General features: G+C 46.5%; 2 protein-coding genes across 2 annotated transcripts; one reads left to right on the forward strand and one right to left on the reverse strand.

Annotated features, from left to right (window-relative positions):
• The first annotated feature begins 10,015 nt into the window (after positions 1-10,015).
• Positions 10,016-41,831, forward strand: LOC147729574 (uncharacterized). The gene is made up of 5 exons (XM_086954010.1): positions 10,016-10,550; positions 28,374-28,531; positions 30,799-30,964; positions 35,321-35,420; positions 38,860-41,831. The coding sequence occupies exons 1-5, from the start codon at positions 10,026-10,028 to the stop codon at positions 41,829-41,831; spliced, it is 3,921 nt and encodes a 1,306-aa protein (XP_086810136.1). The 5' UTR covers positions 10,016-10,025.
• On the reverse strand, positions 20,581-20,995 carry LOC147729575 (ATP synthase F(1) complex subunit delta, mitochondrial-like). The gene has a single exon (XM_086958411.1). The coding sequence runs from the start codon at positions 20,893-20,895 to the stop codon at positions 20,581-20,583; it is 315 nt and encodes a 104-aa protein (XP_086814537.1). The 5' UTR covers positions 20,896-20,995.
• Positions 41,832-72,089: the final 30,258 nt, after the last annotated feature.

Below are 72,089 nucleotides of genomic sequence, written 5' to 3' on the forward strand. Positions count from 1 at the left end.
TGAAGAAGAGACCCGCTGAAAGTTGGCGTTTCAAAGCCGGGTCCCCATAGTTAAGTACGGTGTCTTAATAAGCCCTGTACGGGTACGAGTTGTTTGACTGACTGATGAGTCGGTCACCGAGGCTCACATCCAATTGGTTAAAGAGTGATGCTATGGGGTATGGAGAAAATGCCACACGTGCAGCGGCGTCCAGATCAGTACCGTCGGCGTTAGTAATTTTGCATGAAAGATAAAGCAGCGTGGCTGAAAGGTCCAGATAGTCATCCGACCGTGCTATAAAGAACTCTAAGGGTGCTGTGTCTGACAGGGCCGAAAGTGGTGGTACTTCGACGTATAGAGAACTTTCAATGCTGGTTTGCGTTGGTGGTACTTGGAATAGGTCCAACTCGGACTTTGCGCATTCCTGGGAACCACAGGGGGCGGAGGCCATGGTCCGCTTTTAAAATATGTTGCCTTTAGAGACTCGTTTTTTTCCGCGTCTACTCCTGGTCTTAAGAGATCTCTTTTGAGCCGATCGGCGGCGCTTCACATCGCTTCGAAGGAACGCTGGTGGGCCCCTTAGTGACACACCCCTTTTACTCTTCCTGCCTCTTTCAAGATAGATTAAACCCGAACCTTCTTGACCCTTTTTATTGAACTTTTTCACCACCGCACCAGAAACGCGGCCTACAACGTCTCGAGCAATATTTGCAGCTGCGGTTTTCACATGTGTTTTGCCAGTTGGAATCCTCTTCTTAAAAGCGGCACCGCTTTTCTGAAAAGACTTCTGAATATACTGCCAACACTCGCCCCATACATAATAGGAGCCCCGTGGAACCCCGGGAGCCCCGAGCCTACTTGCGCTTTATAGTAATCCCTATAGAGCGACGCATTGCCGTAATTTTCAGGTAAAATCATCATGCTAGTACACTTCGCCGCGTTGTGGTCGGAAATGAAGCTTCGCTATGACTTTACCCACTTTAAATCTTATATTGGCGTTCAAATCGTCCTTCAGTTTCAAAGTTATTGTGTGAAAATGTTTTTTGCTGACCGCTACATAGTCTCTTTTGGTGTAAAGGATGTTTATCATGCTATTATTTCGGCCTGTGATTTCCACACAGCGGAGGAGTGGCACGTAGCTATCCCCCACTCTCTGATGCTCTATCACGTCGCAGTACACAAACATCATGTAATACCCTCCGTGTACATCCGTGAAGGCTCTGTCTTCTGCTGATGCGTGGTGAACGTTAGGCGTCAGCCCCAGCACTCGACCCAGTTTTTTGCGCACCAAAATACCGTAGTCTTGCACATTCTTGAACTGCACTTTTCTAAGTCGCGGCTCATACGTTAATCTAAAGTCTATAAGTTCTGCGTTGTTAATGATAGATTTATTCATCACGTCTACAATGTCTTGTATCTTGTCATAGTACCCCGGTGGGAAAGAAAGTTCATACGCGCTCTCCTTCTTGCGTACCACTGTAAATCTAACATCCTCGGTTTCAAAAGTATCCCACGTGTGCGGGTACTGAATTTCTGTTAGGGCCACCTCCCAGTCACCTTGTAGATGTATAGGTTTTGCTAGTTTCACTGTAAAATTTGAAATTTTGTTATTAGGGAAAGTGTCCAGAGAAGCAATACTCTGGAGCGTCAGATAAAAAGGTCCAACCTCCATGATGATTCCGAAGTACCTAAATGTTTAAACCTGCTGTTGTAGACTTTGTATATCCTTTAATTCACACTCAGAAACCCAACTATTAAATTTATCAGGCCACCCCCTCCATTTAACTAGGCACTGTCTTCTGGCGCCCTTCCCCCTTCTTCGCCAAAGCTTTCTCAATACGGTACACGCGGTCTTGATCCTTTTTTATTTTTTGTAGCTCATCTTTGTAAAAACATCCTACGACATCCTCCCCCGCGTAGTCTTTTAAGTTGAAAACTGTAACGCCTGAATGCGTGGAAATCTTGTCTATCACAAAGATCTCATCTGTAAAACTCAGCTCATACCCCTTTTGGAATACGCCCTTGCATCTAGATACCCTAACATGATCACCTATTTTGAACGTGCTTTTTGAAACAGGATTGTTGTTGAACGCTGACCCGTACACAGTTCTCCAAATTTTCAACTCATTTTGTTGGGTTACTTCTACTGGCGCCGTCTTAATGGTTCTATGATAGCTATGATTGTAGCTTTTAATAAAATCTTGTAAACGATCTATATAACGAAATGTGTTATACGCTGTAAAATACCGCCAAATTCGAGCTTTGAGAGTTCTGTTGAATCTTTCTACAATCGCCGCCTTAACTTCATTGTTTTGACAGTATGTCTATCACGGTTAATATAAATTTTACACCATCAATAAACGCCGCTCACGGACATCTAGAAGGTCTGCTTGCCATTGATGATTTAATCCGCTGACTAAAACACGCCGTCTTTGAAAGCGTTTTCTGGACCCCTTATGTAGCGTGTAGGCATCTTCACCCGATAACCAGTCAAGTACATGTGTTCTTTTAACAGCGTCGTTGTGGATTTTGCTCTCCTTGTACAAGGCGTCTACACGGCCAAAACTACCAACATTCAAGGGGTTGTAATAAACTCTTTTGAAAAGCTTCTGCATCGTCGCGCTTCTTGAACTAAAATACCACACTCCACCTACTACCTCGCCACTACTCAATTCATTCACATTTGTTTTTATTTATTATTTTCCTTTATCACATAATCAGGACTAGAAGCCGGTTTATGCAGCAGTAGTAGATTATTTAATAAAACATGAATTAAACAGCTTATGATTTTAAAGTGCGAAATATAGGAATGTACAATGCTATAAACGCTAATAACAACAAATACATAGATATTTAACACATTGATCTTAAAAACTCGTGACGTAGAATAAGTATGTTGATTTTGCCAGCTGTGTATGGTATCAGTCTTCTTGCTTCTTCTCCACGCCCCCTCATGAAGGCTCGGCAATACAAATCAGCTATTGTATTCATGAAATTGAAAAAATGTTTCTTATTCAGAGTAGTGCCTAGGGTGCAAAATGTCCGTTCTATATAATTGTTGACACAGTCTTCGAGCATGTCGTTGACATCCAAGAAGTATTTGCTATTTCAATGTCGTAAAAGCCTCTAGGTTTCCGACTCAGCTCTTTTTCAAACTCTTCAATAACTTCACATTGTTTGTTACGGCATAGCGAGGTAGGTCGAAACACAGGTTTGGGGTATGGCATCTTTGCTCTGATCAGAAAATAAAAAGCATCTTCCACGCATTTAGCGCTCGGCCGCACCCCGATCTCGACCATGTGTCGATACAAACTTTCCTGCAACAGAAAAACACAGATACATAATAGTAGCGAAAACGGTCATCAACATGTTTTCATTTACGCGTCATTAATAAATGCTATGTTCCTCGGTTTTAATCTCCTACAAAGATACTTGATCTTAAAATATCTACGATAATTCATCTTCTCAGATGCTGTTTCATTATCGATCTTATCTCTTCACCACCCGCCGCATACATACTTTTAACATGCTCTGAGGGGGTCTGCGTTCTTTTAATATATTTTAAAACATTCACAATCATCTTAATACAATCGTCCGGTAGAAACATTTCTTTCACGACCGTGACCTCACCCAACGCCACCATAATTTTATGGGGGTCCAGCTTACAACATAGTTTACGTATCAACCTATCTTCATATTCACACCCCATCATGAGACAGTCGTGATGCAGCTGACTCGGGTCGTCAATTTTACAACCTTCGCAATCGTCGTACCACCCCGCCTTCAAGCACAATTTTATGATAGCCGCTATAGCGGTCAAAAGTGTGTGATACTGTTCAGCACCCCGCCTGTCACCGTGCCAAAGTTGTACAATCGCGTCTAGGCGCTTACAGCTGCAGTTTTTATGCGTAACGGCAAGTTTTTTCTGTCTTGAACAGCAGAGACATGAAAAACGTAGCGATGGATGTGTAACTTCCATAGTCGTGGTAGCAGTTTTTTTTTTTTTTTTTTTCTTAGTCCTCATACGCCACTTCCCACCTCTTCTTTTCTTGTGCCGCCCTTTGATGGTTTTCAACTCAACTATGAGAGGTTATTACCTACTGCTTGAGCTGCAGGCTTGGAGCTTTAGGCAAATGAGAAGTACCGCAGCCTTGCCTTGCCCAATGCAGCAAAGCATATAGACAATATTAACCTCCAAGAGCTTCAAAAGTGACTTAATCATTGGACCGTTCTTATTCTCACATCGTATCTATCATGTATTATTGTTATTATTATTAGAGCTTCCCTTACCCTTACCCAAAGTGATTAGAAATAATGTCCAAAACTGGTGCTTCCTTTTATATTGGCCGGCCATGTCCAGCTTAGCTATGCCTCTCATAGCTCTGATCGACATTAAATCTGTCGGAGAGTCTGGCGATACCCATAATTTGCAAATTTCTCTCCGAGCAATCAAAATGGCATAAAAAAACAACTTAGATTTGTCATCAAGGCCCTTACCTTGTATGTCCAATCTGCCCGAGATGATCTGTTCAGGGCTTACCTTAATATCTAGCTCCATCATTTTTGATAGCTTTATACTTACAGCTACCCAAAACTCTTGGATCTCCGGGCATGTCACAAACATGTGGATATCGTCTTCATTTGGGCTTTTGCATTTAGGACATAGCACCGTACCCCCATCCTTAAACTTAGCGAGCCTCTCTGGGGTCCAATATGCCCTGTGGAGAGTGAACAAGTGATTCCTCCTTAAATTTGCAGGTTTAACCACTTTATAACATATCTACTTGCCATTGTTCTTCTGTGGCGATCCTCGGCAAGCACTCTCCCCACAGGACCTCTGGTAGTAGAAAAGGGCCATCCTCCATTTCAACTATTGCCCAATACCATGTTGCCACTTCTTTCTTTATCCGTGTGTTTAAAGCCAGCTTCTCTTCAAACTCATTGTAGTGTCCAATTAACTTTTCTTTTCCTACCGCCCAGCTTTGTATCTGAAGATATTTGAATTTTGCAAAATTACGACCCCAAAGTTCCTCGCAGACCGCCCACGGTAACAAGTCTCCTTCACAGAACAATTTGCCCCAAACCTGTGGAGCTTCTGTTTTTAATACCCTTGCCAAAGCGTTCTCAGTCCAACTTGGAGCCCCCGGAGCGTCCCAGATTGGCGCAGCCACACTGAAATATGGGATTTTTGTCACTCGCCTAATACGGTACCACACCGTAGATAAGTCTCTTAAGACCTTCAGTCTTACCTTTTTAAAGTACTTTGGGTCTGCAAACTTATTCAAAAAACCCCGCGAGTGGGACTTTTCTACTTTCAACATGGCAGCAAAGAGATCCCCCATCGCTGTATTATTGAGAATTCCGAGGAGCATTCTACAATTTTTAAGCAAGAAAGCCCAGGAATAAATTTGAAAATCTGGGGCCGCTAGACCACCTTTGGCATATCTTCTCCGAATTTTTTTCCGAGATATCCTTGACCCCTTGGAGCCCCAGATAACGTTGTGCTAGCAGTTTTGTCGCCTGGGGCTCCTCTTCCTCTCTTTTGCTGATAAAAAGAAAAAAGGGTTTTTTTGGACCTCAACCTTCCTCATAACTACACGACTCATCATCACACTCTTAAACGCCCCCATAGGTTTGCTGAAAAATCGCTTCTCTTACTTACTTTTCGTTTTCCAGCTTCACACTTTTCTTCTTGAGCGTCCGTTGACTTCTCTGGCTCGTTTACAGATTCATCTCCGGAATCCATCTCTGTAGAGTCGCTAGAGTCCTCGGGGTCCGGCTGTTGCAGGTAAATACCCTCGTCTTCTTCACTCGGTTCCGGTCTTCCTCGGCCGTCTGTAGCATCGGGGGAATTGTTTGGTGTTTTTCCAACATGAGCGCCCGTCTTTTCGCTGGCGCCGGTCTCGGCGACGCCTGTCTCAGGCTTTTTATTCAGCAGCGTCGACGCCATCTCGGCCTTAGGAGCTGTTGGATCGCAATTTTCCTTGTCACTATCCGCGAGTTTGACGACGGCAAGTCAAAGCCTTATCAGATCTAGACCCTGCCTTTATTTCCTCTTGCCTGACACGTTATGTCCCCCACAGAGATCTTCGCTCAGCATCACTTAATTTACCTGTCGTCCCCAAAACCAGACGGAAAAAGCATGGAGGTCTGAGTTTCTCTGTCATGGCCCCCACCACTTGGAACTCCCTCCCAACTGCACTTCGTCACTGTCCCAGCTATGATTGTTTTCGCAGGCTGTTAAAAACCCTCCTGTTTCATTCAGCATTTGAGTAAAACCTCCGCCCAAGCTTTCCGTCTTTGTCAGGAGCGCCATGAAACCGCTTGGTGAACGTGCGTGGTAAAAATGCTTTTAACATAACATAACATGACATAACATAACATCTGCCGCGTTTGCGGCCTCCTTCAGCATCACCGTTATAGTTTCTCCAAGGGGTCCAAGTTCCACGCTACTGCAAGACATTCTCAAAGTTGTCTTAAAGCTCGAGTTTTCTTCGGCGGAAAAAAGCTGGGGTTTCTTAACACACGGTCCTCAGAATGCTGGCTTATATCCTCTGTGAACATGCTAGACACGCCCCCGGTATGCTTGTTGACTCGTATTTCAAACTTGTACCGCTTCTTAGCAACCCGCCGGCATGCTTGGTCATTTTACGAGCTTTTTAAAAAAATTCAAAGCGTATCATTTAACGTTCATTAATTCACAAAATCTAACTTATCGTTTTATATGATTTTTTTTTTTTTATATCAATTTATTTTTTTATATCAAACTTTTTTATATCAAACTTTTTTTATATCAAACTTTTTTTATATCAAACTTTTTTTATATCAAACTTTTTTTATATCAAACTTTTTTTATATCAAACTTTTTTTTATATCAAACTTTTTATATGAAACTTTTTTTTATATCAAACTTTTTTATATCAAACTTTTTTTATATCGAACTTTTTTTTTATATCAAACTTTTTTTATATATCAAACTTTTTTTATATCAAACTTTTTTTATATCAAACTTTTTTATATCAAACTTTTTTTTATATCAATTTTTATATCAAACTTTTTTTATATCAAACTTTTTTATATCAAACTTTTTTTATATCAAACTTTTTTTTATATCAAACTTTTTTTTATATCAAACTTTTTTTATATCAAACTTTTTTTTATATCAAACTTTTTTTATATCAATTTTTTTTAAAGGGGGCGTGGCCACCTGTCAAAAATGCATGGTGACAAATAGTGTACAACCTATACTTCTCCCGCAGCACCAGGGTCGTCGGAGCCCAGCCCTCCCCACAACAGCCGCACATGCCCGGGAGCCCTCATGTTGCCAAGCGGTGCTTCAGGGGTTCACATTGGGCCTAACACAACACAACTGCCTCAGCAGGGCACTTGAGCAAAACCCCGGAGCTCCGCTTGGAGCACCTAGGGCTCCAGGGTTGGATTTTTAAAAACGCTCCACACCTCCAGACTGGGGCACAGGAGCCACCACAACCAATGCCGCACAGACCCACCGGAGCTCCGCATGGAGCACATGGGCTCCGGTGGGGCATCAATTTTTTAAAAAATAGGCCTCGACCCCCACACCTCCAGGGACACCGATACCACCATCCCATGCCACAGAAGACACCCGGAGCCCCAGCCTGTAACACAGAGGGCCATCACAGGGCATGGGAGCCCCACACCAGTGCCAAGCCCCTGAGGTAAGTACTTAAATAGTTTTTATTATTTGTAAAATTGTTTGGTTTATTTTAGCTGTCTCTGGGGTCTCTAAAGCAGTAGGCATACATTTAATACTGGTTCTAGACACTGTTAAGCCTTACAACTACAACCGTATTCTACAGACCCCTCTCGCGACACTAAGCCGTCTACCCCACACCCATATTAAACATTAATTAAAACAGCCACACACCATGCATTAGACAACCTTTAAAAAAGACACCCTTGTTTATATTAAATACAAGCCCATGTTGATTTGCATTGTTTAAAAACTCCTCATTACAGCCGTGTTTCACAGTCCCCATCATTTATATTAAAGAGCATAACACAGATCCTTAAACATTATTTGAAACAATGTGAGCACCGGCCTACATAGCTAAAAAAAAGAAAACATTTTAAAAAGCAACTCTGTTCACTTAAATGCAACCCCCATACATTAAATAAAATCAGCATACACCAACCTCCCAGCCCCTTATGCATTTACCTTCCTTAAACTGTCGCAGGCAGCGTTAATCTGGACCAAGTTGCTCTGATCCATTATTCCCTTTAAAGTCCTGGGACAGGTCTGTACCACTGCAAATCACCAATACGACCGTCCAGAAGTGTGGCCTCTGTATATGCTTTGTGTTTGCGACCTGTATTTGTAGGGCGTTTATACTTTTGAATGCAGCCTTTGTGGAGGTGGGCTCCTAATGGGTGATAGTGCATTGTTTTTGCTGCTTGATTTCCTGACACCAGCCCTGAGGACATACCTTTGAGGCCCTCTTACGGTCGCTTCACATGGTCCTAAGGGTCATCCTTTTGCGTTCATCTTATCACGGTATCTGTTGCTAATTACATTTCAGGGACTTTAAGTTGCTGGCATTTGTGCTCATTTTGTCCTCGGCCGTAATTATCTTTCATATGCTCTAGGGCGTCTCCTGCGACAGTGTGACTTATCCCCGGGGCCTCTGCTAATCCGTCCCTTCACCTCTTTTTGTGGGGGTCGTGTGCCCTTGCAACTGTGTTAAATTACACTTCATGCCTTAGGAGACTCCTTGTCCACCCTTTTGCAGCTCCATCTGCGCTTAATTACTCTTTACAAACCCTTCCTTTAAAAATGCCCAAGTTCAAGTTCAGAAATTTGTATAGCGCACTACTCACCCATAGGGTCTCAAGGCGCTTGTGGGAGGGGGTGTATTATTTATCGAATAGCCAGGTTTTACGTTCCTTTCTGAAGGAAATGTGGTTCTGTGTGAGGCGGAGGTGAGTGGGGAGAGAGTTCCAGGTCTTGGCCGCCAGGCAGGAGAAGGATCTTCCTCCCATGGTGGATCTGTGGATGCGCGGAACTGCGGCAAGCGCTTGGTTGGAGGATCTTAGTTGGCGGGTGACACAAACCCCATGCTGCACCCCTTGTATTTCCAGGGACTTAAGGCCTGTCACATTTAAGGACACACAGCTTTTTCCGGCCATGCATGTCAACTTTTCCGGACAAACCACTCACTTTTTCCGGTCACTCTGAGGGGGGCGGGGGTCCCTGGGGGGGACCTGTCACTTTTCCGGTCATGAATGGCGATTAATGGTATCAGCTTATACTACTGTAAAGCGCTTTAATGTTTAGCCTGGGGTAGAAAGCTCTATATAATTACAGTTACAATTATCTCTTGCATGGCTCTGCAATGTTTACTTTATTCATGCTCCATGTACAAAAGGTTTAGGCATGTATTATAAAAGTAGCATGATACAAATAAAATACATCTATAATGTTATATTGTATTGGAACGCAGGTCTTTTTAATATGAGTGTGCAAGTACAATTTTACACGTAAAATAATATATATCGCAAAGGAAAGACCAACAGAGGGGCTTGATTGTATGTGATGGAAGGCTTATTTTTTCTATTGGGGAGAGGGTTTGGCCTAACGGCGGTGGACTTGGAACATGGGGACCGGGGTTCGAGTCTCGGCAGCGACGCTGTACATTCTGGGAAATTATTAAATCTCCCCGTACCTGACAGAAAGGAACGCAACCTGCTAGATGAAAACTTCGTTAATAATAATACAACACACACTCGCAATGTGTACGAGCCTAGAAACTTCCAGACTGTGCCGCGTCCGAGATGGGCATGAGGCCAAAAGGGGTTTAACAAATGATTTTTACAACATGTGGACCGAAGCAGCTGGGAATTTGGCGGGAACGGATTAGACTCCTAATATAAAAGGGCAGGTCTCCGGGAACGCTCTCCAGCACAGCTCAGCCTCCGAGAGTGGGAAGGCAACGGCACATCTGCTGATAACCCGTTAACCCCGGTCCACCCCCTCTGCAGTACTTGCACCCGTCCCCCGCCCTGGTGGGATGCGGAGCCCGGCAAACCTGGCACCAGTCCCCCGCCCTGGTGAGAAGCGGAGCCCAGCAACTCTGGCACGCGTCCCCCGCCCTGGTGAGAAGCGGAGCCCAGCAAACCTGGCACGCGTCCCCCGCCCTGGTGAGATGCGGAGCCCGGCAAACCTGGCAACCGTCCCCCGCCCTGGTGCAAAGTGGAGTCCGGCGGTCCTGGCACCCGTCCCCCGCCCTGGTGAGAAGCGGAGTCCGGCAGTCCTGGCACCCGTCCCTCGCCCTGGTGAGATGCGGAGCGTGGCAACCCTGGCACGGGTCCCCCGCCCTGGTGAGATGCGGAGCCCGGCAACCCTGGCACAGGTCCCCCGACCTGGTGAGATGCGGAGCCCGGCAACCCTGGCACAGGTCCCCCGACCTGGTGAGATGCGGAGTCCGTCAGTCCATCCACCCGTCTGCGTCAAACGTTCCAGAGAGCAGCTTTCATTTAATAGCATGGCCGAAAATCGGGAACCGATGGGCACACATGCCAACATTTCAGAAGAGGTAAGGGGGAGATTAAAAAAAAAAAACTGAATCGGGAGAATGCATCCGTCCTACTGACTTCTGTTACAGCAGAGGCAATTTCAGGCAGGAGACAGCCACAATTAGCCACTTTTCTGCTCTAGAGATCTGGAGTTTCCCGCCTGAATGAGGTCTGTTGACAAATATGGACAGGTAAGACTTGGGTAAACATATTACAGCTTTTGTTTTTTACCATGAACCCAGTGTTTTAAGTGGGGCGGGTCCTGCTGGTACGCAGCATCAGCAGATCTAAAAAGCAGCTGCTGAGACGAGTTCCTATCGGACTCTCCGGTTTTGCCCTCACCCTCAGGGTGAAAAAAATAAATGTTAACTCTGCCGCAGTGCCACCCATCACTGTATATGAGGTAATGTCAGAGAGACGGGTTCCCTCACAGCCTCATCATTTCAAAACTGAAGCATGTACAATGTTCTATACAACGAAGCCAAGGTTGTTTCTTATTTATCTTACACAACTTAGAACCAATGACCAAGCCAATAGTCCAGGCTTGTTGTAGGTGTAATGTTACTTATTGTATTCTATATCTGGGGGCAATGACAGAAGCAGCAAAATACCTGGGGGGTGGGGGGGCACTATGCGCGTATATTTTTAAGCCACGCCCCTTTTTGCATCTGCCCCAGTTGTTTCATTCCATGTAAAGCCCTGCTGGCGCCTCCAGATGCGCGTCTAATTCAGATATTTCTGCTGAAGTACAATGCTCTTCTCACTCGGGCTGCTCTGTAGCGTCACGTGCAAGAGCATGAGGGGTGTTAGGGGGGGATCGAAAATAGCAGGGGCTGCTGTCATTAGTAACTCAAAAGAATGTTATGTTTGTGTCCCTTTTACGGTCGTCCGAATACAGCAAACCCCGATGGGCCTCTCTTTCAAGGTGTAGTTCTGGTTAAGTCTTTTCTGCTGGTGTGAAATGCTGTTTTCAGCCCCTTGGAGCTCTGACACTACTTCCTGCCGGAGCCTCTGATTGGGCAGTTTTGTTGTAGAAAATTCTGCTCTTGTCTTAGATGTGAACACTCAGGGAGTTTAGAATTAACTCTTTCTCCCAGCCTCGTAAACGGAAACATGTATGTGTCTGTGTGTGCATATGTGTCTGTGTGTGTGCGTGCCTGGGCGTGTGTGCGCATCTGTGTATGTGTGCGTGCCTATGTGTGGTTGCCTGTGTATGTGAATGCATCTGTGTGTGTGTGCGTGCCTATGTGTGGTTGCCTGTGTATGTGAATGCATCTGTGTGTGTGTGCGCGCATGTGTGTATGAGTGCCTGCCTATGTGTGTCTGTATGTGTGTGCCTGTGTATGTGCGCATCTGTGTGTGTGTGCATCTCTGTGTGTGGGTACGCCTGTGTATGTGTGCGCATCTGTATGGGTGTGCATGCCTGGGTGTGTGTGTGTGCATCTGTGTGTGCGTTCTGGGCGTATGTGCGCATCTGTGTGTGTGTGTGCATCTGTGTCTGGGTGTGTGTGCATCTGTCTGTGTGCACGCCTGTGTGTGCGTGCTTATGTCTGCGCGCGCCTAAGTGTGTACCTGTGTATGTGTGCGCCTGTGTATGTGTGTGCCTGGCGTGTGTGCGCATCTTTGTGTGCATCTGCGTGTGTGTGCGTACCTGGTCGTATGTGCGCATCTGTGTGTGTGTGTGCATCTGTGTTTGTGTGCGCGCCTATGTGTGCACGCCTATGTGTGTGCGCCTGTGTATGTGTGTGTGCATGTGTATGTGCGCATCTGTGTGTGTGCATGCCTGGGCGTGTATGCGCATCTGTGTGTGTGTGTGCGTACCTGGGCATATGTGCGCATCTGTGTGTGTGTGCCCATGCCTGGGTGTGTGCATATCTGTGTATGTGTGTATGCCTATGTGTGTATGTATGTGTGCGCCTGTGTATGCATCTGTGTATGTGTGCGTGCCTGGGCGTGTGTGCGCATCTGTGTGTGTGTGCGTGCCTGGGCGTGTGTGCATCTCTGTGTGCCTGATTGTGTGTGCGCATCTGTGTGTGTGCATATGTGTGTGTGTGCACGCGTGCCTGGGTGTGTGTGCGCATATGTGTATGTGTGCCTGTGTTTGCTTGCCTGTGTGTATGTGTAGGTGTGCGTGTGTGTGCGCGTGCCTGGGCGTTTGTGCGCATCTCTGTGTGTGCATCTGTGCGTGTTTGCCTGTGTATGTGAAAGCATTTGTGTGTGTACGTGCCTGTGTGTGTGTGCCTGTGGGTGTGTGTGCGTGCATGTCCAGGGCAATGCAATCCTTCCCTTCTGTCAAGATTAACATAATAAGCATCTGCAATGCAAAAGGTCTCGCATTAGGAAAGTTTGAGCTACTGGTATTGTAAATGACAAGTTTTTTTATTTATGTGTTGGTTTTGAAAATAGCGAAATGAATAGCTTTGTCATTTACAATGCCAATATTTTAACTTTCGCAAATGTGACACCTATAGCATTTGTAATGCAATATGTGTTGAATTTTCGTGACTTAGATGTATTGATATAACAAATAAAAATGGCTTTGAATTTTTTAAATGATTAATACTTAAAAAAGTTATTATTTTATAATGGCAATAGCTTTTGTAAATAACTTTTGTGAAGATTATGTTCATTGTATTTTATTGTGATGAAAATCCAAGAACAGAAGTGAAATATTAACATCTTTTTGTGACATTTGTAATAAAGCTTGAAACATTGAGAGAACATATTTGAACCAGTTGTTGTTGAATGGTTGCGCAGATTGATGCTGTGGTGGTGCGGAGTGATGCTGTGGTGATGCGATAGATAGAGTGAGTGCGACAGACAGATAGAGTGAGTGCAATAGATAGATAGAGGGAGGGCGATAGATAGATAGAGGGAGGGCGATCAATAGATAGAGTGATTGCGATATATAGAGTCAGTGCGATAGATAGACAGAGCAGGGTGATAGATAGATAGATAGACAGATAGATAGATAAAGTGTTGCATTGAGTAGAATGTAAGTATGAGGTGTGTAATTATATGGCACTGAGTGGTATTATGTGGAGTGTATTTACGTTGCATTGAGAAGTGTAATTTTGCGGCGTGTTATTATGTGGCACTGAGTGGTATTTGGAGCGTATGTTGCATTGAGTTCTGTGTAATTATGTGGCGTGTAATTATGTGGCACTGAGTGGTATTTGGAGCGTATGCTGCATTGAGTGCAGTGTAATTATGTTGCATATAACTATGTGGCACTGAGCGGTATTTGGAGTGTATGTTGCATTGAGTGCAGTGTAATTATGTTATGTGTAATTATGTGGCACTGAGTGGTATTTGAGTGTATGTTGCATTGAGTGCAGTGTAATTATATTGAGTGTAATTATGTGGCACTGAGTGGTATTTGGAGTGTATGTTGCATTGAGTGCAGTGTAATTATGTGGCGTGTAATTATGTGGCACTGAGTGGTATTTGGAGTGTATGTTGCATTGAGTGCAGTGTAATTATTTGGCGTGTAATTATGTGGTACTGAGTGGTATTTGGAGTGTATGTTCCATTGCAGAGTGTGTGAGGGTGCAGAGGGTGAGGGTGCAGAGTGTGAGGGTGCAGTGTGTGTGAGGGTGCAGTGTGTGTGAGGGTGCAGTGTGTGTGAGGGTGCATTGTGTGTGAGGGTGCAGTGTGTGAGGGTGCAGTGTGTGAGGGTGCAGTGTGTGAGGGTGCAGGGTGTGAGGATGCAGTGTGTGTGAGGGTGCAGATTAGGGTATGCTGTAGGAGTATGAATGTTCACGGGTGAGATTGCAATGCTTATGTACAGTAGTGGTGGTGTTTGGTACAGCATGATGTTGGAAGCCCGATGCAGTCCAGGTATGCTATAGCAGAGGGGTGCAAACATGGATTGAGACAATGTGTGGTAAGCCTTGGGTTGGATGGTATGTGCATCCAGAAAAGTCAGGCACGGTTCCCTTGGAGATTTGTCAAGGGCTCCAATGTGCCGCCCTTCACTGGGTGCTTGGAACTGGGTTGTTCCTGCATCAGGAACCTGACCAGCCTGTTGATAGTGGAAGGATGGAGTGCACATGAACGGGCACACTGCAGAGACATCTGTGCAACACACAAGCTGAAGATTTGGAACAGGCGGTCACATCTGAAAGGCTGGTAGAGCATAGGAACAACAAGCCACAAGCCTGGCATGTTAGTCACTCTTCCCTAGCCCAGGTATTCTTTGGGTAGAATTAGTCAGCTGGGAAGCTTTGACTCTCCCCATGCTAGCCGGCCTCTGGCTGTCAGTGTAGTAACTGGACTCTGTGGCGGTGATGAAAATCGAAGACCCAGTAGCAGACCAGGTGACTACACCCGCTGCCTTACCGGTATTCGCTGAGCGCTTGTGTGTGTATTTGTGTGGGGTAATGTGAGGGAGGCATCCATTCCGAATTTTAGTTTAGTAGTCTGATTGCAATAACTGGGGGCACGTCTAAAATACTGGGGGCACGTCTAAAAAGAAGTTAGCTCAACCTTCCTCTCTAACATTATAGACATCTTTAGGTCGGCGCCAACAGAAGCCACCTAAAAACACAAAGCCGGTATTTGAAACAGACAGCAAGCAGGTGGGGAGCGGTGAGCAAGATGCTGTCTACTGAACAAGTGATTACAAGAGCGGTAATAAGAGGCGAACCATCAGCAACCCCCGGGCACCCAGGCACGCAGGGGTATTTCTAGGAATGAAGCACTGCGCGGAAATGTAAATCTGAACCTTTGTCTCCACTTGGAAGCAATTTAGTGAGAGAGCGACTGCAGAATTCACTCCTCCAATGACCTCATGCTGTCCATTCACTTTGCCCCTTTCTGCATCCCCCTTCACTCACCAAGCCAACTAAAAACCACGCGTGTCTTCCTCACCAGACCAGAGCGATTCTACAATCTTAAACTTAAATCAAGTGAAGCCAACTAAACCTGGTTTGAAAACTTTTAAATGTTGTGCCTCCTCATAGACAAGAACAATAAACAAGCACAAAATCACTGTTGCAGGCGGGGGAGAAACCAGGAAGTCAGGCATCCTTGCCCGTGACATGGGCGGGGCCTGTGACACGGCCGGAAAAGGCCGGTGTTGCTCGTTGATGCGAGGCTCCCATGAGGGAGGGAGAGCCCCGCAGTAGCGGTGGAAATCCAGAGAAGTCCAGGGTCCCAGGAGGGGGCCCGGGTGAAGTGGAGAGGCGGGGTGTGTTTCGCTGTCGCATTGCCCAGTAGCCCGGTGAGTGGGGCGTGCCAGTGCACTGACACGTCTTGGGCATGGAAAGTGAAAGTGCCTTGCCTCTCAAGGGGGACAGGAGATGCGCACGGTGCGCGCGTCAACATTCCCAGTCCGTCCTGCAGCCTGCCCGTGCCCCAGTCCGGCCTGCAGCCTGCGCGTGCCCATCTCCTATCTCCCTTGAAAGCCTGTGAAAGCATAGTTGGTGACTATAGGACTCGCTGGCGACTGCGCTTCACGCTGCATCGCCAGGTGCGAGAACTAAAAATGAATGTTATGTTTGTACCATATGTGCCGTTGTCAGAATGAAATGACTGCTGATGTGGCCAGGCCTCGCCTCCACATGGGGCTGTGATCAGGTCTTTCCCGCCAGCCTGAAGTGTGCTTTCAGTCAGGCGGGGCTCAGTGTCGTGGTCCCTGTGAGGGGTGAGCTTGTGGCCTGACATTTTGTTATTTCGAAGCATGTTCCCCTGCTCAGAAATGTGAGCACACGTGTTTCGAGTTAACTCTTGTCTGACTCCCCACCCCCCACCCCCTAGACGGAAACGCACGCCCAGGCGTCCTTCGGGCCGGGCCTGAGCCCGGCGGTGTTGAATGTGTGCGGTGTTATCGAGGAGTCTCCCCATCTCATGTAAAATCAGTAAAGCGGGCTGCAGTAGTGTTGGGGTGCAGAGTGGAAGAACTTTGAGTTAGAAGTTTTAGGTCATTCACAGAAATATTCACAGAAATATTCACAGAAATATTCCTTTCTATCCCCCTCTAATCCCCCTCTCTTGGGAAAGGGATTTTGGGGAGAAAGCAAGAGAGATCTGTGTCTGTCTCAGAGTGTCTCTTGCAGGCTGTGATCTGTTTTCAATGGCCTCTCTGTGGGGAGGGGGGAGAGATCTGTGTCTGTCTCAGAGTGTCTCTTGCAGGCTGTGATCTGTTTTCAATGGCCTCTCTGTGGGTAGGGGGGAGAGATCTGTGTCTGTCTCAGAGTGTCTCTTATCGGCTGTGATCTTTTTTCAATAGGGTGACCAACCGTCCGTAAATTTCACGGACAGTCTGTAATTTCGGCCGTCTGTCCGTTGTCCGTGAAGGATTTTTTAACGGACGCCATTTGTCCGTAATTTTCACCGGGCACCGGTCGCACCACCCTAAAGCCGGTACAGCTTCCACCCACGTTCCTTTTTGACTCCGATGCTGTACCAAAGCTCAGACCCCCAGCAGCATTGGAGAGGCACAGCGGGAGGGCAACCCTCACACCTCCAGCCCTGGATGAGCTGTTAAGAGGTGCTCGAAGGTGACTGAGAGGGAGGGGCTGCAGCTTCAGATGTCTCTGCAATTTCACACATTCACTTTCTGCCCAGGGCCCCAAACATCCTAGAACCGGCCCTGATTACACCGAGGCAGCAGGTGGTTCTCTTCACAGAGCTTAATTACTGTCTCTAAATTGTAAGCAAACCTCGGTTCTTCAACATGCAGTCTATAATGTAATAAAATAAAGAGAAAAGGCACAATCGCACCCACACTGACTAACAAAGTAAGTAGGACAATCAGTTCAATCCGTTCTCTTGGAGTATCTCCTTTAAGTACTGTACATCACAGTGGGGGGAGGGGGCAAAACTAACATTTTGGAAAGAGCCTGTCTTCTCGTTGTCAAGTCCAGGAGGGGGTGAGGAGCCCTACCCCACCCTGGAAGAGACCAAGATGATACTAGAATACTGCATGCCCACCCCTGTGGATCCTGTTCCCCCTTCTGTGATGGCTCCTGTCCCCCATGTGGTGGATCCTGTCTCTGCCCTGGGTGGCTTCTGTCTCAGTCCTGGAATGGCTCCTGCAGTGAGGGTGAAGTTCTTGATGGGCCTCTTCTCAAAAAGGCTCAGCTCAAAATTAATATGAAAAGGTGGGCGAGTGAGTAAATGAAGGAATGGCTGGATGAATTAGTGAAATGGTGAATGGATGAATGAAAAATTAAATAGATGGATAATGAGAGAGGATGGATGGATTGAGGAGTGAGTGGAAGGATGGATGAGAGAAAAGGTAAATAGCTGGATGTTTTGGTGGACGGGTAGGTGGATGGGTAAATGGGTGGATGGATGAGTTAAATGATGGATGAGTGAAAAGGTGGATGATGAGTGAGTGAGTGGGCGAGTGGGTGGATGGATGAGTGAAATGATTGATGGATTGATTAATTGATAAGTGCATGGGTGAATGAATGGACGTATGAGTGAAAGGGTGGAGGTAAGGATGGATGAGTGAGTGAAAGGGAGGGTAGATTGACAAAAGGATGAATAGATGAGTGAAGGAGTGAAAGGATAGATGAATGAGAGAAAGGATGGATGAGTGATAGGGTCAATGGATGGATTCATGAGTGGATGAGTAGATGGATGGGTGGGTGGATGGCTGGAAGGAAGGATGACTAAGTGAAAGGGTCGATGGAGAGAGAAAAGGAGGATGGATAGAAGGATGAGTGACTGGGTGGATGGATGAGTAAGTGAAAGAATGGCTGGATGGGTAAAAGGGTAAATGGCTGGATGGATGAGTGAATGGATGGATGAGGAGAAGAATAGGGGATGGATAAGTGTACAGATGAATAGGGTGAAAGGGTGGATGGATGGATGCATGAAAGGATGGATGAAGGGATGGATGAGTAAAATGATAGATACATGATGGCAAATGGTTGAATATGTTTGGATATGGCGGGGCTTACTTATATACGATTGTGCGACCTCCTCTGATGTGTCTGTAAAACTTACCTATTGTCCTGAATTTTGACCCTTTTTACTGAATTTTTACACTCACCGTCCTGAATTTGCACCAATGCCACTTGGTCAACCAAGTTTTCAATGGCCTCTCTGGGGAGGAGGGGGAGAGAGATGTGTCCGTCTCCGAGTGTCTCTTGCAGGCTGTAATCTTTGCTCTGCTCACATGCTAAACATGCCCAGGCATCTCCCTCTTACATGAAGGCACTTTTTGCGAACACATTTCTCTTTACATAACCTAAATGCCCTGCTAGCCTAACACAGCCTTTAATACTGTCTCACGATCTGACACACACCCTGTGCCACACCCCCACACAGCTCAGCTCCGGTTAGGGTTGCCACACATACATCATGTCCCGAAACTTTTTGCACACAAGCTGTCACTTTTAAGGACAAAAACTTCCTGTCACTTTTAAGGACAAGCGTTTCATGGACCTCCCATTGCCACCCTTGGGGGTGGGGGATTTGAGGACGGCCGGCACATTCACAGCTCAGCATGCCTAAACACCATCTGTCACAGCACTGCCGTCACAGTTTTAAAACATGCCCAGGAAGACACTTTTGCACACACCCCTAGGAACACAATCCTTTTCCATAAATGACTCTGCTCACCTAACAAAGCCTTTAACCCCTGCTCACACTCTGACACAAACCATGAGCCACACCGCACAGCTCATCTCCTGGTAGGGCTGCCACACACTCATCATGTCCCCAAACTTTTTGGGCACCAGCTGTCACTTTTGGTGACACACAGACCTGTCACTTTTGGGGACACGCATGATAAGTAAAGGTATCCTGACTTTCTACTAGCATTAACAATTACATTAAACACTGACCTTGGGTTCTGTTGTAGCATGCTACTGGCAGTAAAGCGCTTTAATACTTAGCCTGGGGTAGAAAGCGCTATATAAATACAGTTACAATTACCACTTGCATGGCTCTGCAATGTCTATTTTATGCGTGTTTTGTGATGCAATGTCTACTTTATTCATGCTTCATGTACAAAACATTTAAGCTTGTATTATAAAAGTAGCTTAATACAAATAAAATGCATTTATAATGTTATATTGTAATGGAATGCAGGTCTTTTTAATTTGATTACGCATGTACAATTTTAAATGTGAGCTAATATACCGTAAACGAAACCAGAACAAAGGGGCTTGATTGTATATGGTGGAAAGCGTTAAATTCTTCTACTGGGGAGAGGAGTTGGCCTAACTGCTAGGGCGGTGGACTTCCAATACGGGGAACTGGGTTCGAGACTGAACATCCTGTGATTCTGGCAGGGATTTAAGTGGGCCGGGTCGCACCGGGTCTGAGCACCAGCTGTTTTTTTAAGGAGGCCCCGAACGGGTCTCTATCAGGCTCTGTTTTGTGCCCTGGCACAGGCGGTCCATTTTTTTTCCCGAGCGTTATAGGGGAAGGGAAGTCCTTTAAAGAGAGTCATTTTCTCTCTATATTTCTCTTCTCTTTTCGGAACTCAGGAGCAGCAACATTGTCGTGGTGTCACCAGGGCTTTATGTGGAAATGGAGGGTCCTCCTTTTACCCTATAGTATGGGAGGCCTGGGAGCACCGGATTTTTAGCTCTGTTACAGGGTGGCGCAGTTCGCACATTTACATACCTGGATACATGGGGAAGCGTGTACCATTTCTGCGTCTAGAGACGCTGTTTGCTGCTCCACAAGCACCATCGGCGACAATTTTTGAGAAGGCGGACCGCAAGACTGGCCTTCTCGACTCAATGAACGCTACTAGACATGCGTGGCACTGCTTACTACGGCAGCAAGCAGGAGCATTACTATATATGCTGATTATGCACAGTGGCGTCACTAGGGTTGGTGCCACCCAGTGCGGGTAACTCATGGTGTCACCCCCTCATGACTTACCCCATGAATCCATGATGGACCTCCTCTAGGAGATGTATGGCCATCTCTTCTTAGAGAACGTCCCTGCCCTTGTCATCAACTGAACAGAGATTTCAATGGGGAATAATGCACTGTTCTGCTCGACTGCACTTTTATTGGGGCATGACCAGCAATTCTCAGCAGCTCTACGGAGCTTTCAATTGACACTTCTCTGCAGCTCTACTGCACCTTATTTGGGACAGTGTCCAGCATGTCTAAAGGATACGCTTCCTCTGCCAGCAGCTGCAAGGAGTCCGGGTTGACCGTAACCGAGCCGCTGCTCACAAAGTACTTGGAAGCAACCCCTTCATCACTGAACACGGTAACGACACCAGGGGCCAGGACCTGGAGGGTTGGGACATGAGCAGGGAGGATACCAAAGGATCCGGTCATGGTGGGGACATCCACTTGCTTCACACTTGCACCATTAAAGAAGACCTCCGCCGGGGAACAGAAGGTGAAGCTCATGGGCTGTGGGCCCCCGGGGGGCCGCATCTGCCGCCAGCGCTCGCCGGGCCTGGCAGAGGGGGGCGCGGAGCCGGAGCAGGCGGCGGACGACTGACAGCTGCATGGCGGACACGGGAAGACTGGCACCGGAAGCCAGAAAGACAGAAGCTGTCTGGGTCAAGGCACAGAACCCGCCGTCTCCGCAAGGCAGTGAACCTCGCTCGCTTGTAACACGATATTTAATGCCAACTGTGCACAAACACTTCCTGCTCTGGGGAGTAATAGCTGCAAATCCTTCCCCTAATACTAATTGTTAAAATGTCGACATAGATAACTTCCAATCCCAGCTTCCCCAGACCGGCGTTGTGTGATCCGAGGATTCTTAAAAGCACCAGTTCAAAATCAATCGCAGTTCACAAACTCGGAGCCACTTCTACGCACGAAAGCAAAACGAGGTTAGAAACACGCGGAGTCTGTAAATGGAGGTGTTTTTCTTCCACTTCTACAAGAATGGTGACGTCTAAGTGCATGATGCCATTAAAGAACAAGGGGACATAGGTTAAAATCCTGGCTCCGCTGTAGACAAAAATGTGTGATCCAAGGAAAACGTCGATCTTATTGTGGCGCAGTTAGTGAAAACTGGGAGCGTTTAGAAACAGGTTTAAGGACGAGCGCTATAAAAACGGGGACATTCTGTTCAGCTTAGAAATGCATTCCCTCAATATCGCATGGTGTTCTAGTCAGTCCAACTCGTTGGGTTAATGCGCCCACCGCTGAAATCTGTATGCAAATAAAGTTTTTGAATCCCGGAGCCACGTCACGTTAGTGACATTTCGAACGTCGTCAACGTCGTAGCCTAATTGGACAATAATCATCACATGGGGGTGTCACCCCATGTGATGGTGTCACCTGGTGCGGTCCGCACCCCTCCGCACCCCCTAGTGACGCCACTGATTATGCATATAGAGTGGGCTCGATGGCTGGCTCCACGCAGGGATAGGGAGTCATTAAAGCTCTGCATGAGCTGAATATTAAGATCGCTGGAGATTTTTTCCAAGTCCAAAGTCCTGGGAACAGGTAGAGGAGGGGGCAGAGGTGACCACGCAGCTACAGCGATTCCAGTTTTATCGGGTGCAGCGTGCAATGCTGGAGCAGTTCGGAGAGGATATGCAGTAGCCTTCAGAAATCCCCGAATTAGCATACGTCATTAAATCAAACTCCCCTCCTAAGATAGTCACTAACATCTATAGAATAGCTATGACGCACAGGGCACATGAGTGCACAACAGCACGCCTGGCCTGGCAAAGGGACTTCCAGATAATAATAGATGACAAGATGTGGCAGTATTGTTGCTCGAACACAAAGCGAATCTCACTACATGGGAAGCACAGGCTTTTACATTTTACATTTCTTACCCTCGCAGACTGTGCTGACTCTGCCCCTCCTGATTCGGAAACTGACCAACGCAGTCACCACCAGTCCCTTCTCTCTGTCTTATGATGTCTGCCCTACCAGCATTTACTTCGGACCCTCACACCTCCTCACCCTCACCCACCCTCACACACCCTCTCTCACCCTCACACCCTCACCCCCCTCACAACCCTCTCACCCGCAGGAACTGGCTTGGCAAGGTTAGCCTCAAGCAACAGTGTCAGCTTTCGTCAGGTCATGCAGAAGTCAGCACAAACCCATGCTAAGGTTATGTCCTTAAATACTTGTTCTGCCATGGTGAGAGCCTACTGTAAGGGCAATGCACAAAATGGCTGCTATTTACAAGATGAAACCCAAGGCTTCAAAACAGAACCTTCAAATACACAGTGAATCCATTGGTGTAACATGATGAAAACACTCCTACATACTGCATTCGTCATTTGCGGTTCGCTGATACCAAATTCATAACAGAAAAATGATATTTTAAAACACAGGTTCAGAATTTTCAGAACCACAGGTTCTACCCATTTATGGCATTATTATACCTCTACTTGTACTTTGTACGCTTTTGTATCATACACACATGTCGCTTTATTCCACCTGTTATGAATCGCTTGCTACCACTTGTAATTTGTATGCTCTTGATACATGCACACTTGTCACTATTGCCTTATGCACCGTAACGTTTGCTTTTGTAACATGCTGCCTTGTATTTATTTTTTTCTCCTCGTTTATCACGACGGTTCCTATTGTGAAGCACTCTGCCACCTTCAGGTAAAGTCTGCGCTATATAAAAAGGCCTCAAATTACATTGAGGAATCCCCACACACTTCCCCTCCGGGGCTACGGAGGTAGGAACCGTCCTTCCATCATCGGGACTCCCCTGATGTGACTCGAGGGGTGGGCCCTACCGCAGCAGTCCCGGAGGGGAAAACAACATGCAGCTGCCATCGGGACCCTCGTGGGAGCCTCAAAACCACCGCCGTCCGCCCCAGCCCCCAGAGCCGCACCTTCCACGCACGTGCTCTGTGGGGCTTCATTTTCTTTATGGGTTTAAAAAAAAAAATGGGGACCTTGGCGCCCGAGGCCGTAGTCACTACCCACACCGCCCTCACATCCCCGGAGCTCCACATGAAGCACACGGGCTCCGGGGGCTTGAATTTGTTTTTAAAACCGAGGGCCTCGCACCCCAACACACACCCCCTAGGGCACAGGAGCCGCCACCCCGCCACTTAATCCCCTACGGAGCTCCGTATGGAGCACAGTGGGCTCCAGGGCTTGAATTTTTTTTTAAACGAGGACCTCGAGCCCCGGCAACCCCCACAGCCGTCGCACATGCCCCGGAGCCCGCGTGGAGACATAGCGGGGTCTCTGGGGTTTATTTATTTAATTATTTTTAAATGCCGCAACAGTAGGGCACAGGAGCCCCCCAGAACCTCGCCACATGCCCCGGAGCCCGCATTGAGCACAGTGGGGCTCCGGCTCCTTCAGCTTTAAAAATACGGGCCTAGTGCCCCACCACTACCGCAACGGGGACACAGGAACCACCAACACCGTCTCAAAACCCCCAGAGCTCCGCCTTGAACACCTTGGGCTCTGGGGTTTAATTTTTAAAAACTCTGCCACTATGGGGCACAGGAGCCCGCCAACCAGCCTCAACACCCCGGAGCCCCCGGCATGGAGCACCACGGGGCTCCGAGGGTTTCATTTTTAAAAACTGTGCGACAATGGGGCACAGGAGCCCGTCAACCAGCCTCGACACCCCGGAGCCCCGGCATGGAGCACCATGGGCTCAGGGAGCATTTTTTTTTTTAAATGTGGCCTCGCGCCCCACCACGGACCCCCGAGGGCCACGCTGCCCCATGGCCACAGGAGGCCCCACCACCACGCCGCAAGCCCCCGGAGCAACGCATGGAGCCCACCAGGCTCCGGAAGCATTAACATTTTATTTTTTGGGAAAACGAGGCCTCATGCCCCACAAGGACCCGAAGGGCCCCAGCACTGGCCAGGGTGCTCAGGAGCCACCGGCAATACCACACGCCAGGACCTCGGCTACTCTGTGAAACCCTACAACTCACCAGCGCCTATGCAGAGCCCCCGGACCCTGATGGTGAGTACCAACATGTGTTATTTAATTTGTTTGTAAAACCATGCTTGTATGTGTATGGCATTAATATCACATATGGGGCAGGTTTCTATACCCTGTTAAAGACGTTAGCTATTCTAGCGATTCACTCTTAAACGCCCACCTAAAGCACACCACCCCTGTGTTTAAAAATAAAAGACAGTATTGTCCACCTTACCCTTACTTGAAACAGCGTAAGCCATACATAGCGTTAAACACTCTTTTAAAAAATACAACACTGATCACGTTAAATACACTCCCTCTTTTTACCGTCAACATTACCCTTAAACAACATAGCCCCCAAACCCATACTTAATTGCAACACTTTGAACACCTTCCTATACAGCTCTAAAACCCTTTAAAAATACAACTTTGTTCACTTAAATACATTCCCCAATACATAAAATATCCCTTAAGCACCCACCACCAACCCGTCCCTTATTTATTTGCCTCCCATAATTTGTCGCATGCAGCGTCGATCTGTGACAAGTTGCTCTGAGCCATTGGAGCCTTTAATCTTCAGGAGTGGTGTGTATGTGCAGCAGGACAATTGTTCCAAAGTGCTTTGAATGGCTGATTCGGTGGGACACCCTGAAGTATACTTTTTATACATGTACGGACCTGTTAATTGGAGGAGCGCCCCCCTTTACTGATAGGGAGTGCTTAGAAACTTGCAGTACCGGTCATTAAGGGTAATAGAACATTGTAGTGCTGATCATTATTGGCGACCGTTTTCTGACCATTGGATTGATTTGCTAGCTGGCGTTTTAAACTTTGACATCCATTAATTAAACCTACGGCCTGCTGTGGGATGAGCTCAGACAGAAGTTTTAGGGGTCTGGCATACTGATTGGAAGGGCACCATCCATTCCGGCTGAGATTGTTTAGAATGTTTTCCGCCCACCGCCTTCTTTTTGTTATGAGGTATCTTGTCCTGTTGACTGATTAAAACTGCTCCTTGGGTAATTAAACCTCCGGCCTGAGGCCTGATTTTGGGATGGGCTCCGACTGAAGCTTTTAGGGAAATGTTCTATGAACATGTGAGGATCATTATTGCGTCCATTTCTGACCAGTGCATTGTTTTTTGCTCAAGACACACTTCAGCAATTGACATTTGTTAATTAAGCCAACAGGCATGGCCATCTAATCACCTATGTTAAGGACTCGTGCTCCTGGGCAAGATGGCCTGCTGTTTTATAAACAAGCCTATACAAATTAAGGCTTGGGCTAAGCTTGGGACTTGCTGATTAGTTTTTCCTGTTCTCAATGGCGCTCTGCCGGGGTAGATGGCCTTTTGTTCAGATGCTTTCATGCTGTGACTTGTGACTTTTGTTCCTGCATTTTTGCATTGGGGGTTGTGAGTCTAATGGTTAGTTTTTCTGGCCCCAGCTACGGCAGGGCCGCATTTCAAATTGTAACATGCTTCTAAAGAAAGACCCTTTTAAAAAAACCTCTGCACCGTAAACCATTGTGTTAGACAGCTTTGATGCCCCTAGTCTGGGGATATGGGTATGCTTGCGTAGACACCAACTGTCACAGCCCTGCAGCTCGTGTTTTTAAACCGACCCTTACATTTCTCTCATACATGAATGCACCATAAATGACCTGATAAGCAAGCACAGGCTTCACCATGCGCTCGGCGCTCACACGCGGACACAAAACACAGGGCCACACCCTTGTATTTCCAAGGACTTGAGGCCTGTCACATTTAAGGACACGCAGATGGCATCTTTTTTTTCCGGCCATGCATGTCACTTTTACGGACAAACCACTCACTTTTCCGGTCACAGTGTCGGGGCGGGGGTCCCTGGAGGGGGTGGGGACCTGTCACTTTTCCGGGCATGAATGGGGATTAAGGGTATCAGCTTTTACTACTTGTGCACACCCACCTAAAAATAATTTTTTTTCAATGGCAAGGCTGGCGAGCCAAGCTGGTGGGCCAATTCGTAACTTTGTCAATGTTTTTTCTTGCAATTTTGCATCGTTTTAGGTCTCTTCTACAGACAGATATTAGCTGTCTGGTTTCTAGGATCATTTGTGGACAATATCAATACATAGGGCAGACTTAAGGCTAGCCCACTGCTTAACATTGGTTGGTTTTCTTGTCAGTCTAATTTGCTTGTGTCTGATGATTTCCTTCCTCTTGTTGTGTTCATCTTTCCCCTGGAGCACAGCTTCTTTGACAAGGTTTTTGATTGGGTGGCGTGAGTCCTTCCAAGGCTCTACACCAAGGACCCACTTTTTATGTCGAGCATTCGAGACCTCTTCTATATACTTTAGTATATACTTATATACTTTAGTATATACTTATATGCAGGGCTTTAAGTGGGATGAAAAAACGGGGGGTGTCTCAAAGGGGCGTGGCCAGAGTAATTAGGGGCGTGGCTTTAAAACACACTAAAAATCTGTGTGTAGCATATTGTGCCGCCGACTTGTATTTTGGTGTTTCTGTCATTGCATCCAGATATGTGATACAACAAGTGACATCATACCTACAACAAGTAAGGACTATTGGCTTTGTCAATGGTTATTAGTTGCATAAGATAAGCTTCATCTAATGCTTGTTACATATAATATTGAAAAAGATTCCAATTAAAGCCCTGGTGACCCTACCACAATGTTGCTGCTCTTGCGTTTTAGAAAGAGAAGGGAAATCCAGAAAGAAAATGACTCTTTAAGGATTTCCCTTCCCCCATAACGCTCACCTGGCCTGACGTCATGCCATAACTTCTCCACTAGTGAGAAGTGAGCAGTGTGGGCAGTGCACATCGACATGCCTACTGTCTCGAAACGGGTCTCTATAGGGCTGTTTTGCGCCCTGGCACTTTTTTCCGGACTGAAGTGACAGCAAACTGCTGTCACTGCAGTTCGGAAAAAAACGGCCAGCCTGTGCAAGGGCTCAAAACAGAGCCCGATAGAGACCCTTTTCGAGCCCTCCTTAAAAAAACTGCTGGTGCTCAGACCCCTTGAGACCCGGCCCACTTAAAGCCCTGCTTATATGTATGTTCTTTGTGGGCTCTGGAGTTCATCCCTAGAACTAGTCGGCTTCCGCTTAGGGACTTTTTTTTCTATTCAGCTGCATCTATTTAACTGTCTTGATAGAAAACAACCAGCAGAAGTCAGGAAAATACCAGAATTGCTTTCTGCTGAGGGACTTATTTTTTTATTTTTTTCTGGCAACTGTCTTTATTTAACTTTCTTGATAGAAAACGACCAGCAGAGGTCAGTAAAATACCAGAATCACTTTAGCATTCTCTAGATTACAGTCCATAGAAATTGTCATCCACGAGCACCCATAGACAATAATATTTGTTTCAAATCTTGTATTTTCAGTGATATGACCATCAAAGTCTCTGATTTTATATTGAAAACAGAGCTTTGGACTATACTATTTCCTGCTGAAAAACAATATTTCTCTCCATGTGTTCCCATACCTGGCGTGTCACGCAGTTTGGTGCTTACTTTCCTTCCATGTTAAAGAACAATCGATGTTTCTGCCCCCAGGCTAATATGCTGCAAAGCTAAATACATATAAGGTACCAAAGGCGAGACCGATTGCATTGCAAATGCTTGCTGTTTCTGTCTCTGTGTCTGCCTCAGAGTGTCTCTCGCTGCTCCTTTAGTGAACATTGTGGCTGCTATGTCTTTTTGAAGGCCCAACGCTGTCTCTTATTGTCTCCGCCTCAGAGTTTCTCTTGCCTTTCCCTAAGTGGGCATTACAGCATCTCTTTATTTCTGAGGTCTTAGTCTGTGTCTTTTTATGTATGGTTCTGTGTCTGCCACACCGTGTCACCCCCCTCAGTGATGACACCCGGGGCGGTGTGGACCCACCATACCCCCCTTCCTACACCACTCTTTTATCGAAATATATGCTTAACCCTGTTTATCGATGTCGCTTCAAAACTTTGCCGCACATGGATTGCAGTGCCCCTTGTAATTTGTGGCCCTATGTCTTTCTTGCTGCCCTCAGGATTGTAGGCGTGGCTGCAGCATGCCTGGAGGCAGAAAAAGTGGCAACGGTCACACAGGGGAGAGACCGCATGGAAACTGCCCACCATTAGGCTTCCAAGGAGGACAGACGCCATTTTACCTGGTGATTCCAAAATACCGCCATAACAAGCGTCACGGGTAAGTGTTCAATAGTCAAGTCAAGTCAAGTCAGAAATTTATATAGCGCGCTACATACCCAGAGGGTCTCAAGGCGCTTGAGGAAGGGATGGGAATTACTTGTCAAATATCCAGTTTTTAAGTTGCTTTCTGAAAGCTAGGTGGTTCTGAGTGAGACGAAGGTGAGTGGGGAGTGAGTTCCAGGTTTTAGCTGCGAGGTAGGAGAAGGATCTACCTCCCATGGTGGTTTTATTGATGCGAGGAATGGTAGCAAGGGCTTGGTTGGAAGATCGTAGCTGGCGAGGGGGGGTGTAGAAGGAGAGTCGTGTGTTGAGGCATTCGGGTCCAAGTTCGTAGAGTGCTTTGTGAGCGTGGGTTAGGAGGCGGAATGTTATCCTCTTATTGACGGGGAGCCAGTGGAGGTTTTTCAGGTGACCGGAGATATGGTCTTTACGCGGGATGTCTAGTATGAGTCTGTCTGATGCATTCTGGATGCGTTGGAGTTTTTTAAGGAGTTTTGCGGGGATACCGGCGTATAGGGTGTTTCCGTAGTCCAGGCGACTTGTAACCAGTGCATGGGTGACTGTTTTTCTGGTTTCGTGGGGATCCAGCGAAATGTTTTTTTGAGCATGCGGAGGATGTTGAAGCATCAAGATGAGACTGCGTTGACTTGTCTGTTCATAGAGAGTGAGGAGTCCAGGATGATGCCTAGGTTCCGTGCGTGGTCCGTCGGGATGGGTGCTTTTCCAAGGGCCGTTGGCCACCAAGAGTCATCCCAGGCGGAGGGGGAGGTGCCTAAGATAAGGACTTCTGTTTTATCTGAGTTCAGTTTCAGACGGCTGTGCTTCATCCACTCGGCTACTTCTTTCATTCCTTCATGTAGGTTGGTTTTGGCGGTGTTGGGGTCTTTGGTGAGTGATAGGATCAGTTGGGTGTCATCTGCGTAGGAGATGATGTTGAGGTTGTATTGGCGAGCGATGGTCGCGAGGGGGCTCATGTATACGTTGAAAAGGGTGGGGCTGAGTGAGGAACCTTGGGGTACGCCGCAGATGACTTCAGTAGCCTCGGATTTGAATGGTGGGAGGCGGACTCTCTGGGTTCTTCCGGTGAGGAATGAGGTGATCCATTCCAGTGCTTTTCCTTAGATCCCGATGTTTTTGAGGCGCTGAAGAAGGGTGCTATGGCAGACTGTGTCGAAGGCTGCGGAGAGGTCTAGGAGGATGAGGGCGACTGTGTCTCCATTGTCCAGTAGTAGTTCAGCTCGTTTCTTTGAATGCTCCTTTCTGCAATCTTAAAATGGACCATGACATTTGAGTTCCCTCTCTGTGATCTTCTAGTTTTTCAGATAATTGTAACTATTGCTGTTTTTGCAGATTACTTTATTACACTTTATGCAGACTGTAAGCACAATAAACAGTTGCGTAGCAAGGTGGTTGGAGAGCGGTAGTCTACCCCGGGCGACATGAGTTTTGGTGGTGGCTGTCCCGTCCTCTCTTACCTGCGGCATCTCAGGGTAATCACCCTCCCTCCCCCCACCCGTCTTGCATTCGGAATCCGCAGGCGGGAAACTCAGGGGCTGCCACGGGCGGCAAACCGCCTATCTATGCAACGCACAATAAGGGGGATATTCACAAAGAAGTGGTGGTGAGAGCCGTTAGCCTCCTTGGCTTAACGCCTCTCACCGCCACTTCAGAAACGCCAGGCTGCACCCTATTCACAAGAATGTTGGTGCAGCCTGGTGTTTCCCCCATCAACGGTGTTAAGTCTCATGACTTAACGCCAAAACAGACACCCTTGCACCAGAGCGCAATGGTGTCTGCGAGCAGGGAGGTTTGTTAATGCACAGGAAGATGTCCCTTCCTGTACATTAACAAATGTGCACATGTGTGCTATATGCAGCACACATGGAAAAAGCAAGAACAAGGAGAAATAAAACTTTCCTCCTCATTTAGCCACCTTAAGACCTGATTTTTCTAGGTCTTAAGTTTGGCGCTGCCACCTATTATCGCCATAATTGGCGGTAGCGTCAAACTCAACACCCACTGCACGCCCCCTTTCACACTATGTTTAGCGTTAAAGGTGCCCTATTCTCAAGGCAGCGTTAGGCCACTATAAGTGGGATAACGCTGCCTTCAGAATAGGGCTATAGCCCTATCGCCAAGGGAACGCCCAAAAAAGTGCTGTTACCTTGGCGATATGGGGCTTGTGAATATGCCCCATTATGTTCACATCTCGCCTTATTCCTCTGGTCTGATGTGGGAATGTCCTATTTCTTTATCTCTTCCCAGATTTAGGAGCCAGTACAAGCCCCATCGTCTCAAAAGGCACCAGAATCTCATTTACTTGGGACGAGCGGACCCTACCCAACCCAAATACATAGCGCAGCTCTTCAAGGATCGAGGAATCCGTGTGCAACCGCTAAAGCGAGCTTTTGGTGCTGAGCTGGCTGTAGAGGTATGATTCCACCATTTTAAATTTGCAGAACATGAAAAAAAAGTTGCCTAAACAAAATGTTTACTGTTATTTTCCTGAAAATCTCCCTTGACACATCTATTTCAAATGTTGGCAAATGGAATTTAAATGGTTCACTGCATATTATAATCATGTTGTGATGGAAATGTGGATACAGTCCCCCTTGGCCCGCATTACAGAAAATTTGTATTGGTGTAAAAAACACAGGATAAATCCATTTCCACCGTTTGCAAGAGGAAATCGAATAAACCCTTTTTCAGTTGTACAAACCTGGTGCAAACTGATTTCAATTCTTTTGTTGTTTTTTATGTTCTATGAAGGAAAGAAAGCACATTTTCCCAACTTTTCCAAGCTGAACGTTGGCACTAAGAGACAAATACATTTGTTCCACATAATTAGCAAATGCACAGAAAATCAATTCGCTGTACTCTCTTTTTTTCAAAGAAACGTGTATTCATTGACTATGCCCTGTGTACAAGACATAGACTCACGTAGATTCATTTAAATGCAAATATGCGTGGCCTATTTGTTTATAGGTTTTTGCCCAGTGACATAACCTGTATGTAATATGGGCTGGGCAGAATTTGCTCGCGCAATTACTTATTACAGAAGCAGCAGAAGGAATCTGTCATTATGTCACTGCAGAGGTTCTGTGAAACAATCACTGTTTGTTGAAGGATTCCATCATTGATCATTTTCATTTGCAGTGCCATGTGCTTTTTATTGGGACACATTCACTGCTTCATTTGATAAATGTGATGTTTGTAATGGTGCAGGGCCCTAGGCCCTCATGCACGCTAAATTACCCCACACAGACACAGTACTTGGATGGTAGAACTGACCCAGGGCACGTGTGCCCAGCAGGCCCGGACTGGCCATAGCGGGCACCGGGCGGTGCGCCGCAAGGGTGGGGGCCAGTTTTGAGCCCCTGGGTGCCGATTTTGTTACAGGGGCGTTTTTGCTGCAAAATCGGCCCTGTAACAAAATCGGCCGATAACCGGCCCTAGCAAAGCGCTCGGCGGCACCTCCAACACCCCCCCCCCTCCAGTGGGGACGGGGGGATGCAGCCGATCACTTTGCCAGGGCCGGTTTTGGTTCCCAGTCCGACCTGCCTGTCTTGTTTTCGTCTGTCAGATTCCTTCTGACAGTGATGAGTTTTTGGATCCCGAGGCACCCAGCCCCTTTTATTGGCAGGGTCACATGTCCAGTGACGCCTGTGCTGGATGGGTGTGGGCTGTAAGCCAGTCCTCGGGGGATGACTGGTGCATTCCAATAACTAGACCAGTGATCCACAAATCACTACAATGTTGACATACCTATCTCTGACGTCGAACTGAAGAACATATAGGTACTAGACCAAACTTTAGAGAAAGCAAAGGGCAAGACCTACAATCATGTAATATAAAGACACTCATATACCTAGCGTTTGGCCACGCCATAATTATCATAAAATGCCCCCAGTATCTAGGTATTGAAAGATTCTGAAATATTGAGCCTTAGAGGGTACATTTCCAAGTCAAGACAAATACTAACTCGCAGCATCAGGCTCCAAAATACCCACCACAACAAACCTCAATAGATAGACCTTCCTTTCCCCAACCTTAACAAACACAGCCCAGCAGCTCAAATCTGCTTTGCCATTCCTGACCAGTCATGATTTCCATCTGCTGCAAACTACATGTTTCAATTTAATGTGTTTTCTTTATAATTTTAATTGAAATAACAAACTGGGGTACGCCATCGGTTCCATGCGTTTATTTTCTGGTAAGTACCTATTTTGGGATTATTTTCGGTAGATTAATTTCATAGTAATTAATTTCGAAGCCTAATTGTTTCAAAATATTATGGAGAGTAGACTGGGTGACAAATCTCATCTTGAGGATATTATTTTAATTTAGTTTTCGTCCATAGAGGGCAGTGTTGTGCCACCTAGAATTATATTTCTTTTTCAAAATGTTCGAATATCGAACCTATTTTACTGGGTAGTCTCCTGTAAGCCACCCCTTTTTTAGGCCGATCCTAAGGGCAACGAGGCATGCTGTATTAGGGTATGCACTGGAAGCCCCTCCCACTTTCCGCCCACATTTGTCATTGGCTTGTGCCATTGTCCTTCGTAAATATTGGCTTCTGATTCATAAATAAGCTTGTTAGTCTCTCCTTTTTACCGCCTTGTCTCAGTGGCGTAACGAACTTTGAAGGGGCCCCGCTGCAGGGTACGTGAAGGGGCCCTCTCCGGACTCAATCTAGAGCTCCCCAGCAGAAGTGCTGTGCTGACGGGGCCCCCTAGAGGGTGAGGGCCCCCGTTCCGCAGGGGCATGTGTTATGCTCCTGTGCATACAAGGATTTAAAAAAATATATTTTACGAAGCTCCACACAATGGGTCGGATATGTGAAAATCAGCAGCCGAACGCCGTCGGCCCACAGGGTTCAGACAGCGTTCGGCTGCTGATTTACACATATACGACCCATCGTATTGAGCCTTTTAAAATATTTTTGGGTAAATCTGATTCCTCTTAAACATTTGGACATAAGTGGCATCTACTCTGTATGCATTGGACATTCTTTCTACAGTAGTTGATAAGTGTACTGCATCAGCTGGTCAAAGTAAATTCCTTGCAACTGATGAGCAAATATTTCAGCTCGATTTTTAAGACATTACCCTTACCACAGTGCTTCAGAGGCTTTACCGTATTGTTGCAGGGATTCTGCTCATGCACAGAACTATGCGCAGGAAACTAGGACCTCGGTGTATTGTGGTGTACCAAAAAAACCTGCCTCAGTGCTCAGAACCCCAATCCGACTAGCATCAGTGTCTCATTAGTTCTCCGTGCTACAGCAATGCTACAAATGATTAGACAACCCAGAACACTCTTTCGTTTTTATTCTCATACAAGTCCACAACATGAGTAATCAGAGACACAGTAAAGTTTAAAGTGTTTATTTTAACTACGTGCTCTTAAGATGCAGTAGTTTGGCTAACATTAGCAGGCAAATGATTAGAAATAAAACAATCCGCATTGTTACAATTCCATAAAACACAAAGGGAGAAATCATGTTATAATGATAGTGGAACCAGGTCTATTGTGACTTGTGTACCACCCTCCCCTGGCTTGGAGCTAGGTATTATAATAATAGAAGATCTCTAGTTTAAAACAGGGAACACCATACCTCCAATATCAGATGAAGTGAATCACATCCCAGGATCAGCACAGTTCTTTGTAGATGGAAAGGTTTCTCCAAGTGCCAGAATCATGCATGCAATACAATATTAAAGGCACACAGTTTCAGTTATTTGCAGCTGTGTGCGTGTTGTGCCTAGAGCGTGGGCCGATCAACCTGAATCAACAGCATACATCGTTATTTGACCTTGAAGACTCTGGACACACTGTAGAGACTGAGGCCGCGGTGTAAGAGATGTGAAAAACAGACTGTTCTCATGTGAAGAAAAGCAAGCAGTTTAACTTACAATAACAGAGGCATGTAGTGTCGTGTGCAAAAGCGGCAAAGTGACAAAATGGCATTTAAGCTTCTACTTCACTTATGCTAACATAGCAATGTGTGCAAGCAATATCGTGTCTTCACTACAGTATTTCGCTCCACAGATTCCTGTGTATTGTGCAATCATGAAATTGTAACTTGTGGCTATTCCTGATGAAGGCACTCTTGTGTCGAAACGCACACTCTGAGACAGACATAAAAAGGCGACAGTCTAGAACCTACAAAAAAACACAGGCTGCAACGTTCACAAAGGGAAAATCCTTCTGATAACTATACAGGTTTCAGCCACTGAGAGTTGTCGAAATCAATTAGCTTCTCAATCACTGCATAGAATTTGGCTCTTAGCCACTTATGATTATATCATGTGTATGGAGACAAAGTAAGTTCTGAAGATGACATTTGTATTGTGAATGAAAATGAACAGATTATTTATTGTTTCTTGTCATTGTGTATATTGTCCTTGCATGTTTTGTCCCAATTGCACAGAATGATGATAGAGTGAATGTTTGATACAAGAGGAGTATGCATGTGGATTTTTTATTCTCAAGATTTATGGTATCGCTTTAATAATATTAATTTTTGTACTGGCTTTTGTTATGTTGTCCTCGTCTACTTATGTTTCGTTATGCATTTTTGCCATATATGTGATCAATTCTGAGTTGCCCTTGGTTTTTCCAATTATGTTAGTGGTTGTGATGCATCTCCATGTGAGTTTGTTTGTGTGAGTGTGTGTAAATATGTATTTTATGCTACTTAGCTGTAGCACTGCTTCAAATACATTTCCTGATTTACCCTATTACTGGAAAACGTATTACTGATCTTTTCATGTTGCCTTCACAGAGGGCTGCCAAAGATGACGAAAAACGTCTGTTGAACACGCCACTTCAAGGCCCTCACCCCATTTCACCTGGTCAGATCTGTAGCTGCGGCACTCATTATGGTGAGACTCATTCTATTGTTAATTTTATTTTACTTTATTTTATTTAAAGTTTTATATAGCGCGAACATGACCCGTCGGGTATCAGAGCGCTTTATAAAGAAAGATATGTTACGTACAGGATGGGACATGTAAAATACAGGGATGGGGTTAGGGAAATGTCAATAGTGGGACAACGCAATGGATATATACAAGAGTCAATACAGTTCCAAACTCAGTGAGTGACTTGAATACAATAGGACACAAGAAAGGGATATATATACATTAAATAGTACAGTTCCAAGTACAGGGTGGCGTAGGAAAAATACAAGGAAGGGGGTTAGGGTAATGACCATAGTGGGACAAAGCCATGGATATATATATACTCGAGTCATCACAGTACCAAAATTAGCGAGCGACTTGATTACAATAGGACAAATAAGAGATGTGTACAATAAATGGTGCAGGGAGCATTAAAAGGAGTGAGGGTTGTAACAGTGAAAGGTCATTCAAAAAAGGGGATTAAGCGCAGAAATCAATAAAGAAAAGGCGGTATGTGCATCAAGGTAGCGTTATTTGAGGAATTTGCTCATTAAGAAGGTTTTAGCTTCTTTTTTCGAAGAGCGCCGAAGAAGGTAATCTTCTGGTGGAGGAAGGATGCGTGTTCCAGATTCTTGGTGTAGCCCCGGAGGATGCTCCATTGTATGTTTTGTACCTTGCAGAGGCAGGGTGGCGGGAGCACGCGGTCTCTGGAGGATCGTGAGTTTCTGGATCTCCCAGATAACACAATTTTCTGGGCGAGATATGCAGGGGAGTTGGCGTACAAGGTTTTGTGAGTGATGAAGGCCAGCTAGAGTTGAATTCTACCTTAAAGGGGAAGCCTGTTCAAGGCCTTCAGGTGTGGTGAGATATGGTCAAATTTTAGTGAGCCAGATATGAGTCTAGCTGCTGCGTTGAGGCAAGCTTTTAAGGGGGCTGTCGAAGTCTTAGGTAGGCCAGTTAGTGTGGAGCAGCCATATTCGATTCTGGAGATAACTAACGCCTTCACCGCGGTTTGTAGGTCTGCAGTTCCAAGGAAGGGTTTTAGTTTTCTCACGTAGCTCAGATGGAATCTGGCAGTTTTGGCCATCGCGTTGATGTGTTCAGTCATATTCAGGTTGCGGTCCAAAGTAATCCCGAGAGATTTGGCAGAATCCACTATGGTAGGGGTGCAGTTGAGTGCTGTGATGGAGTTAGTCCATTCCAGGATGTCATTAGATTTTTTTTGGGGGGGAAGACGAGAAGAAACTCCGTTTTTTGGGCATTCAGTTTGAGCTGGTTGTTGGCGAGCCAATGGACTGTCAGTTTCAGGGCATCGTTTAGATAGGTGATCTCCTCAAGAGAGGAGATTTTAAAGTAGATCTGAGTTTCATTGGCATACTTGTGGAAGGAGATGTTGGCCGAGTTGAGCATTTCAGCTAAGGGTTCACGGTAGAGATTGAAGAGGGTAGGGGACTTAGTGGAGCCATGCGGGACATAGATGGAGATAGGGGAGGGAGCAGATAGATTGTTGTTGACAAGGAATCTCTGGGTGCTGTTCTGGAGGAAGGATCCAAGCCATTTGATGAGGGTACCTCCTAGATCCATCCTGTGTTCGAAGCGTTTAAGAAGTTTCTCGTGGTTGAATGTGTCGAATGCTGAGGAGAGATCCAGAAGGATCAAAAGACAGGTTTTGCCTTGTTCGAGGGCTAGGAGAGCATCGTCAACAATGTGAAGAATAGTGTCAGTGCTGTGCCCAGGCCTGAACCCAGATTGGAATTTGTCAAGTAGATTGAAATTGGTGATGTGTTGGTTTAGTTGTAGCTGCACACATTTCTCCAGTACTTTCGCGAGAAGAGGGATATTCGATATAGGTCTGAAGCTATCTGGAATTTCCGGATTCAGAGTGTTTTTTTTTTTTAGGTTGGGGATGACTTGTCCGGTTTTCAGGGAGTCCGGTATGGTCCCTTGGAGAAGGAAAGCATTGATAATGGTAGTCCAGATGGGAGCAATGAGTGAGGCGGTCTCTGCCAAGCAGTTGGTGGAGATGGGGTTGTTAAAGTGGGTGTTCGGTTTTAAGGAGGATAGAATTTTAGAGATGGAATGGTCATCATAAAGTTCGAATTTGGACCAGTGAGCCATGTTTTTGGGTATTTGCTTGGTGGGGACAAGAAGAGAGAAGGTTCCCAGAAGGAGAATGAGGGAAGTTTGAGGAGGCATTGATTTCGTTACTAAGCGAGTTGATTTTGGTTCTGAACACGGAGGAAAACTCATCGCAGGTTATTGTGGATTTAGTAGTTTCTTTTGATGATTTCGCTAGTTTGTTGGATTGAAGTTTGACTATTTCGAAAAGTTTGCGTGGTCTGTTCTTGGCATTTTCCAGCTCTGATTTGAAAAACTCTTTTTTGGACAAAAGTATATTTTTGTTGTACGTATTTCTGGCCTGACGGAGGAGTTTAAGATGAGAGGCTTAGGGGTGTTGTCTCCAGTTACTTTCTTTCAGACGGAGAGCTCTCCTTTTGTCATTGAGGGGCAGCCACGGCTGGTAGTAGGTGTAACTGCAGGGCAATGACGTGGGGAGGGGGAGGGGCAGGGTGGGGGGTAGTAATGTATGTATGACGGACTTTAACAGGTAAGTAAACATAAATAAGTAAAACAAATTTCTTTGTGTGCACTGCATCACCAAATGCGATGCAGTGCGCGCAACAAAATTCCTTTTATTTATTTATATGTTTACTTACCTGTTAAAGTCCGTCATCCATACATTACTACCCCCTACTCTGCCCCTCCCCCTCCCCAAGTCACCGCCCTGCAGTTACACCTACTACCGGCCGTGGCTGTTGAGGGGTCCGCCGAACCAAGGGTTTTGTCTTTGATTTGGGACGTTTTGAGCTTAAGCGGGCCAGATCGTCCAAAAGGTTAGTCATAGTCAAGTTGTAGTGATCTGTGAGGTCGTTGACCTTAGATAGATTGGGGGGGGGGAGAAGCTCATTCTCGCGGAGGGCTGTCAGCTTCTCGCTGTCCAGGCTCTTAGAGTCTCTGAGCCAGCGCTTTGGTTTCACCGGTTTCCCAAGGCTTTTCAGGCGGTGGTCAGGTATAGTGAAGGTGATGATGTGGTGGTCTGACCAGTCACATGGCTCTATTAAATTTAGCCTGACACCGAAGCCTTAACGATAGTCTAGTCCAAAGTAGCACCTTTGTGTGGGTAGGCAGGGTGCAAGCCTTGGTGAGTGATTGATCGGCGAGGAAAACTTTGACAGCGTTGACCTGGTAAAGGAATCAAAAATCCAATCTCTAATATAAACATAATTCAAACACCCTTGTCTGTGTGTCTCTGTGGCTGTGAGTCTGGGTGAGTCTAGTTTAATCATTGATGTCTGTTAAGATGGCGTTCTAGATTTTTTTTCAAGATATGAAATAAAATTGTGTTTTTTCTCTAACTCAGATAAATCCCATGAGATGACAATCTCAGCCTGTCAAGCGATGCATCCGAGGTCACAGCAGCCTGTTGTGAACAGGAATTCAAGACCGACAGAGGCTGCGCTGAAATCCAAGTCTCAAAAGCGTCCGGTAGAGAGGCTTCAAGAGGAACCTGCACAACAGCGGCAGCATGTGAATGTTTTGGGTAGTTCTGGAGGGCGGAATACAGTTCATAACTTAACTAATGTTCAAGTAGCATCGCCTTTGGATAATGCTTTGAAAAAGAGACACACTGTTTCTACAGTGCGGGGTGATCACAAGCGAGCCAGGAAAGAAAATTCTTCTGATAACAATTGCAGCACGTGCTTTATCAATTCTGGTTCAAAACATAACTTTCAGGCATCCAATTCAAAAACAAGGCCTCCCAGGGGGGTTCTGCCCCATCGAAGTACACAACAGACACTCGGTGTTACATCGAACCCATCTAGCGGCATTTCTGTATTAGTTGACTCACAGCCTCCTCCTGCCCCAAAGTCACTTTCTCATCAGTCAAAGAGAACACGCACCCTAGCATCAAATGCCATCCCTTCCCACCCTGAGCAAGATAGTTCTCTGCTTGACACTGATAAAGAAGGTTCAGGAGAGTCCGCAAATATAGCTGTTTCTCAAAACAGATTAAAGAAAGGGGTGAATGTACAACCCGACCGCTGCAGGACCCCACCCTCACAGAGTGCATGTCAGTCCTATGCCACAATACAGGCACCTTCAACCACTATTTCCCCGCTACGGGCCTTGCCAGACTCGATTCTCCATAGTTCGAAGTCTGAAACTGACTCTTCTGTACTGTCCTCAGTACAGCGCCAAACTCCTAAGCATGGAGGGGGGGCTGTTGCACCCTCAAGCGCTTCTTCTGTCTTGTCAGCAATCAAAAATAATAAGCGCTTAATGATAGCCCTTAAGTCTCGCCTGAAAATATCATCTCCTGGCAAAACAGTTTTTTTCGCTTTAGGCAATCGTAATACAAAGGAACGTGTTCAGACCATAGAAGGTGTCAAAGGTGACTTACTTCTGATAAAAAAAAATACAAAGGAATTAATTAATACTACTTTAGCAGATGCTCAACTCCAGCTGGAGTCAGAAGTTTCCCCAAACACCATATCTCAAGTCCTACATAGGCCGAATTCCATTTACGTTGATGCCAAGTCTTCAATTGACTCCCTGAGTGCTGCTGCAGTGGCTATCGCTTCACCACCTAGTGATTATGCTGTCACTTCAGCAGTCTGCAACATTGCCTTTCTAATGAGAAGCCTTACAGAACTGGGATTGAACCCGAAACCTGTCCATCATTCTGTTGCTATTCTTTTACGTGACTGTGATGCCACCGACCAAATCCGCGGAATGGAGGCTATCATAACGACTGTACGTCGCTTTCTACAAAATACAGAAACATTAATCATTGATATTTTACACGACGCACAAATTCGCCTTGATTCCACTATACAAGGGAAACTGAAAATGTCACCCAAAGAGCAAATCTTGCACCTCAGCTCAAAAATCACATCTGCTAAGCATAAAGAAAAATGGCTAGCTGCTAAATTAGTTAGAAATTGCTTAGCCAAAAACCTAAAAAGAGCTAAAAAACACTTAAGAATGAGAAAAGGTCTGAATGTACCATCTGACTGCTGCAGGACCCCACCCTCGCAGAGTGCGTGCCAGTCCCGTGCCACAGTAGAGGGACCTTCTACCAACATTTCCCAGCTACGGGCCTTGCCAGACTCGATTCTCCATAGTTCAAACTCTGAAACCGACTCTTCTGGACTGTCCTCGGTACAGCTCCAAACTCCTAGGCATGGAGGGGGGGCTCTTGCACCCTCAAGCGCTTCTTCTGTCTTGTCAGCAATCAAAAATAATAAGCGTTTAATGATAGCCCTTAAGTCTCGTCTGAAAATGGCATCTATTAGTGAAACAGTTTTTGACGCTTTAGGCAATCGCAATACAAATGAATGTGTTCAGATCAGAGAAGGTGTTGAAGCTGACTTAGTTCCGATACAAAAAAATACAGAGGAATTAATTAATACTACTTTATCAGATGCTCAACTCCAGCTTGAATCGGAAGTAGCCCCAAACACCATATCTCAAGTCCTACATAGGCCGAATTCCATTTACTTTGAGGCCAAGTCGTCAATTGACTCCCTGAGTGGTGTTGCTGCTGCAGCGGCTATCGCTTCACCACCTAGTGATTCTGCTGTCACTCTAGCAGTCTGCAACATTGCCTTTCTAATGAGAAGCCTTAAAGAACTGGGCTTGAACCCGAAACCTGTCCATCATTCTGTTGCTATTCTTTTACGTGACTGTGATGCCATCGACCAAATCCGCGGAATGGAGGCTATCATAACGACTGTACGTCGCTTTCTACAAAATACAGAAACATTAATCATTGATATTTTACACGACGCACAAATTCGCCTTGATTCCACGGTACCAGGGAAACTGAAAATGTCACCCAAAGAGCAAATCTTGCACGGCAGCTCAAAAATCACATCTGCTAAGCATAAAGAAAAATGGCTAGCTGCTAAATTAGTTAGAAATTGCTTAGCCAAAAACATAAAAAGAGCTAAAAAACACTTAAGAATGAGAAAAGGTCTGAATGCACCATCTGACTGCTGCAGGACCCCACCCTCGCAGAGTGCGTGCCAGTCCCGTGCCACAGTAGAGGGACCTTCTACCAACATTTCCCCACTAAGGGCTTTGCCAGACTCAATTCTCCGTAGTTCGAAGTCTGAAATTGCCCTCTGTAGTACCTATTCTGGACTGTCCTCAGTTCAGCTCCAAACTCCTAGGCATGTCGTTGGGGCTGCTGCACTTCCAAGCAATTCTTCTATGATGTCAGCAGTCATAGATTTGAAGCCTTTAGTGATAGCCCTTAAGGCTCGCGGTCTGAAAATGTCATCTATTAGACGTGCTTTTTATTACGCTTTACTGGAAAAACAACTATAATGTGGTGGAAAAGATCAAAAGGGGATTATTTCTAGAGGGAAACTTAAATTAGGCACTCATAAGGACTTTAATTAATGTCCAATTTCTTATTATGCTATAGAAACCGACTCCCAAGTGTAGTCCAAAGCAACTATTTTATTTATATATATGTATATATATATATATATATATATATATATATATATATATATATATATATATATATTCCAACCACTTACGACTTACTTTTAAGAATCTGACACCAACACAAGAGTTTGCTGTTGCCATTCAGCTTGTAGGTTTATTAATCCTTTCGCTCTGATGCGTTTCACATGAAACAATTTGTTTTTAAACAGAGGATTTCTGGTCACGTGATCTTTTTCAAATAGATCCAGAAAAAATACTTTTATTCTGCGTGTGGGAAGATACTACAATTCAGCGACCACCAAGACATCGGTCGAACATAATTACAAATTTTTCTCGTCACACTAATTACAATTGTCTTTTCATCATTTAAATAGCTTTTGTCAATTTCATTAATATCCCAAATGTTGTCTAAAACCATGGACTACTTATGTTTTGTCATCAATACTTCAATGCATTAAAATGAATGCATAAGTAAAAAACAATTTAAAATCACTGTTATATATTTTTTATTTTTTTTAACCCCTGTATGCTTGTGACGGAACCGCTCCGTCACAAGCCACGGGTGAGCTGTGCTTGTGACGGAACGGTTCCGTCACGGCCCGCTCGGCGCGCCTGCGCGGCGCGTTCCATTGGGCGGGCGCATTCATGACGGAACCGTTCCGTCACAAGCGAAGCTCACCCGCGAGCCGTGACGTAGCGGTTCCGTCACAAGCACGTGACCACCGCGCGGCCGCCCTACCCCCTTAGCGCTGCGGCGGAATAGCCGCGGCAGCGAAGGGGTTAAAGGACTATACAAACAATTATATATACACAAATTATATATATAAAAAAACAACAACAATACATATATCTGTACATAAACATCATTCCTTATTACCCTTTTTTAATATTACAGATGCAGGAAAATCCAAAACAATAATTATTGATGCCAATCCGTAAAAAGAAGATAGCCCTAAAGGGTACACACAGCCGAGGGAAACTTTTTTTACCCTCTATCTGAATTGGGATGTGCAATAGTTTCTTTTCAATTCATTTAAACTTTTGCGGGGCTTCTCCAGATTGTGGAGTTGACGCGTTTCAACCCATATATTTACTGTAGAGTAATCGTTGATATTTTACATGACCCACAAATTCGCCTAGACTTCACGGTACCAGGGAAACTGACAATGTCACCCAAAGAGCAACTCTCCCACGGTAGTTGAAAAACCACATATGCTAAGCATAAAAAAAAATGGCTACGCTAAAATCTTTGCAACCAGGCTCAACGCACACCTATCCAAGCTCATACACTGCTCACAAGTAGGCTATCTTAAAAACCGCATGCCCCACGACAACACTAGGCTGCTATGCCACATAATTAAACACTCCTCCAAAAGCAGCAATGCGGCAGTGATGATAACCCTGGATGCAGAGAAGGCATTTGATAGAGTGTCCTGGTCGTTCCTAGATCAGTGCATGCAAACATTTGGGCTAGGCCCCAACTACAGGAAGATGGTCCTGGCCCTTTACAATGAACCCAAAGCGCGAGTAGTAGTCAACGGAGGGACATCTGAACCACTCCGCCTAGAGCGAGGAACGCGACAAGGGTGCCCACTATCTCCAGTCCTGTTCCTCCTAGCGATAGAACGATAAGAACCAACGCAGACATAGCGGGGATACCAGTAGAGGGGGAAACCTTCAAACTAGCAGCCTATGCGGATAATGTGCTAATCATCACTGAAAATCCTGAAAAATCAATCAAAGCCCTGATGGACACCATAGAACAATATGCACAGGTCTCGGGATACAAGCTAAATAGGGAAAAATCAGAGTGCAAACCCCTAAACGTCCACACCACAAAGACGGTACTAGGTACATCGGGGCTGACATGGCAGAAAAAACCCATCAAATACCTAGGCCTCCTTTTTGAGAGGGATCTCAGGTCCACACTAGACCAGAACGAACAAGCCATACTACGTACGATCAAGGAAAGAGTAGAAGGATGGTCACCCAAATTCACCACATGGTGGGGAAGGGTAGAGACGGTCAAGATGATGCTCACACCAATAGTGAACTACATGCTGAACATGCTGCCGCTGGTTAACACGGAGGACTTCCACAAAAAACTGGATAAATTACTCAACACCTTTCTATGGAAAGGGAAGAAAACCAGAATTAGCTTACAGAAACTAAGATTAACAAAAGACCTAGGGGGCCTCAACATACACATTTCAAAACATTTCAGACAGCATGCATAGCAAAACAGGGACTATACTGGCTCACCCCCAAACAAGAGTATTCCCCGGCCTGGCTCACGCTAGAAAGAGGACTACTGGGTGGTATGGAACCCGTCGCACTTCTGACAGCAACTAGACACCCCGCAATCAAACACAACCCCGTTTTTAGAAACACCAGGAAAGCCCTCCTAAGTATAGATAGACTACTAGGTACAAGTATAAAGAAAACCGAGCTGGAGTCCATATGGCACAACCCCAGAATCAAGTACAAAGACAAAACACTGAACATGCAATCATGGTACAGACACGGCATATCCACAGTAAGCCAACTTCAAAAAAGGTGCACATACACCACATTTGATACGTTCTGAGGAAAACACAAAAATGGACAGCATAGAACTGTACAACTTCCTAAAGATCAAGGTAGCAATAGGGAAGGCAGACTTGAACAGACAGACACCGTCTATCCTACAATACGCCACGAACCTCAACAGACTAGGGCACCAAGTAGCACACCTCTACAAAGCCCTGATCCCCAAATCCACCAAACTCAACAATAAAGTCATGTCCTTCTGGGGAACGCTAGCGGGAAGGGAGCTGAGCGAAGAAGAGAAGACTGACATCTGGAGATCCACGTCAAGAAATAAAGTAACGACAACCCTAGACCAGACCAAATTCTGGCTGATACACAAGGCATACTGGACCCCCGCCCGCCTAGCCTCGCTAGGAATCCGCGAGAGCGACTCCTGCTGGAACTGCAACAAACAAAAGGGGGATCTGGCACATCTTATCTTTCACTGCACCATGGTCAGGAAGTTCTGGAACAAGATCGGCACACTGATAAATGACATCACAGGGGCCGCACTACAACTAGACTTTTACAGCCTAGCAATAGGGTTCATGGCTCCCTCAATCACAGCCAAAGAAGACAGAGACCTGATTGACGTGCTACTGACAGCGGCGGTCAAAACGGTACTGTACAACTGGAAGGACACAGGGAAAGCCACGTTTAGAGCCTAGTTCAACTGGGTCACCTTCCTGAGGGGGGCGGACACTAGAACGGCGAAATACACACCAAAGACGCACAGACAGTCAAACATGTGGGAGTCTCTAGACAACTACCTTTCCTCGCATAAACCCCCATAGACAGCACAGCCAGGCACACAACCCGACAATCACCACATGCATATCGTTCATCCGGTAGTAGAAACACCACAAGACCTGTAATGATCCTGCGCTTCTCACTCTCCCACTCTCTCTCTCTTTTTCTGCTACGGGCGAGGATGGGGATGAAACAGAGACAATCATCGGAATTGAGGGAGGCCGGAGGACACCAAGGAAACCAAACCAAATGGGAGATGTGAACGAATGGACTAACCCCAAGAAGACTGAACCCCCCCCAAACGGGGCGTTTTCTTTCTTCTTCCCATGTATATGTAATGCTCCATGTAAATATAATTTTCAATAAAAAAATTATAGGAATTAAAAAAGAAATTGCTTCGTCCAGAAACCTAAAAAAAGCCGAAAAACGTTTCAGAAACATACACCATCCTATTTAAATCAATGAAGGATACTTACTTCCGAGTTCAACGCTGATAAATCCCCCACCTCTGAGGGGCCTCAGCCCCACATGATAATTTCAATGTTAGTAGCAATCTTACACCAGTATTTTTTGGAAAGTGTGCACTAAAATCAAAGAGTTATTAAAACATTTAGAGGTGTAGAATTTTATGAGGAATTTTAGTTTGTAAATTGACATCTCATAGATTCTTATAAACAAGCTTAGAAGTGGTGATTATCTCTATTCAGCAACTGCTAGACTGAATGGCCCTGGATTTTGGCTTCATTATCACGCACAAATTCACCTCAATGGCAGGGGACTAATTACCCTTTTGGCACACAAAGGCAGTCGCAACGTGACCTAAACACCTCAGATTTCTTCGAAATGGTTGTTGACATGATGAATAAAAATGCTGAAATTTAGGGGTTGCAAAGTTTAAAACAGGTTGTGACTGTGATAAAAAGTTGGGGCGGTGGGGCCTGACTGTCACTCAATTTGGCGCAGTTCAGTAAGATCAACGCAGGTGGCTGACTAATTTTAACCATGCTGCTAGAAAAAAAATTCTGATTGGCTACTTGGTGGGGGTTATTAGATCACAGGCAACAGGGTGATGCAAAATTGACAAAGGCAGTTCAGTTAATGCGCAGTCCCCTAAAATGTTCCCCAGACACGGATGTCACTTTGCAAGACCTAGCCGCTTTTGAAAATTACTTTGGTGTGATGATTAAAGTATTATACCAAAAAGGCGACTGGCAGTATTTCACTAGTGGTGACCCAACAAAATCTAGAATTCTATTTTATGGTGTAAAAGAATTCAAAAGATCCTTGGCTCTAGATATAACTGTGAAAAGTATTTCCCCACTTGTGCTAACTTTTGCTGGGCTTATGTTATAAATGATTGCTGGGATCGTGCTAACTATCTCCAAAAGTTTAAGCAGGGCTGGTATTTTGCTGGTATAAGGGGTGTTTATAGCATCCTGGTGTATTAGCTGATGTGGGGAAGGTGAACAGACCTGCCAAAAAGGTGTGTGATTCATGCAGTCTTTACAGCCCTGAATATCCTGACTGTAAAGTCACGGAATGTGGCTTCTGTAAAGCGTGGGTGTTTTCGTTCGATTCACACCTGTGTTGTATGGGAAAACGGAAACCCACAACCAAAACTGAGGATTATACATTTTACAAGGTGGACTGCCAACCTGAAAATATCATTCACAAGCTCAATTATAGTTTTGCCAGGCTTCTACGCGGTGCGATAACTTGGGAGATATCAGGTCCTACATGTGCCACTAACTTCATCAACGCTTTCATTCTCTACAATTTTAAAACTATAATTTTCTGGCACATTTTACTAAAGGATATGGCAGTTATTTTGCAGTGAAAGCTTTATTCCTTGAAAAAGTTGTTATGTCTTTGATCACTCAAGGTGAGAAACTCATGTGCGTTACAAACGGAGTAATGGATATCAGATCTAAAGATTCCTTAAATTTCCTACTTAAGAAGCTCCCTCTGGTCCAAATGTTTTTCCTCACATTACTTTAACTCTTTTTAGAATCAGAACTATGTGGGGAGATTAACTCTGTAGAATTGTATGATGCAGGACATGGACATGGGATAGCAGAATTCATGCCCTGGTATGACTATAACAATGACCGAGGGCCCGATTCACAAAGGGCTTTCGCACTCGTAGCCGAGGCTCTGCAGTCGAGCATTGAAGGGCAATGCTCTTTTAGAGTGAACTTGTTGAGAACTGAACAATAAAAGGTTGTATATTAAAACTGACAAAATTCTTCTCAAACAGTCTGGGGGGTTTATAGGAGCACTGATGAGCTTTGCCATTTTGCTTCTCAGAGTCCTGATAATTGGGCGGTGATGGCATACGTTGAAAAAGTGTATCTGGATCCTAAACATGAGCTAGAGTGTTTGCGGGCCCCTGCAAGCAATGAAGCGTACAGTAGAAAAACAATGACCGACCTCTGAGATGGGAGACATTCTACAAAGAAGCGATTTGCTTCTTCGTGACATGGCTACACTTTATTCCTCTCCTCTTCAATGGTATCTAACCTTCGTCCATCATAGTAAAATGAAAAAAGAGGGTCTGACATTATTCATGACTGAAAGTCAAGAGTTCTACCTGTCTAAAAAGCAGAATCCCCAGCCATTAATCAAGCTCATGAAATAATTGACAACACTGACACTGTTGCAGAAAGAATACTGAATTCTAATTAAAATTCAACAAAATAAAAACATCTAAGGAGAGCTCATAGATAGATGTAATTCGATACACGGCTCAAACCTGCATGAATTGGTCAGAGGACCAACACAAACACGTTTTTTTTAGATTTTTTTATAGCGCAAACTAGACATCTGGTATCAGAGCGCTTTACATGAGCACCAGTTTAGTTACACAAGGACACATTCGTTTTTGTTAGGCCTGGTGAGATTAAGTGATTTGACCAGAATCACAGGATATTTTAATATCCACATTTGTAAAGCGCACAATCACCCGTTAGGGTCTCTAGGCGCTGGGGGCCGTCGGGAAGATTAAGCAAGCTATTGCCCAGAGTCGCATGGTGCTGGGCTAATCTGCTGACGGTGCCGGGGATCGAACCGTGATCCGTTGTTGCCGAGACTCAAACCTGGTTCCCCAGCTTCGAGGTTGACTGCTCTAGACATAAGGCTACATCCTCCCCCCCAACATGACTTTGCTAATATGAAAGTGCCTATTGGTTGGGATGCCTTTCTTATTAGCAGAGTCGAGCAGGAATGGACATTCAAGCATCTGTGCTGGCAGATGTTGGCCAGAGAATCTACTTTATTTTTTAAGCAACAAAGCTGGCCTTTTTGTTATCCCTTCTTCCCCTTCATCACCATTTGTCCATGACCCTCATAAACCACCTACACATGACCCCAGAGTTATCATCAACAACACTAGCGACTAAATAACCGCCCATAGAGCACTCCTCCCAAAAAACACACCAGGGTCTCAAGAGATTGCCTTGGTTGCCTACTTAGCATTGTACTCTGTTTCCTGATCATACTGGTGTAATGAGCATTTTGTTTTCATTGCTGCACAATTTATTACTGGGTAACAAAATAAGCTATGATTCCTTGTTTTTCATGTAACTACCTCATTTTATCTCTACATACAATAGCCATGCAGTTTTGAGTTGCAGTTTATGCCTCATAGTAATGCTGTACCATGAAGTGTGCTTAAATAAGTCTTAAAACTGTATTTTAATGGAACTACCTCCCTGTGTCGCTAGTTTAAGATCTCGTTGTAGTTTCTGCTGGATTTTGTGACTGACGACTACACTATGATTTGTATGTTGTGGGTCATAATGTATTTTATAACTGGCTCCTTATACAACTATTAAATCTGAATATGTATTTTTCTATATTTTTAAAATCCCTAAACGTGATCAAATTTATGAAATTCTGTATGCTGAAATTGTAATTAAATGTCTCTGTATTTATGACGTTGTGCAAAACTGGTTTCAATACAATTGCAGATGAATGTGTCTAAATAAAATAAGATCTGCTTCTCTTTTACATGTAAATAAAAATCACATTTGACAATAGCTTTATTATCATTCTTTTCAACAATGTGATAATGACTGTGGTTTTAAACCCCAAATCCCTAAATATTGTGCTTACATAGAACCTGATCCAGTACTACACAAGACATACTTGGGGAAGCTCTAAAAAATGTAAAAATCTAATCTCACCAGTCGATCATATAACACAAATTGATTTGCAAGCGTATCATTTCATACACCTTGATTCAATACTTATCATTTTCTATACTTGTGTTCTCATTTAAATGTCCTTTGTCCTATAAACCCTAGAATGACACCATAATTATCAAAATATTGCAAGGACCGGTTCAAAATATATAAGGACTGAATCCAATATAGAACCAAGGGCCAAAGGAAAGTTAACATGCGAAAACCTATTCATTAAATACATGGTGATAAGTAGTGTACAACCTATACTGCTATCTTATTTACAAGGCATGTGTTCTTGACGGCTCTGTCTCCACATTTTCTTTATGTACGCATGAGTGAGTTACCCAGGCATCATTCACACATAACAAATCATTTTCACTTCTATTTCATTGTGTGCATTTAGTGCATATTAATCATGAAAAAAGTGCTCAGCTATTGTGGGATCACCGAGGACCCCTCACTTGGCACAATATCTGTTTGGATTACCGCTCCGATTGGGGGCCCGCGATAACGTACCAAAATAATATTGATTTGATCTTGAAAGAAAATTATAATCAAGCTTTCTTAAATATTGTTTCGAAAAGATAGAAAGAAATTATTATCAACTCAAAGAAAGGAAAACTTTAGATTGAAGACTCCATAGAGAAAATACTGTATTAATGTAATGTACCCATCAACAATTTAAGGTACATAAACCAGAGACATCAGACTCACATAACAGATTGTCTCTTAAAAGCTCATTTCCTGGCAGCTGTTAGTTTGTAAAAACAATCCTGTGCACTGGGTATAAGGAGACAATTTGCAAGCGGGTCCCTGAAATTTCAACTGCTTAGGGGCCTCCGCAGGGTTTAATCCGGCACTACACAAATAGCTCAGCCCCTACTCCTCTGACTGCTCTGTCAGTTGTCTGAGACTCAAAGACATCAACTCCCGCTCCTCTATGTCATGCAAACCTGGATTTTAGGCCCTCTCCGTGTCTCACTTCACTACTCTTCCCTCAGCAACATCATCTTATTTGAATTTTCCTGCAAGCTGTCGGTGGATGACACCCAACTCTTTTTTTCATGTGTTACTTATACACCCCATCTCCAGGTACTTATCAGAATCAATTCTCAGACTTGTTTTCTGAGGGAATGTGTAGTTACCCAACCATTTTATCTGCAGGATTCAACGGATGTATTGAACATCCTGGAATCCCTTAAGTATGACTCCAAACATCAATTCCTGATTACAATTGACATTGAGTCGTTGTACACAATCATACCCCAGGAGGCCACACTGGTGGCAGCAGCAGGGGCACTCGCGGCATGTGAGTGGTTTTATGACACTCCCCAATCGTTTGTACTCCAGTGTGTCTGAATAGCTTTGACCCGAAACTTTTTCATGTATAAAGAACAAATGTACCTTCAAGTATCTGGTACTTCAATGGGGGCAACTTTTGACCCCAGTCTGGCCTGCATTTATTTAGGCTAGTTTGAAGCCAACTACATTAATCACTCATCTAATCCCTTCCTGTCTCTGGGAGAGATTTATAGTTGATGTGCTGTGTATCTGGTCTGGCACAGAGGCGAAACTTCAGGAGTTCCTAATTTGGCTGAATGGACTTGATGAAAGCCTGTAATTTACAAGGAACATCAGTAGGGACACAGCCACCTATCTGGATTTGGACATCTGTGCAATGGGTAATCGATTGTGTACTAATGTACATCAGAAACCAACTGATAAAAACTTTCTATTGCACTATAAATCGTTCCATCCCGAACTCTTCGGGACAATCTACCGGTGGGGCAGTTCTTGAGTTACCGGAGGAATTGCAGCTCGACCGAAAAGTTTGTCGAGCAGGCAGCAGAACTGGTGGGCAAGCTTGAGAATCGGTCATAACCTAAGAAAATCATTAAAAAAAAGCTAGGAAAAGGGTATTAAAGTCAAGTCAAGTCAAGTCAGAGAATTTATATAGCGCACTACATACCCAGAGGGTCTCAAGGCGCTTAGAAAGGGGAGGAGGATTACTTGTCAAATATCCACGTTTTAAGTTGCTTTCTGAATGCTAGGTCGTTCTGGGTAAGGCGGAGGTAAGCGGGGAGTGAGTTCCATGTTTTAGCAGCCAGGTATGAGAAGGATCTGCCTCCCATGGTGGTCTTGTTGATGCGAGGTACAGTGGCGAGGGCTTGGCCGGAAGAACGCAGTTGGCGGGAGGGGGTGTAGAAGGATAGTCGTGAGTTGAGGCATTCTGGTCCGATGTTGTAGAGTGATTTGTGTGCGTGGGTTAGCAGTCGGAAAGAGATCCTCTTATTGACGGGTAGCCAGTGGAGGTCTTTAAGGTGACCAGAGATGTGTTCGTTGCGTGGGATGTCTAATATGATCCTGGCTGAGGCGTTTTGGATTCGTTGGAGTTTCTTCTGGAGTTTAGCGGTAGTGCCTGCGTAGAGGGTGTTTCCGTAGTCCAGACGGCTCGTGACCAGAGCATGGGTGACTGTTTTCCTTGTTTCGGTGGGGATCCAGCAAAATGTTTTTCTGAGCATGCGAAGAATGTTGAAGCAGGAGGAGGATACGGCGCTGACTTGTCTGTTCATTGAGAGTGAAGAATCAAGGATGACGCCTAGGTTCCGTGCGTGGTCTGTCGGGATGGGTGCTTTTCCGAGGGCTTCCGGCCACCAGGAGTCATCCCAAGCAGAGGGGGATGTACCTAAGATGAGGACTTCTGTTTTGTCTGAGTTCAGTTTCAGACGGCTTTGTTTCATCCACTCGGCAACTTCTTTCATTCCTTCGTGTAGGTTAGTTTTGGCGGTGCTGGGGTCATTGGTGAGGGAAAGGATTAGTTGAGTGTCATCCGCGTAAGAGATGATGTTGAGGTTGTGTTGGCGGGCGATGGCCGCGAGGGGGCTCATGTATACGTTGAAGAGGGTGGGGCTGAGTGAGGATCCTTGTGGTACGCCACAAATGACTTCAGTGGCCTCGGACTTGAATGGTGGGAGGCGGACTCTCTGGGTTCTTCCGGTGAGGAACGAGGTGATCCAATCAAGTGCTTTTCCTTGGATTCCGATGTTATTGAGGCGTTGTAAAAGGGTGCTGTGGCAGACTGTGTCGAAAGCTGCAGAGAGGTCGAGGAGGATGAGGGCGACTGTGTCTCCATTGTCCAATAGAGTTCGAATGTCGTCTGTTGCTGCGATGAGGGCGGTCTCAGTGCTGTGTTTTGCTCGGAAACCAGATTGTGAGGAGTCGAGGGATTTGTTGGCTTCGAGGAAGGCGGCGAGTTGGTTGTTGACAGCTTTCTCGATGACTTTGGCCGGGAATGGAAGGAGCGAGATGGGGCGGTAATTCTTGAGTTCGGTGGGGTCCGCTGTGGGTTTTTTCAGGAGGGCGGTGAGTTCAGCGTGTTTCCAGTCTTCCGGGAAGGTGGCGGTGTTGAAGGAGCAGTTGATGACGTCTCGGAGGTGCGGTGCTATGACGGAGTCTGCTTTGTTGAAGATGTGGTGAGGACATGGGTCTGTGGGGGATCCTGAGTGGATGGAATTCATCAGGCGGATTGTGTCCTCAATGGAGATTGGGTTCCAGTCGTTAAGGAAGTTCACGGGGGGAGAATGTTCAGCAAATGGTAGGGTGGGTTGGTTTCCGGGTTGGTTGTCGAAGCTGTTGTGGATGTCTGCAATCTTGTTGTGGAAGAATGAGGCTAGGGAGTCGCAGAGGGCTTGAGAGGGGGTGATGTCGTTGGAGTTGGCTGAGGGATTGGAAAATTCCTTGACGATGTTGAAAAGTTCCTTGCTGTTGTGGCCGTTGTTGTCAAGTCGATCCTTGATTGCTGTTTTCTTGGCCTTTCGGATTAGTTGGTGGTGAGTGCGGGTGGCGTTTTTGAAGGCGTCCTTGGTGCTAGTGGTTGGGTCTTTTTTCCAGGCCTTTTCAAGGGAGCGGCAGAGTTTCTTGGATTTCTTAAGATCATTGTTGAACCATGAGGCTTTCTTGCTGCCGGGTTTGCTTTGACGTTTCTTCAGTGGTGCTAAGGTGTCGGCGGTGTTGGATAACCATAGGGTCAGGTTGGTTGCGGCTTCGTTTACGTTAGAAGAGTGGGCTGGGGTGTTAAGAAGGAGCGATGCGGAGATCTGGTCCGTGGTGATTTTGTTCCAGTTTCTTTGCAGAGTTGGTTGGAGGTGGTTGGTGGGTTTCGGCTTGTTGTAGGTGAAGTGAACGCAGCTGTGGTCAGTCCAGAGGAGATCCGTAGTGTGGCTGAAGGAGACATGATTGCTGGAGGTGAAGATGGGGTCGAGTGTGTGACCTGCGATGCGGGTGGGGGAAGTGACCAGTTGTTTAAGTCCGAGATTGGCGAGGTTGTCCAAGAGGGTGGCGGTGTTGCGGTCGTTGATCTTTTCGAGGTGAAAGTTGAGGTCTCCCAGAAGGATGTAGTCTTTGGAGGGGAGCGCGTGAGGAGTGATGAAGTCCGTGATGTCTTCACTGAATTTTGCGCGGGGTCCTGGTGGTCTGTAGAGGAGGGTGCCTCTGAGTGTGGTCTTGGGGTCAATGTGGATCTGGAAGTGAAGGTGTTCGGAGTTGGCGAGGTTGGCATCAGAGCTGGTTGAGATGCGGATTGATTTCTTATGGACGATAGCGATTCCTCCTCCTGTGTGGCTGGTACGGTCTTTGCGAGTGATCTTATAGTCTTCAGGGATGGCAATGGTGATGTCCGGTGCGGAGGAAGCATTCATCCATGTTTCCGTTAGGAAGGCGACGTCTGTGGAGATGGTGTCTAGTAGATTCCATAGGTCAATGGCGTGTCTGTGGACCGATCGAGTGTTGAGAAGGATGCACTGTAGGTGGTTGGGGTCGGGAATCTGTGTTGTGGTCGTAGCGGAGATGTTGTTGGTGCCGAAGAATTTGCAGGAGTAGCAAGAGAAAGGTCCATGGGTGTGTCCAGGGGCGGCTTGGACGCAGTTGGGGGCGCGACCGGGGTTAAGGGCTAGGAGGGTTGCGGCATCGTAGGTAATGCGGGAGGGCTGGGCAGCGCGAGGGGCAGGGGGTATGGCGCTGGGCGCGGTCCAGGCGCGGACGGGCGTAGACGGGCTTACCTTTGGCGCACCTTCGGCGCGGATTGGACGCGGACGCTGCGCGTGAACGCTGCGCGCGGGAACTACTGTCATATGTGGAGAGTGGAGGGGGAGGGGCGAGGGCGGCTCAGCTGGGAGGCGGGGCGGGCTCCAGGGATCACAACAACAACAAAATGGAGGCGGAGGGGGGAGCACAGCGTCGCGCTAGTCAAAACGCGCACAAACAGTGAAAGCGGCACATATAATTAATTAAATTGCAAAAAGAACAACTCGGCAAGCAGGCACACAGCAGGCAAATGGAATTAGGCAGATTTCAAGGGCAAAGGCAGCACAACGATACCGAGTGTCACGAGGGGACACTGGGGAGCGACCACTCAGCCTGAGGGACAGGAGCGAGTCACGGCGCTCTCAGGTTCTGTAGCGCTGATCTGGTCAGTGGGAGGGCGGCTCAGCTGGGAGGCGGGGCGGGCTCCAGGGATCACAACAACAACAAAATGGAGGCGGAGGGGGGAGCACAGCGTCGCGCTAGTCAAAACGCGCACAAACAGTGAAAGCGGCACATATAATTAATTAAATTGCAAAAAGAACAACTCGGCAAGCAGGCACACAGCAGGCAAATGGAATTAGGCAGATTTCAAGGGCAAAGGCAGCACAACGATACCGAGTGTCACGAGGGGACACTGGGGAGCGACCACTCAGCCTGAGGGACACGAGCGACTCACGGCGCTCTCAGGTTCTGTAGCGCTGATCTGGTCAGTAGGAGTGCGGCTCAGCCGGGAGGCGTGGCGGGCTCCAGGGATCACAACAACAACAAAATGGAGGCGGAGGGGGGAGCACAGCGTCGCGCTAGTCAAAACGCGCACAAACAGTGAAAGCGGCACATATAATTAATTAAATTGCAAAAAGAACAACTCGGCAAGCAGGCACACAGCAGGCAAATGGAATTAGGCAGATTTCAAGGGCAAAGGCAGCACAACGATACCGAGTGTCACGAGGGGACACTGGGGAGCGACCACTCAGCCTGAGGGACACTCAGAGCGGTCTTGCTGGATAGAAACGCTAAGGAGAAAGGGGACTGCCTACCGGTAATCACAACATTTGACCCACTATCCATAAGGGCACGACAGATTATCAGGAAACATAGCCCTTTGTATAGCACAAATGGTTTTAATATCCCACCCCCTAGGTTTGCTTTCAAAAGATCCAGAAACCTATGGGATCAATTGGTGCATACGCGCTCTAGGCAGGATATTAAAACAACAGGACTCCTCGCAGGCCACCATCCATGTGGTGGATGTTCTGTATGTGACCTTACAGGGACAGTGAAGAGTGTACAATTGATTAATGCGAGAATGTGGTATCTGAATAAATTCTCAAATTGTAATACCACCAACGTTATATACCGATTGCGCTATATTGGATTGACAACCCGAAAAATCAAGATCAGAATTCAGGAACACCTTAGTACCATCAAAGCTGGTAAATTGACCACCCGCTTGGTGGGCCCCTTCGTGAACAGAAACATGATCATAGAGACATTAAGTGGGTGGTGTTAGAAAAAGTGTGTGGAGACACACTTAGCATTGAGAACAGACTGACTACAAAAGAAGCCCGTTGGATTTATCAGGAACGGGCGGATCGACCGGGCCTGAATGATGTTATTGAGTGTAATAAGGTTATATCATACACTTAGATACAAGAACTGAGTGGAAAGTAATACTGTAAGGATTATGAAAGACCACTACGATGCTGGAGTCAACCTTGTGACATTATTTGTCATGTAAGCAGAAATGGAGAGTGTGGAAGCAACAAGTAACCACCATACAGTATCTTATAATAATGGGGTAACCCAAAAGGTCATAGCCAGACCTGGGCACAATACGGGAATGAAACAACGGTCCGAGACCATAAATTATAGTGAATTCAATTCTAACATAAAATTATATATCTGTGCTATGTAAACTCCAGCACTGATGTGTGTTAACTACACAGAGCAAAACATTAAATAGATATATTCAAATGCATGTAATAATGACTTTATATGCATGGATGAGATAAACCACGCAAGGAAAATACGCCACAATGTAAGATAAATTTGCAACATTAACATTTATTAAATCAAAGGTTATTTATACAAAAGCTCTTAGGTTGCGTGCTAAAGAAGAAAGGTAAATAGAAAGATGGTGGTGGTGGGTAGGGGGAAGTGTAAATCATGAAATTAAAGGAAAAGACATTCAAGTATTTCGTATTCGCTGGTAACTAAAACCAGACTCTCTCAACCTGTCCCGGTTAGTACTTTCATTTACACGTAATCTGTAAATTGTAGTCTGTCATCAATACATTTTGTCATGATACAACGGGAGGGAAATACGGGTACCGGTTTGATTCAGGGGGATGGCGTCGACGTTTCGACTCGGCTAATGCGAAGAGGGAGCTTTGTAACCTCAGCGGCGAGTCTTCATCAGGACAGAAGATGGCAACCTATAATAAAAATTGTACATTAGAAAAGGCCCTGTGTGTGTGTGTGGTACTAAGGATAATAAAGGCAGTGGGTACTGACCTAAACCTGGTGCCAAGCCTGGCTACTTGAGTGTCTGAGGTATATAAATCCAATACAGGTACAAGGGCTCAAAATCGCCAGGGAAATCAATGTTCAAGTGGTAGGGTAGGCCATCCGTTCCATACAAAATATTAAAATAGGCCCATCTCCTGTAGGGTGTGAAAACAAGAGTCAGATGTGCCAATTGGCAAAAGGGAGATAACACTGAATCGTTAAAAGGGGGGGTTTGTAGGGCGGCCCAGCATGCAGCTACCCTTTAGTACACTATGTTAAAGGACTTATATGATCGCAGAGACTATGGGTAGGTCCCCCGACCTGAATAGTGCGTAGAAGCAGTGGAAACCACAGACCAGAGTCCCAACCTGAATGGCAGTGGGAAACTGACAAGGGTAGTGATGTGGAGCCCTAACAATGCACTACCGAGACACTGTCGTCGTCGTTCCGAAACCGGAACCCTTGCAAGGTAATAGCCGGGTCTGAGAGGGTGCGCGGTGACAGGGAGTCCCAAAGAGATTGAGTGAAGGACAGCTAACATCTGTATCATCGGATAACATAACAGGGCGAAGTAAAGATTACCGATGTGCGAAGGGCGCTGAGATAAAGACGCTCCCCTTCCACGGCGGAATACGGGTCTAGGAGTGTCAGCCAGTCGACACACATTAGACGGGGATGCAGCAGGGGCACAACGTACCTAATCAGAGGGCTCTCAGCACAACGGTCTGCTACCCGCGTGTTGTGTCGGGTGATCTATGCTCAAAGGGCATCTAACCCTGACTAGGCCTAACACGTGGCCCTAGAACAAACTCAGCCAGATACTGGGAATAAAGTTGCTTGTTCGGTCGGCGCGTCTCTCTCTGAACGCCCAGGCACGTGCACGACCTCTTTTTATTATAGGGCGGTCACATGACCAACTTGTCCGTCCCTCCGGACATCGGGGCGGACCTTCAGGAACATAACATTCCTCCTAAAACAAGGAAACAAAAAAACCAAGAACAAACTGCAAAACCGGAAACATGGTCTGATCATACTCATTGTCTTAATAACATCAGGACCGAAACCTTCAGCATCTTTCAAAATGCCAGCGCATTCAGTTCAAACATTACGGGCATATATGTAAATGAGAACAGTCTTACGTAAAGTAGTCTCTCAGCCAGCCGGAGGGGGTGGGGTTGGCACGTAGTTGGCGTTGGGACCCCCGATGAGTCATCAGCTCTGTTCCAGCCTCCACCTCGTGTCTTGGCGCCTCGCTGTCGGCCCCCTCCGGATCTGGGGCCTCATCCAGGGCCTCCGTGTCTCCGCCCATTTCCTCACTAGAAACCTGCTGCTCATCACGTGGCCTGACCTCGGGCTGAGATGTTGATTCACCAGGCGGCAACGTAGTTGCAGTTTCGGTTTCTCTGTCGCTTTGCTGGCGCCTTGGCTCGCTGCTCGAAGGGTGGAGAGTTTGAAGTGAGATACGTTGCGAGTCACCCTGTCTCGTCCTCGAGTGGCCGTGATGCGGGTGCCCTTCACACCACTGACTCGCCATGGTCGTTTTTCGTAACTGAGTTTGAATTTGCCACCAGTGGCCCGATTCTTGATGAGCACTAGGTCACCTCTTTTGAAGTGGGGGGCCACGGCCCTACGTTTCGTACTGATCTTGTCACATGCGGAGCGTCTCCTCATTTCCACTGTACGTTCATCTATCAGTTCAGGTGCCCACTGGGGGTGATGGGGAATGGAGTCTGTTATTACCCGCCCTAGGAGAAGGTGTGCAGGAGCTACCCCCGTTGTGGAGTGCGGGGTCTGTCGGTAGCTACGAAGGAAAGTGAAAATGGCCATTTCCACTGACTGTCCCTTATCATGCGCAATGCGGATGACCTTGTTTAAAGTTCTCATGAACCTCTCGGCCTCCCCATTGGCTTGAGGCCACCTCGGGGTGATGCGCCTGTGACGGGTTCCTAGGGACGAGAGATATTCCGCAAAGTCTTGACCCTGGAAGGGCGGTCCATTGTCCGTTCTGAGTTCTCTCATGGCCCCATGGGTGGCAATGATTTTCTCTATCTTGGGAATCACACAGTCTGCACTGGTACCGGTGACGATTTCGACCTCAGGATATTTGGAGTGGTCGTCGATCATCACTAGCGTGTGCCGTCCATCCGGAAGGCTGCCAAAATCCATGCTGACCCTTTCCCAGGGGCCTCGGGGCCTGGGTTCCACAATGATGGGGGCTTCGCGGGGGCTGTCGCCCGTAGTTTGGCAGGCCGTGCATGTGCGCACCACAGTTTCCACCATATCGTCCATGAGCGGGAACCACACCTTTGTCCGCAGCCGGGCCTTTGTCTTAACCATTCCCTGGTGCCCCACGTGCGCCAGTTGAACTACTCGGCCTGTCAACGCCATCGGGATCACCAGGCGATGCCCTCGCAGGAGGCACTCCGCTGCGTCTTCATTCAGTTCAGCCCTCACGTGGTACAGACCGTCCATGATTTTCTGGGCCTCTGGTGTGAGTACCTTCCAGCTCTCCTTGGCTTTCTGCCAGTTAGCCGTCCGGAGCAGATCCTTGGCCCGCTGTATGCAGGCATCCTGAACCGTGGCGCTCACAACCTCTTCCAGGGATATGGGGCGCGGGCATGATCTGGCCACGACCCATCGCACATAGGCCTCCGTCTCTTCAGCTTCCTCCATCTCCTCTGGGGTGGCCGCCCGGGGGTGTCGTGACAGATAATCCGCCGGATTCTTTGCCCCTGGCTGGTACTCGATGGTACAGTTGTACTCTTGCAATTGCAAAATCCACTTTTCAATTCTAGGGGGTGGCTTGGATGAGGTACCTGAGAACAGCGACAGCAGCGGCTTGTGGTCCGTCACTACTGTGAAGGGCTTGCCATATACGTACAAGTGGAAGTGCCGGCACCCCCAATGAATCGCGATGGCCTCCTTTTCGATTTGGGAATACCTTTGTTCTGTGTTCGTGAGGGACCGGCTGGCAAAAGCGACAGGGGCCCAGTCTATCTCATCTCGGGCTCTCTGCATCAGAACAGCCCCCAATCCCGCCGGTCCGGCATCTACCGCAATGAGAGTGGAATGTCTTGGATCAAAAAATGCCAGCGTGGTGTTGCTGGACAGCGCACTCTTGATATTTTGGAATGCCCTTTCCTGCTCCGGTCCCCAGTTCCATGGTGTGGAGTCTTTGGTTAGATCACGTAGAGGGAGGGTCAGGTTGGCTAGGTCTCTTATGAAGCGACCACAGTAATTCACCATCCCGAGAAAGCTTCGGACTTCCGTAACAGTCGTGGGCGGAGGTGCATCCTTGATGTCCTTGACCTTGTCGGGATCAGGATTGACGCCATCGGCCGAGAATACGTAGCCGAAGAACCCTAGTTTGGTCTGAAGAAACTCGCATTTGTCTCGGTGCAGAGTGAGTCCAGCGCTACGGAGTCTACGGAACACCTGTGCCAAGCGTTGGTTGTGCTCGGGAATTGTCCTTGCATGCACCATGATGTCGTCACTGACATTGATCACCCCCGGTATGCCAGTAATGAGCTCTTGGATAACATTCTGGAACACCTCAGCGGCACTGGATATCCCGAAGCTCAGCCTGGTGTACCTGCGCAGTCCGATGTGGGTGGAGAACGTCGTAATGTTCCGGGATTCTTTATTCAGCACGAGCTGATGGTACCCCGCCCGGAGATCCAGCTTGGAAAACCACCGGGCCCCGGCCATCTCTCCGATCAGGTCGTCGATCGTAGGGGTGATATGTCGTTCCCTTTTGATGGCCGCATTGGGGAGGCGCATGTCCACACATATCCGGACCGCTCCCGGCTGCTTTGGTTTCCTGGTAACCACGATGGGCGATACCCAGGGGGTGGGTCCGGACACCTTCTCGATGATGCCCGCGGCTTCGAGCTTCCGTAGTTCTTCCTCAACCAGTGGCCTTAAATGAAACGCAACCCGCCGGTGTCGCAGGGCCACCGGTTGAACAGTGGGGTCCACATGCAGGTGAATTTCCCGACCCCTGAAGCGGCCAATCCCTTCGAACAAGTCCGAAAAGTCTGCAATCAGTTGCTGCACCGATTCCTCGTGCACCCCAAACGCAAAAGAGACCACTCCCAAGTCTTCTGCCGTCCGACAACTCAGGAGCATGCCTTGACCTTCTTCCGACACGAAGATGTTGGCACGCGTGATCTTGTCTCCGTGCCGGACTGCTGCTTTAAACTTTCCTCGAATGCGGAGGGGCACGTCCTGGCCGTAGGCAAAAACGGTGATCGGAGTGGAGCGGAGGCTGGGGGGAGTAGCCATACCTCCGTAGAGGGACGCACTCATGAGATTTATTGAGGCGCCCGTGTCCACAGTTGCCATGATGTCCTGATCAGCTACTTGTATCGCACATTGTGGTAGTGTCCTTGTGCGTCGGGTGGCCGTGCCGATCATGTGCACCTTGTGGACGGACCGCTCCTCCTCGTCGTCGTCCATATCACTGTTGCTGGGTCCTCCTTCCGCGCCTTCGGGCTCCGCCACCGTGTGTACTGTCTGGCGGGGCTTGCTGAACTTTTTGGACCGGCACACCTTTTCAAAATGATTCATTTTTCCGCACCCGGAGCATATCTTGCCCCGTGCTGGACATTCTGGCGCCGGGTGTCTCGGGCCTCCACAGTAACCACATGATTGCGCCGAAGCTCCGCCCTGCGGAGTTGTTGTTCGCTTCACCCATTTGGGCTGTGGGCGGACTTGTAGTTTGTTCACCGGTTCCACTTTCATGTTGGCCTGTAGAGCTGCTTCCATGTGGTCTGCCCTGGCCTTGGACAGCTCCTTCGTGCGGCCCAGCGTGAGAATGTCTGGGAGGGGTTTCCCCGACTCCTCCAGAATTCTCTCGCGTAGTTTAGCAGAAGCGCAACCCTGAATGATCTGGCCTCTGATTTCCTCCGTGACATCCTGAAATCCACACGTTAGTGCCAGTTTCTTCAACCGAGAGTGATAGGCGTCCAGCGATTCATCTGGCAGTTGCCGCGCTTGTCTGAAAATGAACAGTTCATAGTCTTGGTTGGCCATGGGTTCAAAGTGCGCATTGAGCGCGTTTATGAGCGTGTGGTGGGTTTTGGGAGTTGCTTCCGTAAGGGTGCGGGCGATGGAATGAATGTCCTTGCCACCAAGATGGAGGATCATGGCACGCTTCTGCTCCTTATGGACCTTGGTGGCCTCGAAGAATATGAAGAGCCTGTCCACCCATTCTTTCCACTTCGGTGCGAGAGTGGATGGCGCACCCTCCACCACAAACGGCTCAATGGGCGGAATGTTAGCCATCGCTCTAGACGCCCGGGAGGATGTCCGTGGGCAGCCGGGATATGATCCAGCGGCAGCCGGAGCGCCCGGCCAGTTGTACCTTGGTGCGGATTACACCCGTGCAGCCCAGTGCGGCGTGGCACCGAGGCGTAGAGGGTCCACGGGGGAAAGCACCTCGCGCGACCAATCAGACTCCTGTGCGCCGCAGGGAGATGCAAGCCATCGCCGCTCACCTGATGAGAGCCAGGGATCAGAGTATTTCCACCAGGTAGGCAGAGCGGGGGGTGTGTGGTGGCAAGGCACGAGCACCGCGGACACGTGGTAGTGCCCGCAGCCGCCTCACCCCGAGAGGGACACACACACGCACCCCGAGCGGGGGATCGATCACCACCCTCGTCGCCAATTGTTGTGTCGGGTGATCTATGCTCAAAGGGCATCTAACCCTGACTAGGCCTAACACGTGGCCCTAGAACAAACTCAGCCAGACACTGGGAATAAAGTTGCTTGTTCGGTCGGCGCGTCTCTCTCTGAACGCCCTCGCACGTGCTCGACCTCTTTTTATTATAGGGCGGTCACATGACCAACTTGTCCGTCCCTCCGGACATCGGGGCGGACCTTCAGGAACATAACACCGCGTTCGCTCGGCAAGGAATGGAAGCCGGGCGGTGCCGGTAATTAAAGACGCTAGAGGTTGCATCGGCAACGTGCACGTTGACAAGATAACTGAGGCTCAGATGAATACCCGGTTCAAGGCCAAGGGAAGTGATGTCAGATTGAACACTCCCTTCGGCAGTGTACAGTATAGAGACATTGGGCCAAATGTATCAAGATACCAATTAGCGATTCTGTAATAGCGATTTTTAAGAAATCGCTATTTCAGAATCGCTAATTGGTATGTATCAAGAAAATCGGAATTTTTTAGCAATTTCTTGATATTCCTTAATTGCGAATTCGCAAATTACGAATTCGCAATTAAGGAATACTTTCCCATTCATTTCAATGAGCCTCCTGGCCAATAGGAAGACATGGGAATTTATTCTCAATTTGCGATTCGCAATTTGCTAATCGCAAATTGAGAATAATTTCAAGGGTGCAGGGGTGTCCAAAGGACACCCTGTTGCACCACTGTAATAAGTATGGGTGCACATGTGGTGCGCATGTGTATGTACGTCACATGGCACTTTGAAAAATGCAAAAATGGGCATTTTTCAAGAAATTCGCAAATTACCACCAACTTGAGTTGGTGGTAATTTGCGATTCCTTAGGGACAATTAGCAATTTTTTTTAGCTTCATACATTGCATTTAAGTAATCGCAAAATTTGCGATTCCTTAAATACAATTGCAAAATAAGCGATTCCTTATTTTGCACCAGATTTTCAGTCATACATCCCATTTAGCAAATTCGCATTTGCAAAGGTCGAAATTCTGCGAATTTCGGTCTTTGCGAATGCAAATTTGTATGATACATATGGCCCAATGTGTCCCTCGAGTGAAACTCAACAGTTTTACATCCTTTGGTCACAACGCAATTATATACATATAATACAAATTACTGCCTTATAGTAGAGAGTTCAGTATTTATTAAACAACGGGTAGAAAGGGTAACTCAGCAATATTATATCCTAGGTCACACAAAAATTATGTACATAAAATACAGCTTTATAGTAGAGAAAAGAAGGAACGTTGTATACAGCATGGAACATTTACTACAACGGTAATTAAACTTCTACAAGATAACCGGATGGTCTGCATATATACATATATTACAGGCTTGTGGTTGAGTGGTCATCCATAGATAGACCAATTATTTACATATAAACCACATGTCCGAAGCACAGTGATAATTAAAAAGGTGGCTATGTACATGGGCAGTGTGAGTCAAATTATCTACATATTTACAATCATACTCCAGCTGTCCAAATGTGTGGTCACCGACCTTAAGTAGTTTGAGAAATGCGGCACAGTGTAGTGAAAGATTAAGGCACGGTCGTTGGGTGCACCCCCGCTAATACAGGGAGCCCAGGTAAAAGCACCACAGTGGGTAGGTAACTGAACGGAAAACAGCTAGTGTCCCCTCACAGAACCTAAGCAAAATGAAGATTTGCTGCTTGTCGTGCGATTTCCTCATATTCGTTAAGTCCCTTGAGTACGGTGTTAAAGATATGGATCCATTTGCATTCCCGGTAATTTAGGTTATGAGACATGCATCCTCCTCTACCATCTCGATGACCCACCATCTAATGCTTTCTGCAGTGTGTCCAAATCTCGTGAAGTGATCAACAAGAGGTGCTCCGTGTGTTGCGCATCTAATTTTACTGCAATGCTGTAAAATTCTACACTTGACTTTCTGGGTGGTCTGGCCTATGTACAGAAAGTCGCAGGGACACTGAATGGCGTATATAACTCCAGAGGAGTTACAGTTGGTGTGCTCCTTATTGGTATGGGTGTAATTGTTGTGGGTGAATGCTTGTATTCTTTCCTTAAAGGGCATGCCTTGTAGGCTCCACACTTATAATGCCCCTTCACGGGGGGAATATTCCAAAGGTTGGTCTGGATATTAGTTTTTTTTGGATGGGAGAAGGGATTGGACTAATAAGTTTCTTAGGCTTTTGTCTTTCCGAAATGCATGCAATGGAGGTTCGATCATGTTAATGTCGTCAGCCACCATATGCCAGTGTGTGTTGATGGTTTTTTTAATCTGGTTACTCTTAGATCAGAATGTTGTGACACATGTGAGCCTGTCTTGCGTGGTGTTTTTCTTCTCTTTAGGTTTTAAAAGAAATTCCCAGTGGTTATACCACGCTCTCTTGCGGGCCTTCTTAAGGAGCCCTTTAGGGTATCCTCTGTCTCTCAGTCCGTTGAGTAGGTCAGTAGATTCAGAAAAGTAATCTTCCCTCTTGGAGCAATTTCGTCTGACCCTTAAAAATTGGTCATATGGCAGGTTGTCGCTTAAGATCCGAGGGTGATGACTTGACTATCTCTGGAGTGTATTGCGCTCACTGGCTTTCCTATAAAGAGTTGTGTGTAATTTATCTTCTTCAGCCTTGATGGTAATGTCTAGGAAATTTATTTTCTCCCGGCTATAGTCCAAGGAAAACTGTATATCTGTGGATTGACTGCTGAGCCAGATATGTAAAGTCTTAAGTTGGGTCTCAGTGCCTTGCCAAACCATCAAAACATCGTCGATGTACCGACGCCACATAGTGATGTTATTCCTATGTGGGTTTTGGATGTTAAGCACATGTCTTTGCTCGTAAGCGTCCATGAAAATAATGGCCTGGTTTGGGGCAAAGCTTGCTCCCATGGCCACGCCCTTGGTCTGCTAATAGTACCTATCCTGAAACATGAAAAGTTTTTACTCATAGCAATGTCTAATAGAGTAAGGATGAAATCATTGGGAATTCTGGTGGGTTTGGGATGTTTCTCAAGAGCCATCCTAATCACATTCATGGCTGCCCTCTGAGGAATAATCGTGTATAACGAGGATATATCCATTGTGACTAACAGTTCATTATTGGGGTCAAAGGGAAGGTTGTCAACAAGATTAATTGCTTCCATAGTGTCCCTGATCTATGAAATAGTGTCAATGGCGATGGGCTTGAGGAAATGGTCGATGAATTTGCATACTGGTTCTAAAAGTGAGCCACATCCTGATATGATGAGTCTACCTGGAGGATTTAACATTCTTTTATGGATTTTAGGTAGGGTGTATATAGTGGGCATCCGGGGTTGTTTATTGTTAAGGAAGTCATATTCATGTTTACTCAAGAATCCCTCAAGTAGTCCTATAATAGTAGCCTCTTTGATAAGATGCGCCACCAACTTATGACTGGGGTCTGTGTTCAGAATCGTGTAGTTGTCATTTATACCTGATTGGGAGAGGATTTCCTGTCTGTAGTCCGTGGTGTTTTGGACGACAATAGCTCCCCCCTTGTCAGCAGGTTTTATGACAATCTCAGAATTATTTTTAAGAGAAGAGAGGGCAGACATTTCATTTTTGGAATTGTTGAAGCTGACATATTCTTTTTGTTCAACTAGCTGCATCACGTCCCTCATCACTATTTGTTTGAATGCCAAGATCTTGTGGGACATCATGTGAGAAGGAGGATTGAACGTAGAGTGGGATCTACGGCCAGTGCAGCTGAATGTGGGATTGAACGGTGTCTTCGGGAAGTGGTATTTCAATCTAATCCTGAAAAATTGGTGAAGTTCAAGTTTCAATTTGAAGCTGTCTGGTAAAATACAGAAGTCAGTTCTAAAAAAGGTTTTTATTCTATGTGGCTACAGCAATTTGAAAAGGAGGGCAGACGTTGTAGGAAAAGCATCAAATACAGGACCTGTGGGATGCCTGAATGTGTTCAAAATTTGCAAACAACTAAATAGGTGCCCCAGATACATGCTTTTTAAAAATGATTTCTTTTCCCCTTAGTCTCATTTTCAAATCTTTTAAATCCTTTATGATTTTATTGTTTCAAGTCCCGCAGTTAAAGTCTTCTTAACAATATCAGTGCTGCTACACATGTATTAGAGTGCAAATTAAGAAAGCACACCACTCCAAGATGGCGCTTAAGGTGAATACCATGTGATCGGCATTCACTGGAAGTGGCGGAGTGTGTTTACACGCCCGTGCTGGGGACGGAGTGAACCAAACGCTGAGGACTTTTCCCATAAGCGGGAGTGTAAACGACTGAATGGTGGCAATACGAGAGACCCCGAGTGTCTAGGAGTGGATGTATGTCATTACTACGCATGCCTTTACCATGCATGCCTTTACCACGCAACTTTTGCAACGCAAGTCGTTACAACGACTTGCGTTGGGGGGCGCTGGATAGTGAATAGTTTAATTTACTATTCCAACTCCATTCCCCGTGGATAGTAGGGAAGGTTTTGGATAGTAAATTAAACCATTCCCTATCCTACAGCGTCCCCCAGCGCAAGTCGTTGTAACGACTTGCGTTGTAAAAGTTGCGTGGTAAAGGTAGTGCGTGGTAAAAGTTACGTTGTAAACGCTGTTCCACCTAGGAGTTGTTTTAAAACATTGACTACTACCATTTGTATGAGTGGGGGTTGGTAGATACGGACCGCTTGGGGGAGAGGTGTAAAATGCTTCCCGGTTAGCGGCATTGATCAGAATGGGTGATCTAAAGGATCGCGCTGGAAGGAGTTAAGCCGCACTGGCCTGATTAAACGCAAAAAGCATGCATATCCAGTTTGCATATTCTAAGTGGCTGGAAAGGAATTATCGGTTTAAAAGGGGTACATACATAATTTATGTATTCTATTTATAGGTTGAAGAAGAACAACTGTGATAAAGGTATTGGGGTGGTGTGGATGCTTACACTATACCCTCAGAAGTTGGCTGCAGGTATGCCATAAGGGGACAACCATCTGGTAAATATCGTTGTTCCGGTTCAAAGAGCAGTAACACAAAGACATTTCCTGCTTTGTGTAGAGCGACTTTTACGTGTGTAACTCAGTGTTTTGTTTATTGTTGTCTGTGTCTACTTTCCACAGGTATCTAACTGTGATTTACAGTGCGACGAGGACTGACCCCTAGCTATGAAGAAATTGCCGATAAGTATCTAAAGGCAATGAAACATTATTAAAATGATGAAGCACAACAGTAGGTCTTGTTTTTAATGTGAGCAAACACACAGCAGCAATTAAAATTGGCCATAGTGCCAGTGATTATATGGCTCTTTTTTATAGTGTAAGAGCTAAGAAAATGCTTGTCAGTTCGGGCTGGACTGTTCCCATGAGGCACAGGGTCAGACTGATTTGCATATAGCCATGTCTGAACTGGGGTGGCAGAGTGGGCTAAAGAACGGTGATGGATTAAACCCAGATCTTTTGACTGGGTGTGAGTGTTTGATTGGTTCAGATGCTTCATCCATCACCACCCCTTTTGTACAGCTTTTGGCCGCCATAAGTGTGGCAGGGTATGCTCAGACGTGAGTCCCTTGCTCACTTTGCCACTGGATTCAAGCAATCCGGGCTGAAGACGGCTGGAATGCCAGAAACCGGTCCTCGGAAGCTTATTTCCGGTCCAGGGAAGGCATGGCTTGGCAGTTCGGGCTGGAATGTTCCTATGAGGCACAGGGTCAGACTGATTTGCATATGGCCATGTCTGAACTGGGGTGGCAGAGTGGGCTAAAGAACGGTGATGGATTAAACCCAGATCTTTTGACTGGGTGTGAGTGTTTGATTGATTCAGATGCTCCATCCATCACCACCCCCTTTTGTATCGCTTTTGGCTGCCGTAGGTGTGGCAGGGTATGCTCAGACGTGAGTCCCTTGCTCACTTTGCCACTGGATTCAAGCAAGCCGGGCTGAAGATGGCTGGAATGCCAGAAACCAGTCCTCGGAAGCTTGTTTCCGGTCCAGGGAAGGCATGGCTTGGCAGTTCGGGCTGGACTGTTCCCATGAGGCACAGGGTCAGACTGATTTGCATATAGCCATGTCTGAACTGGGGTGGCAGAGTGGGCTAAAGAACGGTGATGAGTGTTTGATTGATTCAGATGCTCCATCCATCCCCACCCCCTTTTGTACCGCTCAATCAGTAGCTCTCTGGAGGGTCTTTCTGTGAGGTGCCGCCTCACTCGTGGTTGAACGGGAGATATTGTGGGAAGTGAGAAACTCTCACACTTTAGTTCCTGTAGGAGATAGACACATACATTTTTTTAAAGGGGGATAGGAACACCCTGAGAGTACAGCATTGTGTAGCCAGTACCCGAAGTATTTTCACCAATAAGAGGTTCATGAAGTTTTATCCTGAGATATAGAGCAGGTTTTTGTGATTAAAAAAGTCGTGAGTGGAGGGCAACCTGCGTTATTCCCCTCAATAGCTCCTTTTTGTGAAGGACATATAAGAAGCTGCCTTGCCACCACCAGCAACTGGATGCAGTGCTCCAGTTGTGCCAGTGTTTGTTATACAGTGCTCTGCACTTATTTCTCAACTCTTACACTTTTATAGTCTTCCACAAGGTTGCACTGTCTTATCATTTTTATATGAACACATCAACAGAGTGCTTAGCAATTTAATACACTTTAAAAACATAATACCAGACATTCAGGCCATCTTTACAGTTTTGGATGACCTGGAATATTCCAGGCTGTCAAATTAGCAGGTGTGTGATGGTTTGTCCCCTCCCCTAAGCTAACCACAATGCTGCAATGGCAGCTTTGGGATTGGCCGGGACTCCGACCAGCCAGGCGCCTATGGGGAGGCCATATTTTCCATGCACGCTGCATGCCACCTATGTGTAAAAAATGGAGAGTGTGTATGACTGGTTTGGTCGGCCTCAGAGGGCTGACCAAACAGTCAGCGCCTTCAGCAGTAGCCAAGCCGCTCCTCCCCTGCTCTAAAGCAAGACCGCCCGCCCACCCACCCGCCCGCAACCAACCAAACCTTTCTGTTTTCTCGCAGTGTGAGCAGCAGAAACATAAAGTGGTTTTTACAATACCATTTTATGTTTCTGCTTCTCGCACTGCGAGAAAACAGTGGGGCGATGCTCCTCCGCCAACATGGAGGAGCCGCCCCTGGAAATACCTAGGGCCTTACCCTGCAATTATCTGATCTAATAATATTCCTCGACCTCTCTGCTGCATTTGATACTGTCACTCACACTATTTTCCTCTCTACACTCTCTGCCTTAGTAATCACAAGGCACATACTCAAATTCTTGAGTCTGATTGATGGGGGAAGACTCCCATCACTCAGACTAATCCAGTGCTAAATTCCAGCCAGTGGTTTCCAGTGCTCTGCACCAGCACATAATTGTCAACACTGGCACTTATGACGGCTGCCACATGATGACGCTGTTTGTATAATTTAGAGATAAGCAGAACAACAGTTGTTTATTAACCCTTTCCGTGCTCGTGAAGGAACCGTTCCGTCACAAGCCTCGGGTGGGCTGTGCTGGTGACGGAACAGTTCCGTCACGGCCCGCTCGCCGCGCCTGCGCGGCGCGTATTCCGTGCCTGCGCTGACGTTTTAAAGAGCGGGCGGGGCCGTGACGGAACCGTTCGGTCACAAGCACAGCCCACCCGAGGGACGTGACGGAGCGGTTCCGTCGCGCGGCCCCACCTCTCCCTTAGTGCTGCGGTGGAATAGCCGCTGCAGCTAAGGGGTTAATTACATTACATTATAAAATAACTAATACCTGTCACCAAGCAATTCTTATAGGTTTGGGGCTGTTGAACACTCCGAATTGTCACACTTGTAGGAGTGTGATGGTTAGTAACTGTGCTGGTACTGTCATTGGCAGCGCTGGCAGGGGCAATGGGTGGCGAAAGCTGCAGTGGCCTCCCCACAAGGGGCCCTGGCACTTATTATTTTTGCAGATTGAGCACTGGTCAGGGATCTTTTGCAGTCCATCTCTGCTCATCTCTCTCTTCCATAATACCCGTATGGCGACGTCACCGGGGCAAGCAGAATATCAGCCCCCAGTGACGAGAAGCAACAGGGCCCATTGCATGTGCAGAGGATCACACCGACAACGAGGCGGCCCCACAGTCTTATACACGAGCCCCGCCCCTGGATGTGAGGGGGAAGGGGGCCAAGAAGTATGTGGGGCAGCTGCAGGTGGGCAGGTAATCATGGCAATGGTGATGTCACGGGAGTAAGACAAAAGATGGTTTTCACGGGGGGGGGAGGGGTGGAAGTCTGGAGGACAGCAAAAGTCCCCGTTTACAGTTACCACTGCAATATTTAATCAGGAAAAGGGCTGGATGATGAATATTGGAGAGGGTGGTAGGACACCAGACGATCGTGGTAATTTATGCACAGATTTACCCCTCTATAGGGCAGGAATGAGTTATCCGTGGTTTGGAATGGAGAGGAAGAGAGACCCACAACATTAATGCGAATATAAGGAAAAGGATTTGTCCTTGGGGGTGCAGGGGAGGGGATACAACTTTTGAGGGCGGAGAAATCAGAAGAAAACAAAATATCATCTGTAAATGCAGTTTTGATAAGTATTTTTCCGTGCGAAAGTGCACCCCTTACAGATTTCAAACTGTGTATGTATGTGAGTACTTTGGAAAGCTGCTACTGTCATAAATACTGTTACCAAGCACTCCTGGTATGTATTTATTTACTGGTTTACTTTTAGAGCGCAGCAGTCACCCACAGGGGGTATCCAGGCGCTAGTAACCCACAAACCATACTTACCAGCAAGCAGAACAAAATTACTGAAAAAGAAATAAGCCGGATCCTATTAGCGAAATCGTGTCTGCATCGTGGGGAGATTGTTTATGTGCAGGAAGGTGCCCCTTCCTGCACAAAAACAACCACTACAGGCATTTCCCTCTTTCAATGCATGGTGTAGAATGCAGAATGCCTTGAAAGAGTGAAAAACGAGAAGAAATGAAAACATTTCTCCTCATTGCATGTAAATGTGTCCTTTTGTGATTTAGGATGACGTGCCCGTACTCGTGTATAAGGGGCACAACTAGACCCAAACTTCGAGTGGGGGCTAACACTCCCAGCCAGGGCTGGCCCTAGCACTTGTTGCACACAGTGCAACAGTCTTTTTTAGCACCCCTCCCACATTTCCTTCTTCTCCATGAATTCCCTCACTACCACTCGCCAACGATGCACTTCATCTCTCTTCATTTTTTTATAGCGCTACTCATTGTTTACTCACACTCAGTTCTTTGATTTGCATGGTACACATTCTATGGAGCAGGCACATTAACCCTCTGTGCTGTGTGGGTGGCATGATTGCTCATATGTGGGCACGGTGAGCCATGCGACAGTTTGTGAGTAGGGTA

This window comes from Lissotriton vulgaris, chromosome 2_1, assembly GCF_964263255.1.
Source record: "Lissotriton vulgaris chromosome 2_1, aLisVul1.2, whole genome shotgun sequence".
Classification (NCBI taxonomy): Eukaryota; Metazoa; Chordata; class Amphibia; order Caudata; family Salamandridae; genus Lissotriton; species Lissotriton vulgaris.

Excerpts from the sequence above, each read along its gene's own strand:
- LOC147729574 (XM_086954010.1), top strand. The coding sequence starts at position 10,026 with ATGCGGAGCCCGGCAAACCTGGCACCAGTCCCCCGCCCTGGTGAGAAG. Across the intron at positions 10,551-28,373 it reads ATGCCAACATTTCAGAAGAG|GATTGTAGGCGTGGCTGCAG; the intron begins GTAAGGGGGAGA and ends TGCTGCCCTCAG. Across the intron at positions 28,532-30,798 it reads CGCCATAACAAGCGTCACGG|ATTTAGGAGCCAGTACAAGC; the intron begins GTAAGTGTTCAA and ends ATCTCTTCCCAG.
- LOC147729575 (XM_086958411.1), bottom strand. The coding sequence starts at position 20,895 with ATGCGGCCCCCCGGGGGCCCACAGCCCATGAGCTTCACCTTCTGTTCC.